Source organism: Psittacula echo (assembly GCF_963264785.1).
Source record: "Psittacula echo genome assembly, chromosome: 22".
In the NCBI taxonomy this organism is placed as follows: domain Eukaryota; kingdom Metazoa; phylum Chordata; class Aves; order Psittaciformes; family Psittacidae; genus Psittacula; species Psittacula echo.
In genome coordinates, this window is record NC_137758.1 from 4,330,095 (window position 1) to 4,401,216 (window position 71,122).

Consider the following 71,122-nt stretch of genomic DNA (forward strand, 5'->3'; position numbering starts at 1 on the left):
GCCCAGGGTGCCCAGAGAAGCTGTGGCTGCCCCATCCCTGGCAGTGTTCAAGGCCAGGTTGGACACAGGGGCTTGGAGCAAGCTGCTCCAGTGGAAGGGGTCCCTGCCCGTGGCAGGGGTTGGAGCTGGAGGAGCTTTAAGCTCCCTTCCAACACAGACCGGGTTGGGGTCCTATGAAAACAGAGCTGTGTCATCCAGTGAGAACAACTGAGCTGCTTAGAGGCACGTGCACCAGCCTGCAGAGCGCCTGGACTTGCTGCTTCACCCTCTGCCATGGCAGCAGCCTGGGCACAGGCACTGCTCTGTGAGAGCTTCCACAGGCTGCTCCGATGGGAGCAGCACCAGCCCAGCTCGCTAGCTCAGGCATTTGCACCAGGGATGGTACCAGCCCCAGCGCATCCCCCTGCCCTTGATGCGCCCCAGGGCTCACAGACAGCACGCAGGCTTGGGTCTGTGCTTAAAGGAGGGCTCACAAGTCCTGTCCCACTCCAAAGGACCAGGGGTTTTGTAGGCTCTGGATACTCCTCCCACTGTGGCAGGGTGTCAGCAACACTCGTGCTGCAGAAGAGGCGTCTCTGCCTTTGCCATCCCAAGGATAAGCAGAGGGTTACATCTGTGTCAGCTGAGCACCTCCATCACTTAAAATAAATCCTCACTGCAATGCAGAGTTGCAATTTTTTTCCCTTCTATCTCAGAGAAGGGGTAGGATCAAGTAGCTGCAGAGAGCAGTCTGCCAAGTGTGCAGCAGTAAGCTATTATTTCTTCCAGTTAAAATCCGTGTTAACATTTGTAGAGTACCGTCATTGAGTCTGTAACATTCTCTGCTGGGTCTGCTTTATGTATGAATGAGAGCAGTTCTCTGCAGACAGATGGAAAATCACTCTTCTTTCTCATCCACCCTGTTCAGAGATGTGGGAGCAATAAAAGCTATAAACTGCTGCTTGGAAATCCCACCTTTGTAAATCCTACACCAGTGGGAACAGCAGCATCAGCTGCAGCAGGTCCGAGCCCCACTGTCAGTGCAGTGTCTGTCCCCCAGCATGGGGTAGAGGAAGGAGGAGGCTTTCTCCCTAAGCAGAAAATCCCTGCCAGGAGTTCCGCAGTCTGGGTACACGTCATACATGCATCTGTGTCCTGAGCGAAGGAGGGACGTTTGCACTCTCCCACACATGCCATTTGCTCCATCATCATGTCCAAAGAGAAACTGCTGACAACCTTACTCAGGGAGTGAGGAGGCAGAGGCGCTGGCTGCATGAATCCCCATCTCACCATGGGCTTTCAGATCTGGCCTAGCTTCAGACAAGAGACGGTTCCTGGCCATGGTGGAGAGGTTTGGCTGCCACCACCATGGGTCCCTCCTGTCCAGGACAGACCCAGCCCTGCCTGACCCATCCTGCTCCCAGTGACATATTTAGACCTTGGCAAAGATGAGGGATCCAGTTGTGACCTTTGTGGCTGAAGTCTGGGGACGTGAGTGACAGAGCTCACAGCAGGCTCCTCTTTTAACAACGATGTTGGTTGATGCTGGCTCCCCATGGGGCTCTGCCTGCCCATCCCACCCCACTGAATGGCTATAGCTCCCTTATGCAGGGCCAGCAGTGCTTAAGGCATGTATATGCTCATTGCCTTTGTAACCTGCATCATTTTGTCCTTTGAATGCTCTGCCTGGCTTCTCCTTGACATTATTAATCAGAGGAGCATATGGCTCTGCTCGGTGCCTGCGCTCCCTTTGGTGTCCCTGTATAGGAAATGTGACATAAAAATGCTAATTATTTAAATTTGATACACTTGTTAACAGAGGGGCAGTGAATTTAGCTGGGATTGATTTAACCCTTCCTTGGGAATCTTCTTTCCAGGAGGCTGAGCACGATTGAGAAGAGGACCCTCACTGCTCCAATGACTGGTTTCAAAGGCTGTAGGAGAATCTGGGGCTGGAGAAGAGGTAGGGTTTTTCATACAGAGCCATAGAATCAGAGAGTGGTTGAGTTGGAAAGGACCTTCAGATCATCAGTTCTAACCCCCTGCCATGGGCAGGGACACCTTCCACTAGAGCAGGTTGCCCAAGGCCCTGTCTATATATGTTTTCACTTATTCTTGTTGAGTGCGCAAAGCTGTCTGAGGCTTGAGAGGAATCCCTCTAGGGAATGAAAGGCCACCATTCTGTGATTCTATGCTTTCTCCAGTCTTGGCTGGAAGAAGCTGGCACTGTCTGCTTTGATCCTCCAAACCCATCCATCACTGCTGTTCCATCTGAAGTTCTCTAAGCATCATTGAGAATGAACTCAACAATATGTTTCTCCAAACACTGCAAATGAGCCTGACAAACAGAACTCATCACAGGCTTTTGTTTCAAGGTGCTTAATTCACAAAATAGAACCAAAGAAATGGTTTGGGTTGGAAGGGAGCTTAAAGCTCATCCAGTTCCAACCCCATGCCATGGGCAGGGACAACTTCCACTAGAGCAGCTTGCTCCAAGCTCCATCCAGCCTGGTCTTGAACACTGCCAGGGAGGGGGCATCCGTCATTACCATTATAGAGTCTATGGGTGTGAGTCAAGTTTGTCCCATCACTGCTGATCCTGGGGGTGGGAAGGCTGTGATTCACATCTCCTGAACTTTCATTCTGTGTAGGTTTAGTGCAGCCCAATTATCACCACGTGAGTTGTAACTGGCTATTCCAGCCTAATGCACAAAGACATGAACTCTCAGGGCTAAAGCTGGAGTCCCAAGTGTTTTCTGTCAGCACCATCAATATCATTCCCAGAATAAATGTCAGCAGTCACATTGAGAGCCTTTGCCTCACTGTCCTTGGGCTTGCCAAGTCCTCACAGCTTAAGAGATAACTGAATGTTGTGCTGGTTTTCTGTATAGTGTGGGTGACCCTCATTTCCACATCCCTCCTTCCCCTTAATTGCTTCATTCTGTTCCAACCTCTCGGCCTCTTAAACCCAATGGTTTTGCTCTGTACATCACAAGCTGTTCCTGTTCTTGAAAAGATTCAGTTTAATGCCTTTTGCTGCTTTTGTATTGGGAATTTATGCAAAACTTATAAACAAAAGGATCCTGAACATAAATCTCACTTCTAACAAATATTCAGAACAGGGCTTGTGGAACATCAGGAATAACGATTCAATCCAGGCAGATCTCAACTGCAAGGAGAAGAAAAGAACCTTTAGAGGACGGGACATTGAGAAACGACTGCATTAAATGTAAAAGAAAGAGTGTGTAAAACTTCCTAACTTGTTAAATTTCCTGCCACAGACATATTGAATGGGGCTTAAAGGAGCCACTGGGTCATCACGACTTCCCTCTTGTTGAATGAAGCCACCGCTAAGGCATTGGCCCCTGTCCGCATGTCCCTTCATGGCAGTGGAGATCGGGGCTGGTAGCAGAGGAAGGTGAGGAGGTGCATGTGCTCCTGGGCAAGGATGCAGGCAGCAGGTAAAGGTGACTCTCACATGGGGTTGGGGCTGAAACCAGCACAGCCCTGCCCAGGAGAGGCCAGCCTGCCCTGTGGGGAGACATACAAAGAGCTGCTTAGGTGGAAGAGGAACGCACTGAGAAGCACAACTACAGGCTGGATGGAGACAGGACTGAGAGCAGCCCTGAGGAAAAGGATTTGGGGGTGATGGTCAATGAGAAGCTCCCCATGACCCAGCTTCAGTGTGCACTTGAGCCCAGAACCCCCCCTGTGCTGGGCTGCACCCCCAGAGCGTGAGCAGCAGCTCAGGGAGGGGATCCTGCCCCTCTGCTGCACTATGGAGAGACCCCCCTGCAGTCCTGATCCAGCTCTGGGGCAGCAGCACAAGAGGGACGTGGAGCTGTTGGAGCGAGGGCAGAGGAGGCCATGGAGATGCTGCGAGGGCTGGAGCAGCTCTGCTCTGGAGCCAGGCTGAGAGAGCTGGGCTGGGGCAGCCTGGAGAAGAGAAGGCTCCTGAAGGGGAGACCTGAGAGCAGCTCCAGTGCCTAAAGGGGCTGCAGGAAACCTGGAGAGGGGCTTGGGACAAGGGCCTGTAGGGACAGGCCAAGGGGAATGGCTTGAACCTGCCAGAGGGGAGACTGAGATGAGCTCTTAGGCAGAAGCTCTTCCCTGTGAGGGTGCTGAGGCGCTGGCACAGGGTGCCCAGAGAAGCTGTGGCTGCCCCATCCCTGGCAGTGTTCAAGGCCAGGTTGGACACAGGGGCTTGGAGCAAGCTGCTCCAGTGGAAGGTGTCCCTGCCTGTGGAAGGGGGTTGATGCTGGATGAGCTTTGAGGTCCCTTCCAACCCAAACCATTCCATGACTGAGGTAACTTAAAACTCAAAGGTAGCATCAGAGGAAGGCACTGGCAGGTGGCCTCTGAAGAGAAAACTTCAGGATCCGGGTTGTTTGCTGGCAGCCGCTCCTGCTCCACTCGGCAGCACTGTCCTGGTTCCCAGTGCCCAGCTCCTGCCACTGTGCAGCAGCACCGCTCTCTGGAGTGTGAAGCACCAGGGAGTGCAGAATGATTGATGCTACGGGTGATCCAATTTCCCGATCGGTTAATCCCATATTAAAATCCTCGTGGTTAGATATAGGCCTTTGTGTCACATGAAGCTGTGGTTTAAAGAAGAGTCCTTCTCCTAATGAAGTGCCTCCCATTAGCAGGGGACAGCAGTGCACAGGATCCCTCATTAAACACTTCCACTGCTCCTGCAAATGAGGAAGAATGCTTTAGACAGGATGTAATCGGGCATGGAAAAGAGACACACAGCAAAGGCTCCAAGTTAAGATGACTTCAGAGAAATCCCACACAGAAACTGTGCTGATGAGGCTTTAAAATAACACAGAGAGAAGTTTGTGCTGAGATTTTCATAGGCAAGAAGTGTTTCTCACCCCCAAAGTCTGCGCAGGATGAGCTTAATGTTAGCATAAGCTTCAGAGAGATGTTGAGAAGCAGAGGTCACGGGGAAGAGCTCGAGATATGAACTGTGAGGATAATTGAAGGAGCAGGAGGGGGAGCTGACAGCAGCTCGGGTGAGATGCTGTGGGCAGAGGAGAGGTTTGCACCAGTGCTGATGAGGTGGTTTGAACAAATGGATGGAAGGAAGCAGCCAGGATGCCCCCAGCCCATCAGTGGGATTCACAGGATATCGGGAAATAAGGCTCCTCTATTTTATCAGCTTTGAAAATGTCCTGAATTATTATTAGTGATGCATTGGTTTGCTTGGAATGGCTGCACTTGCAGACAGTGGGCTTGGGCTCTGTGTATGGTTTTGACAGACTTTCCTGAGAGGGAGGGAGGTCTTAAAGATGCTCTAGGAGTGATGCAGTGATGGGGAGCCAGGGCAGAGGGGCTGTGGTTAGCTGGCAGCCAACACACCTTATTTGAGGCTTGTCTCCACTGAGAGCCCAGCCTAAAGCTGCCCTGAGTGCTGCTCTGGGGATGTTTTCCAACGTGCAGCGTGTGGAAGTGGACCCTCTGTGCCAGCATCTCCCATGGGTTGCTCTGATGTCAGGCAAGACAAGGAGGCTTTTCCAGCAGGTTTCTTTTCAATTCCATCCCCAGCCATTTAAAGCTATGAAGCAACCAGACCAGCAACTGCAGCGAAGTATTAATTCTGCAGCTTGGCTGTGAACTTCAGATACTTGTCTTGACTTCCTCTAGGAAAATGCCAATGTGAGGGTAACCTTTTGCAAAGCATCAGTTGTCTCAAAACATGACTCTGCTCCCCTTTTGAAAGAATAAATGGCAACACAGTGCAGGCAGGAGAAAGAGCAAACCCTTCCTGCGTGCCCTGCAGCATCAAGCTCCATCACTTGGGGCTGGACCAAGGAGCTGCTCAGCAGATCCTGGAGATGGGGCCCAAAAGTGTCCTCAATGCAGAACCTGATGGATCAAGAAAGGGGGTTTTGTCAATAACGTGAGTGGTGTGGTTTGGGGTGCGAGGGTACAGTTGCAGCAGCCCTGGTCCTTGACACGGGACATGGGGCATCCTGAGGGCTCAGGGAAATAACACAGAAATCAGCTGCAGATAGTTACTGAATATGTGAGCATTGAAAATAACACCAGGGCAGCCTCTCTCCTTGTTCTCCTCTTTAATATTAGCATTATTTGAAGTGATTCATTTATAATGAGACTTCTGTTGCCAAATTTAAGTATCTTTGGCCAAATTTGCTGTAGATTATGCCTGGACTGCTGTACTGGTGTGTTTATTTCCAGCAGGAATAGCTTGTCTAATTGTTCTGTGATTTAAATCTCACCATCCTCACACAGACTTCTCTTCCCCTCTTTGTCTTCATTCCTGTTCCAACACCCCTTTGTCCTCATTCATTCCTGTCCTCATTCACTCCCAAGCTCTGCTTGTCCCCAGCCAAGCGCTCCTTTCTCGCCTGCTCTGACATGCCTGTCGGAGTCATTCTGCTCTCCAGCACATCACAGTGATTTTCTGCAGGCTCTGTGAGTGATGTTCACTGGTCCTAGCACAGGGAAAGCATTGTCACCTGGCTGATGGGGTTCAGGAGGTCCATCCTCGGCCTTTCAGAACACGTTTATTGCGGACAAGGTCTGTAATAAGTTCAAACTCATTCTGGCTGTCTCTGTGCCTGGAAAAGGTGGAAAATTAGCGCAGCCTGCAGACTTCTTTGTTTGCTCCTTAATGGGCAGTGCCTGCAGGCCAGCACTTTGTGGTTTGCCCTGCAGGACCGCACTAGTGTCAGATGGGCTGAGCCACCAGGGTCTGTCACCTTGTTTCACACTAAATTCAGAGTAATCAAACATAAGAGCTTTAGAAAGGGCTGTGTCAAAGTGTGTTTAAATGCCAATACCTATGGATTCATTTTCATGCTCTGACAAGATAGGGTCGTTGAACTGACTGCTGTGGTTAGAAGGCAGAAGGCAGTGTGCCTTAGCTGAGTATGCTTCTTTTGGGATGTTCTGCTTCTCCACTGGATGCAGCATGAACTCTGGAACTGCAGTGAGCATCCTGACCCACGCAGTCCATTCTCCACTGGTGCTCATTCCAGAAAACAGCTCCAGGATCTTCATCATTGGAGATGAACTCTGTGCTGGAGCATATTTGAGAGAGAAAATGTCGTGGTCTCTACCTTTGATCATCTTTAAGGTAGAGACCTTTAAGATTAACTCTATTTATGAACTGTTGCTCACTTCCCTGTGCTGCTTGAGAAATTCCAGTGATGAAATGCCTGGAGGTGCTACCAGAGAGATGATGGATGTGAGAAGCCAACAGCTTGGCTGCTTTCAATGCAGCAAGCAATTCAATTTATCCCTTGCATTCAATGCAGGGATAAATTAGGATCTAGTAAATGAATGTCTATTTCTAAAACAAAACAGAGGAAAATAGGGAACGAGGGAATGTGTGAGCTCTATAGCATGCCATGCTCAGCACTGCCTGGAAGCTTGGTCTGCATGCAGGGCTGCTGCATTCTCTTCTCACTCTGCAGAGATGCTGTGCACGTTAGAGCCTAGAAAGCCCCTGTGCTAGTGTGCAGGCTCTCTCCTCTCTTAAATGCACAGAGACATTCCAGCTGTATTTCTAACAATTTGACTGCCAGTTTGAATAAAGAGATTAAACAGGCACGTGCCAACCACTCTAAGCCTCTCGCAGGCTCAGTTGGCAGATTTGAATAGTGGGTGATGAATTCAAGCGGAGCATTTCTGCTGATTTCCGAAGCTCAGTGGCTCATGCAATAGCTGGGCTGGAGCACTGGGCAGAGCAGGCAGTACAGGGAATGTGGGGGCTCCTGCAGCCATGGCCGGTGCTCTCGGATGTGTCACCCTTTGCAGGCGCAGGGTCTGCACCGGTTTGTCTCATCGGTTGCAATATGCAAGTCTGGGTCCTTAAAGCTCGTCCAGTTCCAACCCCTGCCACGGGCAGGGACACCTTCCACTGGAGCAGCTTGCTCCAAGCCCCTGTGTCCAACCTGGCCTTGAACACTGCCAGGGATGGAGCAGTGGGAAGGTGATTTCCTGCTCCATCCTGTCCTGTTGTGCACAGCAAGGACCCAGTGCAGCACCCTGGCTTTACAAATTGCCTTCACCACATCCAGACCAGTCTCCGAATACAGCCTGTTCAGTGTTCTTCTCTTGTGTGAACCCATTTATAGGCAAAATTACACTATCACAGAGTGCAGCTGCAGTAACTTTTCCAGCATTTCCCTGGGTGTCACATTTACTTAGCAAGCTTAGAAAACACCCTGTCAGGCTGAGCTGGAAATGCAGCTTTTCCTTCAGATTGGAGATTTCAGTGGTCCTCAGCACAAATGTGGAGAAACCCAAACCTGATGGCTTTCAGAGTGAAGTCTGTTCTGTTTTTCTCATTGTCTCATCACAGTCTGGTTATTCACTGCAGCGTGTTAGGAGCAGCAGTGGTGTGGATGTCCTGTGAAGTCAAGGACACTGATTTCCAGCTTGAAACCTGCTTTAACTTTGCAAAGATTATTCTAATTCAATCATTTTAGGCGGGAATTGATTCAACAGTCTGGAGGGATGGTACAAACAAAAAAATAGGCAGGGATTAGGGTGAACCACGTATGTGCCCTCCCGCTCTGAGAGGCAGGATATGTCCAGCTAATTCCTAAAGCCTGTTCTGGTGAGGATCCCCCAGGCACCCAGCATTGCCTGATCTGTGTTTAGTGAAGGGCTGGCCATGAAAGCCACTGGGCTGACAGAGGTGACCCATTGGCCCCCGTACCCATCACCCGGGCCGCAAGGATGCTGCCAGTCAATACTCATTAGCAGGGAGATTGTTATTGCCCTCTCCTTATACGGCCCATTCTTGCCCAAACAAATCCAAATCTATTTAAATTGCTCTAAAGCCATTAGAGATAATCAATTCGTGTTAAAGGTCTGCAATTCTTGGCAATCCATTTTCTTGTCTGTCTGCAAAGTTTTCCTGGTTTGAGGAAGCTCCTTGGAGCCAGTGGCTGGTTTATGGGGTGAAGTAGGTTGTGTTGGCCATAGTGCCCCAGTGAGGGGCTCCTCACCCACTGGGTGAGTCATAGAGAGCTGCCAGAGGATGGGTAAGGGCTGACGGCAACAATCACTATATGGCCAAAAGGAAAGGGGGAAAAGAACAGTGAAGGATGGAATTCTGGTTGTTCTCTGTATGTTTGCAAGAGGAAAGAAATTGATTTATTCATCCAGCAGGTAGGGGTAAGATGGGTGGAAAAAAAAATTGATCCAAAATTAAATATTCATAGGACATTATTCATTAAGATTCATCTTGGCAAGTGGGTGAAATGAGGCAAGGGAAGGAATTAGCTTGCTTGAGAGTGTCAAAGTGATTATGTGATTAAATTGCAATTTATAATTTCTCCTTCAAAAAACTGTTACTCCTTGGTTTGTGTTTCTGCCCCTCTCTGGTTTTCTTCAGGTCTCCCATTGCGTGTGTGTATGACCAGGAAATGCGCAGGGCTTGTCTGCAACAAAAGCCCTCTTTGTGTGCAGGGCCAGCAGAGCCGTGTCCCTGATGCGCCTCCTCTGCCAGCTTTTCCCAAGATTCTTCCCTGTGAGGGTGCTGAGGCGCTGGCACAGGGTGCCCAGAGAAGCTGTGGCTGCCCCATCCCTGGCAGTGTTCAAGGCCAGGTTGGACACAGGGGCTTGGAGCAAGCTGCTCTAGTGGAAGGTGTCCCTGCATGGAGCTGGATGAGCTTTGAGGTCCCTTCCAACCCAAACCATTCTGGCATTCTAGTCTTTGAATGAAGCACCTTGAAACTGAAGTCTGTGGCGAGTCCTTTTCAGTCCTTCTCAGACTGTTGTAATGTGTAATCCATCCTCACACTGGATACATGAGGAGGTTTGGTGCTTGCTCCTGTGATCCCCCCGATGCTGGGGAGGCTGCAGCTCATCTCCATCCACACACACAAACCTCACTCCTCTGACACCATCCAGAGGTGCTCACACAGGCAGCAAAAGCAGGGGGGAAACTTGCTCTAGTGTTTAATTCTCATTTAAAGAAGTGGGCCTCTCATTGTCGTTGTTGTTGTGCCTCACCTCGAAAATGGAGCTATTTCTTTCTTGCTGCCCAATAAAGATTTAGTGGCGTATGTTGGCTGTTTACAAAGCCACAATATTAATTCATGGCTTGTTTATGAGCAGCACAAGGGTTGCACAGGTTAGTTAGTTGAGGCAGGCTTTTCTTCAAGTGAATGAGCAGGCGTGGGGGGGTTACAGCTCTGTCACCCAGTTTACTTGTTCACTTTCTGGCTTCTTTGGACATATATAACAATGAATAAAATCAACCATGACGAGGCTTAAGTCAGCAGCAAACATCTAAGCCCTGCCAGGGTGGTAATCCATGGAGTACTCACTGTTATCAGCCCTGCAGGAGCTGGGCATCACTCTGAAGCAGTGGAGAAGTGCTTAGGGGAGATGGGAGCTGCGCCCAGCTCAGGGAATGGGAGCAGGGGTATGGATGTGTGCAGTGTGGACTGCAGAAGCGCCAGCAAAACACACTGCTGCTGCTTGTACGGATAGAAACCCTCAGCCCTGAGCTCTGCCCAGCATCACTGGAGCAAGTCAATCTTTGCTAACAGCACCCTTCTCTGATCAAACATTATCAGTCAATAGACGGGCTGCTTTGCTCTGAGGAGATGAAAATGAGTGAACTGTGGCTGTCAAGGCAAGCATCCAGCTTGTGAGGGAATTAAACACCTCACCACTGGTAGGGCAAACAACTGAGTGAGAGCCGGAGCGGTGAGACAGAGGAGCTGCAGGGAGGAGGCGGTGGAAGGGAGTGAGAGGTGCTTAGAGAGCTTGATCCCTGCAGGGCTCGGAAGCTGCTTCCTGGAAAGAAACGGAGCTGTGGAGGGGTAACACATACCAAGTATTTCCAGTGAGATGCGAGGGTTCTGAAAGGCTGCAAATCTCCTGTACAGAATCAGCTGGCACGAGAGAATTGTGCTGGTTGGACACTGCCATCCCGACCTGGGGGGCACAAGCTGTCTCTGCAGCAAAGGCTGGGCCAACACACGAGCATTTCAAAGCAAACTAAAGACCAGACCAGAGGAAGAGCAGAAAACCCCGCTGTGGATGGGCCGTGTTCCACCTGCCTGATGCAGAGCCCAGTTGCGGGGTGCAGACCCAGCCCTTGGTGTGGATGGGCTGCAGGAGCAATTTGCTTGGCAAGGAGCGTTGCTACCCCTGGTTAATGGCGTTGCTCTTGTAATTGCCTTTAATTTAATCATTATCCTAAGTTCCAAGAGCATCCCCCATTCATTGCCAAGGCATTGAACTGCCAAGCCACTGGCAGAGGAATGGATTTTTCTGCTGGAGTTCATGTCCTAATCCAAACACATGTGACTGACCCACAGGCTGGGATTAGTGCTATGGGGGCATCTTGGAGTCACTGTGTACCTTGTTTACCCCTTTACACCCTTCTCTTATGGCTGAAATGAAGGCACAGCATTTCTGGGCAGGTAATGGAGAGAGGGAGTGGAATAGCCTGAGGTAGCACTGGATCTGAAAGCAAAATGCTCCTCGAGTCCTCAGCATGGAAAGCCAGCAAGAATATCTAATAAAGCTCAGGTCTGGGCTGATAAAGTCAGAGGTAGGACATTGGAAAGACACTGAGCTGAAAGAAAACTCAGCCCGATTAAACTGCTTTATATCAGTTTACTTGGTTGTTTCTGCTTCACTTGCAAGACATCATTATAATTACTTGGCATCAGCAAGCCATTACTCAGAGGTTCTGGGCCAGGGTAGCAGAAGACATGATTGTCTCATAAACCTAATGAGCCATATTGATTACTGGAGGATAAGGACTTGAGGTACAAACAGCCCATGTTCTTTATTTGTCTAGTTGTTAGATATGTATTTGCAGCCTGGACTCGACAGTGAGTTACACAGGGTGTTGTGTGCTTTGTGTTACTTCTCATGTAAAGCACAGTTAAGCATTTGTATCCCTTTCCCTTGTAACCAAAGTCAGTAATGGGTGGGATGTGAATTCGGACTCAGCTTTGAAAGCAGCCTCCCCTGGGATGCTGGTGGGGAGTGATTGTGTGATTGTGATCGCTGCACAGCACACCATGGCCATGTCATTTTCTCATTGGTACTTCAGAAGACCAGAGGATTTCGTTTTCCATCTTCCTTGCTCTGATGAACACATCAAACCCTCTGAACATTCCAGTCCCTCAGCAATGCGAGCTTGATCAGGACTTTTTTTCCCCCTCTTCATGTCTCAAACTCTGATGGCACTTACCTGTGGCAGTGGTGCTGCAAGCAGAGCACAGCGATCCCTGCAAAACCAGAACACATGCATTTGTCACTCTGCATCCAGCATGTTTCTGCCTCTCTGCTCTGAAGGAGCTACAAGACATCAGGGCATTGGTGTTACTGTTTCTTTATAAGCTAACTGAATGGAAACCAAAATGCATTCGCTCTGCTAGGCCTGTGCAGGAGCAGGAAAACGGCTGAAGCATCAATTGCTGCTGAAATGGCATTCATTGGCCAAGTCATCTTCTTCCCTTTGAAATTCCCCTGTTTCTGGAGTGGTTGCTTAGCTCAGGGCAGGAGTAGGCAGCTGGGCTCCTGCTCTGCTCCACCCAGAGCAGGATGGTCCCTTCAGCCTGAGGGACCTGCACATCTCCCAGGTCACTTTTCTAGCGTAGATGTGTCCCCTCTGATGCTGTGTTCATGTCACCCTCAGACTCCCACCTCTGCAGCTGCACAACACTCCCAATCCCTCCTAACAGTCGGGCTCCTCGCAAGCGGGAGGGTCTTTCTGTGGAGCTTTTGCCAGCCATCTACTTAAGAGATTATTTTTGTTGTTTCTCTTTTTTTCCCTCCCTGAAATCAAGGGAAAAACCCTTGTGTAAGTCCTGTGCTTTCTGGCTGCCCATCTTGAACTCTGAGGGACCCATGCTGTGACTTTGTCTCGTGTGGTCCAGGAATGATGCTGATAAACAGCAAAGTGTGCAGAAGCAGAGCCCCGGTGGGGCTCCATGGGCTCAGCTCCCCCTGCTCCGCTGTGCTTCCAACCGGGAAACCACCATTCCTCTTACCACAGCTCTTTTTCAATTGTGAATGACTCCAAACTGCCTTACTCTGCACTTCATACCTTCAAATAAGCGACTTTTGATGTTGTGTTGATTAATTATTTGTGTAAATGGAGTGTTCTGCTGCTCCAGACAGTAATGGGGGCACTTGGGGGAGCGTGGGGGTCTGTGTCCAGAGGACCCTACAGTCTCTATGGAGGTGGGAGCCACAGGGTTACAGCTGGGGTGTTCGCGGAACATCATTCCTGCATCCCAGGCTTTAGTGATGCCAAGAGGAGCAGCATCGCTTTGGGTGCTTGAAGGACACCAACGAGCTGCAAGGCACGGAGCTGAGCCCGACCAGCAGCGCGGGGCTGGTCCTCACCTGGTCCCCAGGGATGTGCTCAGAAATGCCGGTTGCACAAAGCAGCTGAAATGAGGCAGTAGGAAATTAAATATGCTTATTAGAGCTAAAAATAGCAGCTCTGTTCTTTGGTGATGCATGGAAAAAAGCCCCTTGTACCAGAAAAATACCTTGGGCTTCTGCCAGGCAACAGATGCAAGAAACCTTTTGCAGCCCCGCTGGGGGAGCTGGTGGCACTGCCTCTGAACCTTGGAGCTCCTATTTTTAGCAGTGGATCAATACAGGCTTTTCTGCTGTGAAGAGAAAGGCAGATCGGCTGGAGCGAGGCAGGTGTGAAGAGCCCTGCATTAAATATTCATCCCTGTTAGACAAAGCCATTTCATCTCCATCACTTGGGTGATGAGGGTGGAAAATCCACGTGGGCTCTGGAGGACAAGCTCAGTGCCCTGGGGGCACCTCGTGGACCTGGCACTGCTGCCTTTGAGGGGCTCCCCCTCCAGTGAGCAGTGAGCTGAATGCTTCGTGCTGATGATGGGTCCGTTAGGTGACAGACATTGATGGAGATGGCATATTCTGCAGCAGGGTGTTGAGCATGGAGCTGCTGTCTGAAGGAGCTCAGTTCAAAGCATTTTGCAAGCTGATATTAATTGACCTTAGCAATGCTCTTGTGCTGTTGGCCAATACTAGTTGATGTGGGGAAACTGAGGCAGGCAGGGCTGATGCTTCTCTTCTGTGCCCTCCAAAGAGTAACAGAGCTGATGTTATCTTAGTTACCAATCCTAATGCCTTGCTCCTAAAGACTTGTGTCGTTCAGACAAGCTACAAAGCTGCTCTTTTCCCAGTAGCTACTTTCCTTCAGATGCAGCTTTGAATCCCATTTCTACCGTGCGAAAGGGAGCTGAAATGTTGGCAGACAAACAGCTCCGTTTCCCTGGGCAGAAGGTGCAATGCTGCACCCCTGTGGGAGCTGGGAGCTTCAGACACCAAACGTGGGAGCTCTTGGGTGGATGTACACGAGATTTCTGTGATCTACAGCATCCCGATCTATGTCTATGTGTGGTCCAGGCATTAAAAGAGGGGGAGAAAAGAGGCTCCTGGGCAGGCATTGTATGAGACTTGTTCTCAAACCCCTGGAAGTGCTGGGGATGCAATTTCCAGGACAAGGAATGGAGGCAGCTGAGATTTCTCCAGCTTGCTGGCATCCTGAAGTTGTATTTTGTAGATAACAAGCAGTCAGTATTGTCACTTCTTGCAGGCAGGTTAATCCTCTAAACTTGAAATGCATTTCATTTGGACGTAGATACATTTGATCATATGGGGACGGGGGGAAAGAGGAGCTCCATACAAATAGGAAATTATGCAAATACCTTGTATGTTAGACTGATAAAGTTTGTGGTTGCTATTTCAACTCACGTTGCCTGAATACAAATTCTAAAGTAATCTGTGTGCAAGCCTGACATGCATGATAATATGGGGCCAGTTCCCTCGGTCCCCTCTGTGCTGTAGGGCCCAGGCATTGCTCCCCGCACAAGCCTTTGGCCTTTAGCAGCAGCTGCTGTGGTTTATGGAGTGGCCTCCACGCCCCCAGCATCCTTTCTTCTTGCTGAGCAACTTATCATTTCCGAGACCACAAAGCCCAGCCTGGAAAATAACTTCATTTCATCCACCAAAACAGAACAGTGAAGCCACTGACAGCGGCAGCTTCCCATTTGGGTTTCTTCTTGTCCCATCAAAGCCCTGGGCTGACAGGAGCATGGGGCACCTGCGAGTTCCATCCGTAGGGGTACCAACCATGCTTGGGGCAGGAGGGAACTCGCAGCAGCTCTCACCAGGGTATGGACAACACAGTGTTCAGCCAGTTCTTATCTAGGCTTGGTTCGTGCCAGCAAAGGGCTCTGGATCCTCTGTGGAGTCCCAGGGACTGGCTGGAGGGCAGTGGGGCATGGCAACCCTGCGGTAGGATGCAGTGCTTGCAGCTCTCTGGTCACATTAGGGCAGCCTGTGGCCTATCTGCTCCACAAAAAGTTAACAAACAAGGAGCATCACCTCCAAAAATAATCACCATTAGCGATGTGAAGGATCTGGACTGGAGAGCACCACTGCTTCCCTCTGTGCTGACTGGAGCAACAATCCCCATTAACCACTGTTAGCTCGGTTCCCTCCAACATCCATGGAATGGTTTGTGTTGGAAGGGACCTTAAAGCTCATCGAGCTCCAACCCCTGCCATGGGCAGGGACCCCTTCCACTGGAGCAGCTTGCTCCAAGCCCCTGTGTCCAACCTGGCCTTGAACACTGCCAGGGATGGGGCAGCCACAGCTTCTCTGGGCACCCTGGGCCAGCGCTTCACCAGCTGCACAGTAATACAACATTATACCTATTACAACAATATTATACCTATTACAACATCCTTTTGGACATTCTCCTTGGCTATTACCCCGCTCTCTGCCTGAGGTGGAACAGTTTGCACACTGGCTCAGAGGGACATTGGCTCGACAGCAGCCCTTAGATCTACTTGAGTTGGCTTTATGGCAACGCGTCCTCTGAGCTCCCTTTTGCAGTGGTGGTTTTCCAGGAAGATCTCTCACACTGCTGCAGCCTTGCTGCCAGTGTAATTCTGCACGCACACCAGCAAGCCAGGGGACTTCCAGCACTGAACTGGCAAAGACTCCGAATGCTGGCAGGCTGGTCTGGCATTAACAGGAGCGGCCACATAAGCGTCCCCTCCTTCTTAAACAGAATGAGTCATTTTTCTCAATAAACTATTCTATGTGCTAGAGAAAGGGTTTCCTGGGTAATAAAAACTCAACTGTATTTTCTCAGCAGATGTCATGAAATGAGAACTTGACTGAGTTCTGGAGCAGCATCCAAGATGCAATCCATCACCCGGAGAGAGGCCCGAGCTCCCTGTTGCATGGTGGTGTCTGATGCTGTGGTTGTTTCCCCATGAACCAGTGATTTCCTGACCCGTGTAAGGGGCCTCGAGCCTGACTCCTCTCACACTGATTTAATGCTGTGTGACTTTGCTGAAGTCTGGGGAATTTATGCTTTCTGGGAAAAGAATATGCATTTAATGAGAGAGTTTTAAACCTTACAGCTACCTGCTTGAACCAGTCAGCCCATGTCGTCCCCAAGTGTTTCTCACACGTACTTGTAATGCATTAACCCGTTCCCTATGGTGTTCCTGTTTAAGAAGGACCTGCCCTTGTGTTCCATCTCTTGTGCTGACATCTCACAGATGCCATCCTGCTGCACCTCTGCTCCTCCTTCTGCAGAAGGAAAGTCATTTTCACCAGTCACCTTATTAGGGTTTTGAGATTTAAATCTGAAGAGCAAGATACGTTCTTGAATGTCTGCCCTGCTGCTTCTTCCTGCCTTTGTGCTACTAAACGTGTTAGGGAGGAAATACCCAGCTCCAATCCCTGCCACAGGCAGGGACACCTTCCACTGGAGCAGCTTGCTCCAAGCCCCTGTGTCCAACCTGGCCTTGAACACTGCCAGGGATGGGGCAGCCACAGCTTCTCTGGGCACCCTGGGCCAGCGCCTCAGCACCCTCCCAGGGAAGAGCTCCCTTGTATCAGTCCACTGCCTCGCAGGCTGCTGCGTGTCCTCTGCCTCTTGTTCCCAACCCACAGCAGCTCTGCATCTCTGCAGCACAGACAAGAGGAAAGCACCGTGCAGTGCACACAGAGCCTTGGTTTAAGTAGCCACTAGTGAATTAACCCAGAATTTCAGGCCATAGTATAATTTCTCATTGGCAGGAGGGAGTTCTTCCAGCAGCCGGACATGGGAGGCTGCTGGAGGATGGATGCTGCAGGGCCTTGGCTCACTGTTTTCTTTCTGCCCCATTGATCCCCATTAGGAGAGCCCTCCGTGCAGTGCTGCCTGCTGAGAAAAACTCTTCCCAACACATTAACATAACAGCAAAGCTGGCACACAAATAATTGGTAGGATCCAAGAATTGTGGAGTCCGAGGGAGCTGCTTGAGGGTTCTGCTGTTACTGGCAGGCTCAGAGTCGCAGAGGCCAGCCATGAGGCAGGGGCCAGATCTCTGTGGGCAGAGGATGCTCCATGAACGTGGAGGTGGATAATCTGGGTAATGTGATGCTGGGATCTGAGTGTCACACACAACTGGCTTTGGAAAGCCTGGAGTCCCAGCTCCACCTTGGCTGTGGCAGAGATGTAGAGCAGAGCAAGATCCCAGCCTGTGTATTTCAGATGGCCGTGCATAGGACCAGGGAGGGGGGAGTAGGGCCAGAAACCCCTTGTGCTCTTGCAAAGTGGGATCCTTCCTGTTCCCAGCACTATTCCCCCTCCTGTGACAGTGGTTTCCCAAGGGGTCATACAGGGGAGGCTTGGATAAACTGCTTTCCGGAAGGAGGCTGGAGGAAAGTCTAGTCCTTGTAGGTGTTGTTTGTAAAGCCCAAACAGGACGTTTTCAGAAGACCTATAAACATGCACCTCCAAGAGCAAGTCTGGGATTACAGTGCTCCTGCTGCTTAGAGGAGATGTTCCGAATGTGAATTTATTTATTGGGAACATGCAGTAACGTGGGTGTTTTAAGACTAAATTTAAAGTCAGGACACATATATCATTAAGGACGTAGGATTTTAAGAGGCTTTGTTATTAATTAACATTTATATTACAGAAGTGCCTAGGGAACCCTAAATGAAATCAGGGTCCCATTACAGCAGGGCTGAACAAACGCACCGTACAGCACAATGAGCACACAAACCAAATCAGCTTGCACTTGGTGGAGCAAGAGCCCTGCCGTCCTTGGGTATGGATGTCACTGAAACAGGTTACTGGCACAGGCACTAACTGTTCCTCACAGAATCCCAGCCTGGTTTGTGTTGGAAGGGACCTCAAAGCTCATCCAGCTCCAACCCCTGCCACGGGCAGGGACCCCTTCCACTGGAGCAGCTTGCTCCAAGCCCCTGTGTCCAACCTGGCCTTGAACACTGCCAGGGATGGGGCAGCCACAGCTTCTCTGGGCACCCTGGGCCAGCGCCTCAGCACCCTCACAGGGAAGAGCTTCTGCCTAAGAGCTCATCTCAGTCTCCCCTCTGGCAGGTTAAAGCCATTCCCCTTGTCCTGTTACTTATGAAGCTCAGTGCTCTTCCTCACCAGGATTACGCAGTCTGGGAGCTCTGGTGATTCACCCTTGCATGGGAGGGCTGCAGGGGGACCCAGAATTGATGTGAACTTTGAAAGCAAAGGGTGATTTCCACTGCTGCTGCCTGGGAAGCTGTGTGAGCACCGCACAACTCCTGATCTTCCACCTCCTTTCCGCTTCAAGGGATGATTAGAAGCCATCAGCCAGCCAGCCCATGGCCTGCCTAGTTCAGGGAGAATTTGTCCTTCCCATTTCTTGTCCTGGTTTTCACGCTTCTCCCTGCTCCGCTCTCCCAACTGCAGAGGCCCAGAAATCCATCAAAGTCCCGGGGCTTTGGCAAGCAATCATCTGTCAGAGAAAGCAATTTCCCAACAGGAGCGTGGGGTAATTCAAAGAAAGAGAGCCCATGGGCTGTATTGTCAGGTGAGGGTCATTTCCGAGTGTATTTCTGTTCTCTACTTCTTTTCTGCCCAGCTCTGGTAAGAACAGGATTATGAGCTTTGCAGAAAGAGCCCAGCATGGTAAATGAGGTGAGAAACAAAGTCCCGTTTGTTATCAAAGCATTCAATCACCGTTGGGAAAGTCATCTATTAAAGCAGCAGCTCCTGGAGTGCTTTTTCCTGGTCATTTGCTAAAGACGTACAGGAGAGCAAAGTGACGTTTCCTCTGGCTGCTGGCGTTTCCTGTTTTAGGTGCAGCAAGAAGCTCTGTGCCGAGACCAGCCTGCCTGTCCTTGTCTGGCAAGGCTGGAGAGCTGACCTGTGGGAGGGAATGCAGTGCATTGTGCTTGGCAGCAAAGGCTGTGGGATGCGTGGATGGACCCCACACTGCCCCTCCGCTCCCAGCAAAGGCACATTCAGTCTACGTGAAGGGCCAGTGGATGAGTAAATGCTCATGGAGAGAAAGGCCAGGTTGGATGGGGCCTTGAGCAGCCTGGGAAGTGGAAGGTGTCCCTGGCCATGGCAGGGCATTGGAACTAGATGGTCTTTGAGGTCCCTTCCAACACAAACCAGTCTGTGATTCTATGAGATGATTCTATGAAAGGGAAATCATGCGAAGAGATGAGAAAGCCTGGGACGGTGCCTGGGCTGGGTCTGTGACAGGGCTGGGCGAGGACTTTATCCCTCAGCTTCATGTGAGACAGCATGTGAAGAGCAAAGCTGCAGGTCAAGAGTCCTCACTGGAGACATAACAACCTGTTTGTTCAGCTGCAGGATGACATGAATGCAGGCAGCTTCCCAAAGGGTCTTTATATTTAACTCTGTATGTATGAATAGATATGATATGTACGCATAAAGGAGCGAACTTTATTTATGCTCAGCAGGTACTTCCAGTTATCAGAACCATCAACACCCTTTATTTTAGTCTTTTCATAGAAAAAAAATGAACTCAGAGTTGCATGAAGGATGCACAAAGCAGTCATTTGGTACAACAAAGGATCAGCTTCCCAAATGAGAAATCTCCCTCTTGTGTCATAAAGAAGACATTTCTGTATTACCTTTGGAAAAGTGAGGGCTGTTAAATCTTACATGATGTAACATCAGCCTTTCTGAAGTGCTGAGAAAGCCAATTCAGAGGGAGCTGGAGTGCCAAGGAATGATAGGGGAACACTTGGTAACTGAAATTGCAAATTGCCTGATTGGAAAGAGGGTTTCCCAAAGACCTTTTGAGCAGGAGCTGCTGCTTAGCTGCTCCAACATGCTCACTCCAGCACTCCGAATCCTTCACTGAAAGGCAAAACACTGAGAGATGTGAGTGGTGATAGCTCAGCTTCAAAGGCAGGGAAACCTTGGCTAAGAGTTGCTTTCCTACTGACCGAGTGTCTTTTCTTACAAGGCTGTAAGGGAGGCTGGGAAAAGCACTAAGATGTCCCCTGAGGGTTTTATAATGACATTTGAACTAATGACAGCCCCTATGGCAGCACAGTGGGGGCACTCCTGGCCTGATGCTCAGGTCCATGGTCCTGGCGATGCCGGTCTGGCAGCACTTGGGCTGGGACCTTCTTCCATGAGCAGCCACCAGCCACAGCTGGGGATCCAGGGGCTGGATCCAGGGCTCCCGCAGCCCCTCATTCCTTCCTGATTGAGCCAATGGCGGTCAGAGGACACTCTGGCACTGAGGAAAGCCTTGTGCTGCTAATTCAGGCTCCACAGTGCTCTCAAGGGAGGCTGTTTACTCAAGGGATAATGCTGAAAGGATTTTCCCTTTAATGCCTGCTTACTTTGGAAGACTGAAGCTTTGTTTGCTTATAGACCATCTATTTTTGTGAAATGCTTCATTCCTGTTTCCCTTGGGTATAACCGGATTTTTCTCAATAAGTAACAAAATTAAGGAAGTAGTTTATAGCATCTCTTCAGCATTCACTTGTTTAAAAGCAAACAAGACCCAAAGCCTTACAGTCAAGGGTGCATTTTCAAAAGCAGGGCAAGGCAGTAACTTCTGCTTTAAAAAGCCTGACAAGTTTTATGATGCTATTTTACATGGCTCCAGAGTTTCAGGAGAGAAGAAAAAGAGCACTCAGTCAAAACCAGAATGTATTTTTATAGCAGCAAGATTTCTAGAATGAGACTATAGATCTTCTGCTAATGTGGGGAACCTTCAGAAACACACACCCCCCCCCATGCCAGTATAAGCAACTGTCACATGCTGCTTAAAGACAAGTCCATAACACCCAGGGAGGCAGGGCTGGCTCTTTTCCTAGGTGAATTCTTGCTCCTGCAGCATCACAAAGATGTGCTTCTTTCTAATTGTTTGTATTTGTGATTTCTCCCTCTTGCCTGTGATGCTGCAGGAGCATCTCCCCTCTGCTACTGTTGTGTTCCCTCTCTTTTGGTGCTGGAAGCTTTTTGGGTTGTTAACATCCTCCAGTCTGATGTGAGGCTGCACCACTTGGGCTAAGTGTGGCTGCACCCACGTTCTGCTCCCTCCTTCGGGTCTGTAAAGCCACGAGCTCCCAGTTGGCCCCACGGGACCCACAGCTCATACAGACTGCTTGCTGTTATCTTCAATTCATGTCACATAGTGGGAACAGATACAGGCAAACCAGAACCACCTGCATGTACCTGTGCTTATCGTGACATATGTGGGACATATGTGTCATGACTTGTGGGCTTCTGTGCAGTTTCAAGACCCAAAAATCCACCTTCTCCTTCTGGGCAGCTCATTTATTCCCCCCCATTGCAGACCATTGGGCAACTGAATAGATTTTTCTCTGTTTGGGCATATGGGCTCTGCTAAAAACTGTTTTTCTCTCATCTGTGCTAATCTGCTGGGTTTCAGGGCTGCAGATGTTCTAGTTCACCCTCCCTGGGACCACCTGGGACGTTGAGGACTTTCTGTCCCCTTGGATGTTTGCTCTTCAGCTGTGCTGGGTCCACCAATGTCCTCACCCAGCCCTAGAACAGAGAAGCTTTTGCTGCCAGATGTTCCCTGATGTAACTCTTGCATCTGTGACCTTTACATGCCCGATTCACTGCTGGTCAATCATCAGCCTCATGCAAAGCTCTTTCCACACAAAGGTCTCCTTTCTTCTGTGTTTCCAGGCTTGGGCAGTGACAGGAACATTGGCAGGAGCAGCAGCAGGGAAGAAGTGATCCGCTGGCAGACGTTCCGGGGCAGATCCCCTGTGTCAGCCTGGGAACATCAACCCTTCCCGGCCGTTTTGAGGCCCTAGATCTGTTCTGTGCTATTTGCAGCCGCTCCAGCGCAGCCTTCCCCGCTGTGCAGCGAGCGCGGCGGGCACGGGGGGGAGCTGCAGCCTCAGCGGCCGGGACGCGGTTCCCATGGCACCGGTGATTCCTGAGGCCGGGATTCCCAGCCCGCCCGATTGCCCCAAGGCTGCAGGCATCCACCGTGCCCCGTCCCCGGCAGCTTTGGAGCGCCTTGCCTGCACTTCAAAAGTTACACTATTTATCAAGGCTGGGAAACAACGCTCAGACAACCCTGTCTAGACAAAGCCATCTTCTGAACATATTAAACAGGAGACTGCCATGGTTAGAGGTGAGGTTTATGGCTGGCATAAGGTGATGCTACTTTTTGGAGAGGATGCAGAAATCTCTACTCTGGTTCCTGCTGGCTCCCCATGTCACCATCCGGTAGCACAAGTCTTGTGATCCCCCCAATCAGACTCCTAAAAGAGGGAAAGGCCGTGAAAACCTGTGTTCAGCTCTTTGGAACTGAGCACATTCGCGATGCTGAGCATATCTCGCTGGAAGGTCATAAACAGAAGGATTTGCTACGTTGTCTACAGAAGGGGTTAGTTCTCATTCTAGGTGCCACACCGGCTTAGCAGACTGCCGGGGAAGCAGCTCCACAGCCAAAAACCCCACTGCCCTCCCCAGCAGCAGCCAGACCCACTTTGGCTGAGGCACCCATGGGCGACATTTCCACCTGTAACAGCCTCCAGCAGCATCTGGGCTCTTTCCTCAGCTGACAGCAGGTAACTGAATCTAAGCACGTTGAGCTTTGGACGGTGCCTATGACAGCCTGCACTCGGGAGGGTCACCAGAGGGAAGTTGTGACACACACAGGTAATGCGCCTGCACTGCTGGCCTGCCCGGGCGAGTCATGCCGCGAAGCAGCATGCACTGCAGCGCTCCTGCTCCGTGAAACAGCGGCCTTACAGAGCACCGTGGGGCAGACATTCGGCCCTGGGAGTGAGGCCGATGTCGGGCCGGGTCGCCTGACCGGAGCAGGCCCGGGAGGCTTGAGGAGAGCGCGGCTCAGAGCCTGTGTGAGGGGAGAGAGGCTGCCCCGGGCCGAGAGCCCCTTCCAGCCCGGCCTCTGCTGGTGGAGGGGGACTGGAAGGGGTCAGCACCGCCCCTCTCCCAGCTCCGCTGCAGGTCCCGCTCGCAGGGGCAGCGGCCGAGGGGCCCCGCCACAGGGCGGGTCCCGGAGCCACAGCCTAAGCCCCGCCCGCGGCGGAAGTGACGCGCCAATCACGGCCGCCCGCTCGCTCCGCCGCCGCTGCCGCGAACAAAAGGGATTTTCAGCCGCTGCCCCGCCCTCCTCGCCCCGGTTCCGCCTTCTGATTGGCTGAGGCTTCAGCCGCCGGCCGGACCACGCCCTCGCCCCGCCTCCCAGGCGGCGGATTGGCCGGCGGGCTCGTCCGGCGGCGCCTCTGATTGGTAGCTGCGCCGTCCCTCAGCAGGAGGGCGCGAAGGGGCGGGGCGGCTGGATGGGGAGCGGAGCGGCACGGTAGTGGCGGCGGTGCGGAACCAGGTCCGTGGTGGAGAGCGGGTGGTGGCTCTGCAGGGTCCCGCTCCGTGCGGCCGGGCTCGGTCCGGCCTGGCGCTGCCTCTGCTCCTGTGGGTGGGCTGCGGCAGGTGCGGGGAGGCCCGGCTGGGGGGGGGCTGAGAGGGGCGGCGGCGGGGCCGAGCCGAGCCGAGCCCTGCTGCGGGCGGGGGCGGCCGCGGCCGGGACATGGGCGACGGGAGCTGGGGGTGGAGGGTACCGGGGTTGTGGAGGCCGGGCGAGCGTAGGGACTGGGGGGGCGTTACCGGAGCTTAGCGTCGCCGCTGCCCGGGACCGGGCCGGGCCGGGTGGGTGCGGGTGAGGGGGAGTGAAGCGCGGGGTCGATTGATGCCCCCAAGCCCCCACTGAGACCCGTGGCCTCACCCCGCGGCGGTCCCCGGCGTGAAGGAGGCCAGGGGGACGCGCCGAGCTCCGCTGTGGTGTTTGTCTTTGTTCGCCGCGGTCGTGCCCGTGGCGGCTCGGGAGGCACCGGCCGAGCGAAGCCCTGGAGTGTCCCCCGATACCCCAGCCCGGGACTGCCGGTGCAGGTGCCCGGGTCCGGAGGGTGTGGGGAGCCGGTATCAGGCAGCGGTTTCTCGCCGCCGCGACTGGAGGAGCCCGGTGACCCGGTGTGACCTGTAGTGCCTGCCCCGTCCCGAACACTGATCGGTTCAGGGGGTCGGGGGCCGCAGTGGCAGCTTTACCCCAGTCGCAAGGGGCCCTAGCGCTTGTCCTGGGACGCCAGGAGCCTTTGCAATGGGAATTTTATGTATTTGTACCATGCAGAGTAGTACTTACATAAATAACGAGGGGAGGAAGATTTTTGGGGGTGGATGTCTCTTCTCCTTTCAGCTCCAAGATAGAGGCGGGGGATTTAAACACTGTTCACGTTACCCCAATTCTCTGCTCACGTTAACCCAATTCTCTGCAGTTCTGATGCAACGCCAGGGAGCATTGTGGATGTGCAATTATAACGTGTGTGTTAGGTTCTTTATTATACAGACATAGTGTGTAATTACCTTAACGACTCAAACATTGCGCTATAGGTGCAGCAGTGCTTTTAAAAACTTGTCTATCAGGAGCTTTCAAACTAGTCATTTAGGCTCTTGTATGAATGTGATTATGTGACTGCCCATGCAGGCTCCTGGAAAATATCAGTTCCTCTTTAGGGACAGGAAAAAAGTAAATGAAGCTGATTCAGGATTATAGACATAGAGGCATTGTTGCACTAGTGTAGCTGGAACTGTGGCTTGTGAAAGGAAAGGAAATACCCTCCCTCTGCGTAAAAGGGAACGACAAGCTGCGTTCTTCATGGTATTTTTAATAAAAGTAGAAGAGTTTTGAGCCAAGAGCTTTCAGAGTATCTTGAAGCTTCCCCTTGACAACCCCTCTGTGCTCTGGCTGTGTTCAGCTGTGAGCTGAGCTCAGCTCTTTGGTTGCTGCACAGCAACCCAAACCTTCGCTGAAGGCAGCGCGTGAAGTTCTCTTGCACTGGCAGCATTGGTTGACTTGGTTCGTGCTCATGAGCCCAAGCGAGATGGAACCTCTGATGGTTTCATCATTGTCGTAGTGTGATTCAGTTGCATGGAGGAGCTGCTGTTGGAGCTTATCTCTTGTTCCTGAAGTGGCACATGCCAGAGATAACTTTCCCTGGTTTGTTAGCTGGTGTGGTGGCGTGTATGCTTAAACTGGTCTTGATATTTATTTTCAGTTAAATACTGGGAAATAACTTTCTAAAAGAAGCGTTTCATCTATTTCAAGGCTAGGGGTGGGTCTGCCGAGGAGACTCTTTAATGCTCCATAGCGTAGCTGAAAGGAGCCTTTAGGCAAGCAGTAAGTAATTATCTTTGTTTATTCTCTGAACTTTTGCTTATTGTACAAAAATGGTGGCATATCTCAGACTTGGGGAAAATATTTATACCATCAGACTAAATAATGAGGTCCTTGCGGTTTGTGAGCTCTGTGATGGGACTCGTCAGCATATCGTGCTAGATGTAAAGGGGTTGTATGCCCTGCATGTTTCTGGATCTTGTTTCTAATGCTGTGAAACTCTACCCCTTTCTTAAAGGTTTGGAAATAATGGGTCAGGTTCCCCAGCTCATGAGTACAGGTCAGTTTGGCAGAACAGGGCTGCTCGTGAGGGGAGAACTGGGTAATTGAATAGGGTTGGTGTGATCTTTTATTAAAAGTAGGACAAGGGAAGGCACAGGGACGCGTAAGTGGGAAGCAGCCTTGGAAAGGTCAGCTCAGGAGCCTGTGACGCTGGAGGGCTGGGGAAGGAATCAGATTTGGATAGGGGAGGAGGAACTCAAATCTGTGCTCATTAGCGCTTTGATCCAGAGAGGCTTCTTGCTCTGGTAAAATGAATAGAGCTTTCTTCCACTTCTCAGCTCCCAAGTATGGAGTGGCCCTTGAAAGGGAGCTCCTGGGATTGTCACAGGTATCTGCCATGTGTGCTCCAAGGCTTTAACAAGTTCCCTATAAATCAGTGCAGGATGCAAGTGCAGTTTAGTGATGGTTTTGTGGGGCTGTGACTTTATTTGTAGCATTTGCTGCTGTTGCCTCAGCAGCACCGGATAACTTAGGCGAACAGAGCAGTTCAAGGTCAGGTTGCACATAAGGAAGCTGAGGTTGTACCACTTATATACCTTTCATGTTACCTGTTGTTGTTGTATAAATGATTACTGTGCAAACTGGCTCCTGCTCTTTATTTCTGTAAGTATTTTTACCCATATACTTTAGGAACAGGGCTTGTTTATGTTATTAAGCTGATTAAAGACTATAGCCATAGAGGCATGTTAAAAATAGTATGGCTTATTTCTATAACACGGTGAAGACAAGTCACAATTTGAGTATTTAGAATACAGAATAGAAACGATTACTGCCCAAACTAATAGCTTTAGAAGACCAAACTGCAGTTGGTAGCTGTCCTCGCTTTAAGAGTATGCTGTCTGGTAGCTAAGGGAGAGATGCAGCTGCACATTTCCATGTCATCTCTTTGTAAGAGAAAAGCACAGATGTGGTCACACTGAAAGTCCGTGTTCAAAGTTTACTGTCTGGGGCAGTGTAGATAGACGATGCACTTTGTTCTGAGATCCCAGAAAAACTTCTCCTTTTTAGTTCTGGTTTGCAACACCACAAAACTAACATAACTTGATGAGTATCTGGCAAAAAATGTTGTCATTTCCCATCAGTATTATCAGTTATTTCCCATCATTTAGTCTGAGCACCTGTGGATTTAGTCTGAGCAAAGACTGAGGTGGTTTTGAAAAGAAGCTGTGCATCTCCTGAGCTCACAGTCAGATGTTCTAGGTTTAGAACCTGCCCAAGGAAGTGATGCAGCTTGGACTTAATGTACCAACGTAAGCATGGTAAATGCCAAAGGCTAAAACCTGTACCCTGCATGGCTGCTCATTTATGTTTTGGCATTCATTTGCTGCTTCTGTTGCACTCTCCCTTTTTGTACAAGATGAACAAGGTGTAAGTCAACGCTCCTTCCATGCGATCTTGGCTAGCCAGGCTCCCTGTGGAGCTTCCCCCTTGTCCTGGCACTACTAAAAAGCCCCTCTCCAGGTTTCTTTTAGCTGCTTTAGGCACTGAAGCTGCTCCAAGGTCTCCCCTGAGACTTCTCCACGCTGCCCCAGCCCAGCTCTCTCAGCCTGGCTCCAGAGCAGAGCTGCTCCAGCCCTCGCAGCATCTCCATGGCCTCCTCTGGGCTCACTTCAACAGGTCCACCTCCTGCTTATGTTGTTGCCACAGAGCTGGATGCAGAACTGCAGGAAGGGATATGAACAGGTTTTCCAAGCACTCTGTTTGTGTGTTTTCCTCTTGAACATACATTAATGGCTCTGCAGTAGGGGCTGTAAATGCATTGCTGACAGATCCGCAGTGTCCAATGGAATCTGTTTTGGAACAGCTGCAATACCCCAGACAGTCATGGTCACTTCCACTGAAGTTCCCTTGGGCAGCTAATGCCACTGGTAGGATGAGCCCAAAAAGTCTGTAAGAAAACCTTACTGCTGTATGGAATTTAATGTAAAACACTGCATGAAGCAAGAATGTGATTGCATGATGAAAAACCTGCCCACTTCGCAGATTAGGTACACAGTAGATTTCTGATTTCTCTTGCTGTGTGAAGGCTGCCTACTCCTCTCTGTCAGCAGAACTTTCCATTCCCAGCAACTGGAAAACTGCTTTGGCATAAACAAGACAGAACTTGCATTTGTGCGTAAGTCTCCAAGGCACAGTTATGCAAATCAGTTGTAAAGTAGCAGTGACTTCAGAAAAAGTAGAGTTCAGCTGAATGCTTTAGCTGGATAGACTTCTCTGGTAAAGGTTAAGTTAACCCTTTATCATTTGCTGATGGAGTTTGGTGTCTCTGAGTAGCTTTGTGCTGTAGCATTTTCTGATTGATACAAGGAATGGCAAAAGCTGGATGTGACTTGGACAGAGAAAAGTGTGATTATTGTGCAAAGCACAGGACTGTATCAACAGGTCTATTTGCATCAGAGACATAGATTTAGTCTTTGAAATTACTTCCTTTGATAAAGTTAAAATAAAAAGGCTTATTATTAGTGTTAAGTGTATCAGTAAAGATGCAGAGGAAAAATAAGCTTTTTGTATGTACAGTGCAGGTGATGGATCTTTGTTCTGACATGGACAGTAAAATTATATTTAATAAATTATGGTGATATTGAAAGAATAGTAATTAAATGTGTGGTTTTTCTGTGGTATTGATTTTTGCAAAGTGTTCTGGGCCTGTTCCATTCCTAATGGCATTCCTAGGAAGTGCATCGTAGCACTGAAATGTTAACATCACCATTAAGTTTGTGTAGGTGGCCCAGTTTGGGCTGCATTCATCACAGCTCCTCAGTCTCATTTCAGTGATGTTTGCAGCTGTGGGATCCAGATGTATAGTCTACAGTAGTATGGCTTTTAAATATCTGTGGTTTTCCCTCCCCTGTTAACTTTGGCTACTTCTTGGTGAATATTACACTGTCGTGTTAGCCTGTACACTCTGCCTATGCCATCTGGGTGTGCATATGTTCAGGACCCCTTGGGAAAAGGGGAAAAATGCATCTTCTACAACTGGGTTTGGAAACTGCTTTTGGAAGCTGAAGAGAAAATGATTGCCTTGTGTATTGTCCCCTTCCCCCCAGGGCAATCTGCATCTGAAAAAAGGGGAAGCTGAAGTTAAATGGAGATGATGTGTCATAGCTTAGAATGCTGATTTCGATGTACAAAGAAATACCAAATAAACTGTGTTCCCTTTATTTCAGGTTTTCAGGATGAATCTGGAAAAACTCAGCAAACCAGAACTACTGACACTGTTTAGCATTCTTGAGGGAGAATTGGAAGCAAGAGATCTTGTCATAGAAGCCTTAAAGGTATGTTTTAAGTACTGTGATAAAAGACAGAAATGACAACAGTACTACTACAGGTTCTGCAGAGTGCTTGGATCCAAGGTGAAGTTCAGAGGCAAAGATTTATTACTGGTTCAGATTCCCATCTTAATATCAGGAATATTAGGTAATAAATACTGCATATTAGTCTATGTCTTGGAATTCATTATTGAAGCTGGCTACAAGAAGCATTTCAGTGTTGAAATACAGCATTATGTACATGCTTTCATCCTTCCTGATAAAGAACCAAGTGTTTCTTTGGTTGTGAGAAATGTAAAAGCCCTGTCAGACTTTCTCTGATGGTTTTGTTTTCCTTTAGCAAGGAGGGCTTCTTAAAACAGAACTCCTCTTGCCTGATTCCAAATGCAACCACCTTTAGGTGGGTGGAGGGAGATTCTCCTCCTGAACAGTTAGGATGCTTATATACTTATTGTTAACTGGTTTCGCATTTAGACAATACTTTATTTTGGAGGAGTATCCTTACCCTCTCAAAGCTATTGGCTGTTGATGGTGTGGAATGCGCAGCTCCAATCTTGAAACAGACTTGCAAAGTTCTCCTCTGTCCTGGGATTGGTCTTCTAGTTCTGTGTGGTCAGAACATGCTAGCAAAACAAGCATCACTTTCATATTGCAGTGTGAAATGCATGTAATGAAGCGGAGAGATGGGAAGGAATGCAGCAGCTCCATTCCAATGGCTTGTTATTGTGTACCTTCCAGTAGCATAAAGCAATTCTCTTTCCTGTTGAAATTTAACCTGCAGTTCCCTCTTGCATGAGGAGACTAATGTAATTAGAATACCCTTTGACATAATTTGTCAAGTGCTCATAACTGAGAAGAAATTAAATGAAATTGTAACCTATGCTTGATAATTATGCAGTATAAAATACCAAGCTAATCAAAGGTAAGTGCTGTATTCCCCTTCTGGAAGGGATATGCTGTAAAGTTTCACCTGAAGAATAGGAGGAAAGCTGAAGGTAGTAGGAAAGGGCAGTAAAAGCTGGCTCATGGCCTTGCTGTGCTTTTCTTTTTGTTTACTGATAGTAACTGTGGTAACAGTTTTACAAGTGCTTTACTGGCTGGAATAGTTCTATTGTGTGTGACTATAACTAAAGGAAAACACACTTCACTGATGTGTTTACTCACGTTCTGATATGTATGAAAATGCAGCCCTGAAGAAGAAGCCTTCTGAAATAAAGACTGAAATAAAAATTGAAACTCAGAGGACTTGCATGGACTGGACTTGCACTGAGAGGGGTTGAAACATCAGGTCTGGTGGAAGCATTGGCTGTTTCACACGCAGGGATTGACAGTGGCCTTGCTGCTGTTTCTCTTCCTTGAGTGTTATGAACAGTCTGTTCTGCCTCTACAGTTGGATTCCTTTGGAGGCTTGGTAGTTGCATGTGTATGTTGGAGGTGGAGTGGAACCTGAACTTTGTTAGGGTATTGCATGATCTTGAACCATGATGGTGTTTTCCTCCAGCAGTTACATTAGACACACAGATGTCAGTGGTTAAAAGTCAGAGGTTTATCTGCCTATTTACTTCCCATATAGTAAGAAAAATACATTTCCCTTCATAGGCTAATTTAACTTCTAATTCAGATTTAAATGCTTCTGAGCTCTCTGGGTGTTTGAGGGAGATGCTTTGGTACGTTATAGGAAAGAACAAGCCCCTGCAGACAGAGAGTACCTTCATTTGTAAACTTGTAATTTGATTGTTGTACAGGCTGCAATAACTGATATTCCTGCATGCTTAGAGGAAAACATTTAGCATCTGGCATTTAGCAGAGAGAATCCATGTGTGCAGATGACAAAGCCTAAAATAGTTTTCATCTCCCTCATGATATTAGGCCACTTCTTGGCTGGCACTGGCCCTGCTTCTCACCGTGTCAAAACCGAGCTTCTGTGCCAGGCTTTCCAGAGCCTGCTTCATTTGCTCCTTCACTCTCCTCTCTTCTCTTCGCCTCCGCTCCCCAAGTCTTCACCCTTTCTTCCTTGTTGCATTTTCTGTGAGATTTCTTTGCACCCTTCTCTTCGTACTGGCATAAAAGGTTTAATTCCTGAGGCTGGTTTGTCTGGTGCTCAGATTTGTATTATCAAGAGTAGCTGTTAGGTCAGCTTGAACTGATGCCTCTGGTATGTTATGATTTGCCCTTTGCTGTTTACCGTCCTTCACTGTTGGGGTTTTCTTCTGTGGTTTACTTTTTTCCTTGTATACTGTGTTTAATTGAGTGGTGGGTGTTGAGGATGGGGACCATCATCGCACCCTGTGCTTTCACAGTAGACCTGTTCTTGACTTTTAACATCCATTTCGAACTGCATCATGAGATACCAGCATAAAGGATTAAATTAATAAATTTACTGTATTCAGACTATTCTTTTCTAGTACTTCTGTTCACTTGCTCTATTTTAAAATCTCTTTGAGAAAAAGCTTTGCTTTTTTCTTTGCCTGAAAGTATCTTCCTGTCCACTGCATAAATCTCAACGTTCCCCTCAGAGCAGACCTTAAGTCTCACTTCTTATTGTGCTGCTTTTCCTGTAGTTATATTTGTATTTAAATCATCTAGGAAAAACAGATGCTGTCAGAGAGTTGCATAATACTGAGGGTTGATTCTCAGTACTCATTGCCATGTGGAAAGGATTGCATGTGTGAACCACAGGTTAGTCTTCTAAAATAGCACACCATGACTGGAAACAATTCAATATTTAAATGGGTCTCTATTGCTATGTTAGAGTACTTTGTTCCCTGCCCCTGTTCTTTAAAGCAGAGCTTTCCATACATTAGAAATGAAGTTCTGTTTACTTTTGGAAAACAGGAAACAGCTTTCTGGCTCGTTCTTTGATGTTAATAAGGCCTCAGGCAATTTACACTGGAACAGAAACTGTCTCTTTCGCATTAATGACTGGGAGCTGGTGTTCATTGCTTTGCTTCTGAATTCAGTGGTTCACTCTATAAAGCACTGTTAATGCTTTGCAAAATTAAGTGTTCGTTTGTCAGTGGATTTAGAAGTCAAGTTTACAGTGCAGTTTCAAAAAACTAAGTCTACCTCTTTTTTAAATAAAAAAGTTCAGTAATATAAAATCTTGCTGCAGATGCTAGTAAATCTTTCACAGATGGGGCAAAATGGGCTTTTACATCACTTACAAAGCAGCTTAGATGTAGCAATGTTCCCATGGGTGCTGTGCTGCTGGAATGCAGGCTTTTCTTATGGCTTCTCTTGCAGATTTGGGGAGCTTTTGGTTTATTTCTTGATTGAAGTAGCCAGTGTGGAAGGCTGATTCTCTTCCCCTTCTCACAGATAGGTGCTGAAAGAGGAGCAGAGAGGTGTGGGAGTGGCTCCAGCTCCAAATTTCAGCTGTCAGGGTGTCATCAGGTTCCCTGTTTTAATGGTGACCAAAGTGAGCACACTGCAGTTCTCAGACCGTCATCACCAGTATGCTGGAGCTATGCATGGCCAGGTTTTTACTGGGATGTGTACTGTCTGTGCTATGGACCAAAAGGAAAGAAGTCACAGTTTTGTACTGCTTGACATATCCTAAGAAAGCTTCTTAACGTTTTTCCAAGCTGGTAACAGGTCTGATGTAGGCAAAGCTGGGTAGCTCTCATTTATCTGGTTTGTTTGCTTGATATAATAATGGCAATTAAGACACATATGCGTTTGAGCAATGTAATTTCTCCTCTGTGGTTCTCTGCTAGGCTTTGCTTCAGAGCTGGAGCTGCAGGAAGACTCGGAATCCCACTCCAGCCTTTTGACATTTATTTTTGTGCAAAGCAAGTGGTCCCCACCCCCATTTCCCTTCTCTCTCAGCAATTGCTGTGACCTCAGCTTGTCTTTATTCCCAATATCTGTCTCTGGGGAGAGAAGTTAATCAGGAAGTTCAAGGCAGTAAGAAGCTATTTAAAGATTACACCACTCTCTGCAACATAAAGGAGGAACTTCTGTGCAGATTCTTGCTGGAGAGCTGCATACACAGTAGCTGCAGTTAATAACAGGGTGTTTGTGTTGTGCTGAAGCTTGAAAGCTAAAACTCTAAAATTACAGGCAAAAGTAACACTCGACTTTGTGACCAAAAATATACTTGAAAAAAGTCTTGGAAATTCCCCAGTAAAACAAGTTGTAAAGATGATTGAAGGCAGGGAGAAAATAGTGTCACATAAACAAGGAAATCTTGTATTAAAACAATAAAATCGCACAAATAGGTTGAGAAACTCTCATCCCAAAACAGGCTGGAAATTCCAGGAGGAAACAGTAGTTTTTCCCTAACAAAAAAGCTTCTGCTTTGTCAGCCTGCACAGGAAATGGCTCTGCAGTTGTGTCAGGTATTGCCTCTGCTCCATAAAATCAGAATTATCTCTGTTCAGAAGGACTAGCAGTGATCCATTAGCCCAGCCTGAGCTCAAAGCCAGCCAGTTCCAAGTGGTACCCTCACCGTATGCCTAATTCTGCTGATCACCAGGAGTTTCATTTTTAAGAGCAGTTAGCGTGCATAGCTGCTTCCTTTTTTTTATGAGCAGCCCAAGCTTAAAGATTATCTTTTCTCCTACTGGGGGAGGACAATTTAATAATCTTCAGAATTGCTGAATAGTCCATTTAGTTGCTTTTGGAGTTTGAAAGGATTGGTAGGAACCTCATATTTGAGATGGTAGGGGTACTAAATCAGAGCATCAGAAGATTTCATCTTCTTTCAAAGCACAGTTGATGTTGTTTTAAGTATGTCTGTCATCTCTGGTTTTCCAGATGAAATTTTCCATTTCTAAGTTAACAATGCTTTTTGTAACCTTGTTTCCTCGCTATGGAAGCTTGATTTCCTGTGGATTTATGTGTTTAATAGGTTGATCCTGGAATCTGATTATTCCCCCTCCCCCCCTTGGGCTCACTAATAGAATATTTCTCCTCCATCATCAAGCTGCTGCAATTTTGAAAGTTGAACAAAAACTGGATTTAAGACTGAATTTCAGTTCAGACAGGACAAAATCAAAACTGTTGGAGATGTTTGTATGTGACCTCCACCGACTGTAGAAGCTGAGCTGAAGAGTGGCCTCAGTGAGGAGCATAAGCCCTGGAGAAGTCACTCATGTATGTGACAGTTCAGTACCCGTATGAAATAATGTGTAGATTATGTGCCCAAGTGCACGGTGGCATAAATGCCAAAGCACTGGGTTTGGTTTTGTCAGCTGGATGTGGTTGGTGTAGGTGACCTGTTTAAGGCTTTTCATAGCCTAGACAATTTTAGTTATGTGTTTATGCTCTGCTGGCTGCTGAAGAAGAATAGCTGGACTTGAGAAAGCTGTGAATGTTAGGACAGTCTCATCTGTTTGTCATGCTGGGTCAGGAAAATACTTAATTGCTCAAAGTAGCAAGGAAGAACTTCTTGTTCTTTCCTAGACAGGAAATAAACCACCCCACTAAATTCAACAGAGCTCAGAGCCCAGTGCTACGAGGAGCAGAGGGAAAACAGGGCTTATGTTCCACCTTCAGTATTGCAAAAACTCAGAGGTTATAGGTAGGGATGTGATTTTAATCCCGGTTCTTTGGGTTTTATTAGAAAGAACTTGCCCAGAAGTAAACCTTTCAAATGTCCCCCTCTTTGCTTGCAGTGTTACAGCACTGGTGTCCTCCTGGTGGGTTTCTCCTGTGTTTCTGTGAGGCTGTGGAGTCACCAGCTCCAGGGTGCATTGGGTTTAAGGGAAGAGCAGCTCATCTGTCACAGCAGTTAGGCCAGCTGGATGAATATCCCACTTTGTATTTACAGACTTTAATGCGTGGGTCACTCCAAAATTCCCTGCATGCTTCTAGTGAGGTCTGCTGGAGTCATATTTGTAACTTTTTCAGGATAACTGAAGATTCCTGCCCCTCAAAGAAAACCAAAACAAGACTGCTGTTCTTCCTGTGATTCATTAAACCAGGGTGGCTCATTATCCAGGGCTGCCCTCCCATTTCCAGGGCTGAGCTTTTCCTTCCTCTTCTGGTTTTTTTTTTTGCAATGTAAAGTTAGCACAATATCTTAAGCTCTGATCAAAGGTATTCACTGTTCCTGGTAGATATACCTGATAAAGAGGGAGGGGTGTTTCTGAGTGTGAGTTGTTCCTCTGTATTTGCAAGGGTTAAAATAGAACTCCAAACTGGTACCATAGGACAAATTACCTTAACTGGGTTTTGTTCTGGAGGAGATATGGAAAGCAAGCTAATTTGTTTCAGGTTTATGTCACCTGTCAAGAAAACCCACGGTCTTTTCCCTTTGAGAACAGAGATTGACTTCTGTATTTTTCTGATTCATGCTAATCGTGTGGTTGCATCTTATAGGCAGGACCAGCACAAATCTCAACAGCTGTTTGAGTAAAGCAAAGCTTTATTGCTTATCTATCAGTCCTGTGACCTATACAGCTCAATTGTAGCAGTTTGCTTTTGTGTTTCAGTATCTCTGTACCAACTGGTGTGTGGGGTGGTGTTCAGAGCATCTCAATTGCTCTTGTATGCTTGAGGGAAGTGTTTGCCTTTGATACTGGGACATCAGAAAACATCCATTCCAATAAATACAAGCTTCATTTTAGTCAGACTCGGTCTTTCCTATCTAAAAGATGTCCTCAGGCAATCCCATGAGAAATGGGTGATGGTTTGCTATTCTTGTTAGGTGAAAGGCTTTCTGAGGAAGCATGCAGCGGGGCTGGCACGCTCTCACTCTGCATTCAAGGCAGATCTTTGTTTTCCACCCTGCGACAGCTGAATGCCATTTCACAGCATCAGCAGAGTCAGGGTTTTGTGGAGCTTGTGCTAAGAACCCGTCACCAGCTCTGAAAAGCTGTTGTGCTTAATTTGGAATGGCTGAACTCTGTGCTCATGAGGATGCTCAGATGTGAGCTGCCTGTACACAGAAAGCCAAAGCACACCCAAGAACATGCAGCATTTGCTTGGAGCAGACTGGAAGCAAAAACATGTCGTACACATGCTCTGTAAAGAAAAGAGGAGCTTGTAGTGTCACAGCTTTCCTCTTTAAGTCGCACGGTGCTTTGCTAGTTACACATACTAATGTATGCTTTAAATTTAACTACTTTGGCATGCTTTGGTTAAAGGTACTGGAGTTCACTTATGCATTTCATAGAACCACAGAATGGTTTAGGATGGAAAGGAACTTAAAGCTCCTGCAATTCTAACCCCCTGCCATGGGCAGGGACACCTTCCGCTAGAGCAGCTTGCTCCAAGCCCCTGTGTCCAACCTGGCCTTGAACACTGCCAGGGATGGGGCAGCCACAGCTTCTCTGGGCACCCTGTGCCAGCGCCTCAGCACCCTCACAGGGAAGAGCTTCTGCCTAAGAGCTCATCTCAGTCTCCCTTTTGTTAGGTTAAAGCCACTCCTCCTTGTCCAAAGCCCCTCACCAGCTTCCTTGTCAGCCCCTTGAGGCACTGGAAGGCTGCTATTAGGTCTCCATAATCATGAAATCTAGAAAAGAAAAGGTATGAAATATCTCATGAGGCTTGGGTACCATGACTGTAGTGAATCAAGCAGAATCAGATTTAAGCCTCAGCTGTGGATGATGTTCTTTCCTGGCAGGGTGCAGCAGCTTTGCTGGGCATGGGGTTGCACTATGGGTGATACACACTGGAGCAAAACGCTGTCACGGGCTTCCACAGATGCTGGGCATGTAGCCTGTAACTGTTTCATTGGAAATCAATGCTTACATTTCTCAGAGCCAAGATAGATCAGCTCTGAGGGCTCTCTTCAATCTAGTTTTCCCTCTTATATCTTTTGTTGCATGGTTATCTGTTTTCATATGGTTTCTTATCATGGCGGTAAACATGTAGATAATATTTTAATATCTGTGTTTATGAAATTTTGCTGTTTACAAATTCACAGTAGTCACTCAGTAGGATAAGGCTATTGGTATCCTGACAAACAGATTTCCAGCTGGAATGGCTGATTCTAAATGCTGTGTACATAAAGCCTAGTACATGTGATATTCCTTAATTCTTACGTGTCCCCCAAAGAAACCTGATCATTCCTATCTTCCTTCTTGAGAAACTACACTTCGTTTAGTCTGGATGAGAACATTAAGGATTTTATTAACAATTCACAGATTTATAGGCTATTGCGAGAATAAAACTCTTTAACTGCTCAACATGGAAGTCTTTGATGGGGACAGTCAAGGAAACGGCCCAACTGCTCTTCCACTGACACAGCAGTAAATGATTAAACCGTTTGTTGAGCAAGGATTACTTTCCTTGTTTCCTTTCTCACAGTTGTGGAATGTAATCATGGACATAGCAGGTAGCTGTGGTATGAGGATGTTAGAATGAATATATTGTGGAGAAGCTGTGTTTTCAAGCAAGATTTTGCTTTGTTTCTAGCTTGATTGGGGCCACTTGCTTAAAAGATGCTGTTCTTTTGAAACACAGGAGGGAGAGTGAGAAACTAATCGAGCACATACTTCGTATAACCTCCCTCAGGCTTATTTCAGGCTGCCTGTGAAGAGAGTGCATTTGCTTGTGTTCCAGCTGTGGAAACGCACGTGGATTTTGCAAAGCTTTCCAAGGCTTCAGTATCTTATGTGGAGAGCAGGAGTTGACCAAAGTGGCAGGGACTGCACTGCTGTTGAGCAGGTACATTGATTGACCAGTTTGACTTGAGATTTACTGTCCTGTCTGTTAACCAGGGACCTTTGCTGTGACACACCTGGGTGTTTTCCTGTCTGAATACTCTCATTATTACCTCAGATAACAGGATATGAATCAGACTGTGTGAAGATCTCTATCTCAAAGTGGAAAATTTAGGAAGAGGAGCATTACCTACAAAGTACTTTCTTCTTTAGCTAGATTTTTGTGTTAAGTATACTGAAATGCAAATTTGTTTTTGTATTGCAGGCCCAGCATAGAGACACGTTCATTGAAGAACGCTATGGGAAGTACAACATCAGTGATCCATTAATGGCTTTGCAGAGAGATTTTGAGACCCTGAAAGAGGGAAATCATGGGGAAAAGCAACCAGTATGCTCCAATCCCTTATCTATCTTGAAAGTGGTGATGAAACATTGCAAGAATATGCAGGAAAGAATGTTATCCCAACTAGCTGCTGCAGAAAGCAGACACAGAAAGGTAGGTTTTGCATCTAATAAGATGTGCAGAAGTTAACAGTTGCGTTTTGATAATTGTTTTTGCTGAACTTACCTTATTAAATGCCTTGATTTTTGGTAACGGAAAGAACTTTGCACCTTTGTTTAAACTTCTCACTCAATACAATGCAGCCGGTAAGCTTATTACTTGTGATTCCAAAATTTGAAATGTATGCAAGATGGTTTTGTTAGGACACATAAAAGGGAACAAGATCATTCACAACCGGGAGGTATAGTGCTTGCCAACAAGCTTACCTAAAGGTCTCTGGAAGATTGAATTCTCAGAAACGTATCACTGTTCTGTTTGTGACTTGTTCTTGGGGATAATCGAACAGCTGGTACCAGGAGTGCACCTCCTTATGCTTTCCTAAAAAGTATAGCTATTTTTCATGCTATTTGACCTCTTTAATAAAGCACCTATTATTCTTCTTATATAGCTTTAACATACATTGACATCAGTGAAGTGCTTGCTCCACATCAGACCCTACTACCACAGAGGTTTGCTTCTCTGGTGTACTGTATTTTACTGGAGGAACATAGAGCTGTCTAAAAGCAGAAGTCCACAGAACTTGGAGTCTTTCTTGGAGTCTTGCTACAACATATTCTCTTTATGTAATAGGTTAGCCTTTAAAAAACCAAACGTATTTAGATTAGATATTGGGAAAAAATCTTCCCTGTGAGGGTGCTGAGGCGCTGGCCCAGGGTGCCCAGAGAAGCTGTGGCTGCCCCATCCCTGGCAGTGTTCAAGGCCAGGTTGGACACAGGGGCTTGGAGCAAGCTGCTCTAGTGGAAGGTGTCCCTGCCCGTGGCAGGGGCTGGAACGGGATGAGCTTTGAGGTCCCTTCCAACTCAAACCATTCTAGGATTCTGTGATATGATTTTCTTTGTTTTGTCCTGCAGTACATTTAAACAAGTCAAAATGGTTGAAGTATTTGTCCCTGCTATGTAGCCAGGGCAGAGAAGAATTGCCCAAGAGTACAGCACTTGAATTTGCAACTGGGAGGAGCTCCCTGGAGCATCCCTGCAGTCACCTGCATTGCAGCACTCTATCCCAATGTCTTCACATACCACTTTTCCATTTTAAAAAACAGCTGGCATTTTTGCTTTCACTTGCACCCATGGCAGGCTGTGAGGTGGTGCTGTTACCCTGGTGTCTAGAAGTTGCCTTTCACAGAGTCAGATCCAGGTGCACTTTTGGCTAGTGCCTGCACTCGGGCCAAACCATCCTATACTTTTTGTCAGGTGTATCACTCTTGATTTGATTTAAACTTAGTAAATCATGTACAAAGATCTCAAAGACAAGTAGTCACATCCTGTTTCTAATCAAAAGGTTCAGAGTTGAACTCTGTTTCATCAACATGTGGGTTAAAGTTTATTTTCCCATAATCTGTTTTGATGGAGGTAAGACAGAGCAAGTTTCTTTTGGTCTGTGAATAATGTGAAGCATTTTTGTTGCAGAAACCTTACTAAGGCATAAGGAACCAGCCAGCTTGACTTTTAAATCACAGATGCTATGCTTAGAGTAGGCAACTGGAGGTATCTTTAGCTTTTGGTTTGTCCTCTAAGTCGCTGGAAGTAACAGCAAGGCCGTGTGCTTCCCTTTTCAGTCACCTATTGAGCTAAATTGTGCTATTAACATCAGATATTTTTCTCCCTTCCTGTTCTGTCCTTCATGTCTCCTTCCATAAGAATGTTCCTTGTGTATTTAAATATCTTTAAGCATTGTTTGGAAGCTTCATGGTGAGCATGTGTTGGGAGAGCCTAGACTTTTGCTGGTGAGATAACAGCAGTCTCTTGGGAAGTTTGCATTCTGGCTTTTTTGTTGAGTTAAATAGAATTTCAATTATTCATGTAATTCAGCATGAAAGCTGAAGGAGCTCCTTAACTGGGTCCTTATGGCAAGCAGTTTCATTTCAAGAGCTCATCTTGTTCTTAAGTGGAAGAACAAATTAATGTTCTTTAAAATAAACTTTGCACAGCAGTCCTCAAATCCCCTGTAAGAAACTGAGGGAGAAGCCGGTGTGTGGATTGCTGCTGAAACCAAAGTGAGAATCATCTTGTGGTAACTGTTAGTGCCCCGTGTCTCTGGGCTGCACCTTCCCTGGGTAGTGCCTCTGCTTCTGCTGGGGTTTAAGTTAACATAAAGTTAATGGTCCTGCCAGGAGATCCTCATGGGGCATCATACAACCAAAGACAAAGAAAGTGGACTTGTCAAGGTTGTTCGCAGTCTGGAGGAAAAGCATGCAATTTAGCTATTTAATAATGAAATGAAGATACATCCAGTGTGAGGTTTTTGTGACTTTCACAAACTGACTTAGCTGTACCAAATATAACTATTGTTAGAGTGAGTATAGAGGAGACCATGGAGATGCTTGCAAGGGAGCAGCTCACTCTGGAGCCAGGCTGAGAGAGCTGGGCTGGTTCAGCGTGGAGAAGGCTCCAGGGAAACCTTAGAGCAGCTTCCAGTGCCTTAAGGGGCTGACAAGTGTTCGAGGCAACCTGGTCTAGCGGAAGGTGTCCCTTCCTGTGGTAGGGAGTTGGAACTGGATGAGCTTTAAGGTCCCTTCCGACCCAGATCGGTCTCTGGTTCTATGAAATAGTAGTGTAATACTGTAACTTGTCCAAAAGCTGGTTTATGCATTTTCAAGTTGAATTGGGATGTCTGAGGCTGCAGTAGTTGCTCTCCCATTCCATTTGTCTTCGGACCATGTGCGGGGGCACCGATCTCTCCCTGCTTGTCAGTGTGCTGGGCATAACAGTGATGGGTGTTTGCCTGGCAGGTGATCCTGGACCTGGAGGAGGAGCGGCAGCGGCACGCCCAGGACACGGCGGAGGGGGATGATGTCACCTACATGCTGGAGAAGGAGCGGGAGCGGCTCACCCAGCAGGTATGCTCCGGGAGCTGGTGCTACCCAACCCACAGAAACCCGGCTCCTGGACGGTGAACTCGGTAGCAATGTCCAATTGCACCTTTGTGTTGAAGGAGCAGTAGACACCTCCCTCCTCTGCAGGGCACTCCTAGCTTTTACAATATCAAAATATGAAAGAGAACCTTAGTATTTTGGGGTGTTTTGGTAGCTGAGCAGTGCTAAAAGCTGTTACTGAGCAATTGAAATGTTGCTTCAGCCTGAAATGTGAGAAGTTCTCAAGAACAAGCCTGCACTTAAAAATGATAGGGCTCTCTAGTACTCAGCATTCAGAATTAAGCCCTGGAAGATCTCCTGGGGGTGCTATTCAGAGATGATAATGAATATTTAAGCTACTGTTCTCTCTTACTCAAGCACTGTAGACTTTATTAAACATACATAACACATCAGCATTTTAAAGTCTAAATGCCTTTAAAAGGCAAACCAACAAAGTAGTAAATGAGGTGGAAGGAAGCTTTGCTCCAGATCGCTTGTTCAATCAGTGCACGGCAGACTGGGTGTACATCTCACTAAAGGTCAACTGAATTTCATACATGATAAAACTACTAGTGGGTAATAATTCTTAACACCTGCAGCCTGAGTCTGTGTGAGACTGTCTTGCAGGTATCTGGGGTGAGAACCTCTTTCTAAACCATTGCCATCTTTTACTGTGTAATTTCTCCAAGAGACATAGTAAAACCATTTCATTTCAGGGCATTATATTTCATTTGTTTTCAGGAGGTTTCATGGTTCCCTTACAGTCTTTTTATGTTCTTTTTAAGCTGGAGTTTGAAAAATCCCAGGTGAAGAAGTTTGAGAAAGAACAGAAGAAGCTGTCAAGCCAGTTGGAGGAGGAGAGGGCACGCCACAAGCAACTGTCATCCATGCTTGTAGTAGAGTGCAAGAAAGCCACTGCCAAAGCAGCTGAAGAGGGGCAGAAGACAGCAGAATTGAGCTTGAAGCTGGAAAAAGAGAAGAGTAAGGTGAGTAAACTGGAAGAGGAACTGGCATCCAAGAGGAAGCGGGGTTTACAGATGGAAGCACAAGTAGAAAAGCAGCTCTCTGAGTTCGACATTGAAAGAGAACAGCTGAAAGCCAAGCTGAACAGAGAAGAAAACCGTACAAAAGCACTCAAGGAAGAGGTGGAATGTCTGAACAAAGCCCTAAAAGAGCTGGAGGCTTCTTGCCAGGAGCACAATCCTACCCAGCCTTTGCAGCCCAGCCCCTCGGTGGTGTCCAGAGGGGTTGCAACTGACAGCCCCCTGGTGAAGTCTGTGTCTTGCCAGACAGAGTGTGTGCAGGCAGACCGAGCAAATCCTGCCAGCACAAGCAAAGCTGTGTACACCACGTCTCCCAGCTCTACTACACCTACTCATGCCTATGCAAAATCCAATGGTCATTGTGATACAGATATGCAGACAGGTAGTGAGCTACTGCAGACAAATGCACCAGAGAGCCAAGTTCAAAAGGAGAAGCCTGCTGGTGCAGCCTCAGAAAACACAGTCGAGAATGGAAGTTCTCCTGTAAGAACAGAGTCACCAGTGCATCTGATGTCCCAGCTCCCTTCTGGTGGGGTCACGCTGTCTCCCAGCAGCACAGCTGCCTCCTCTCTTACACCTTCTCCCTGTTCCTCGCCAGTCTTGACTAAACGCTTAGTGGGAGCTTCAGCAAGCAGCCCTGGTTACCAGTCATCCTACCAGGTGGGGATCAATCAGCGTTTCCATGCAGCTCGGCACAAGTTTCAGTCTCAAGCTGAACAGGACCATCAGTCCAGTGGTCTGCAGAGCCCACCGTCACGGGATCTGTCTCCTACTTTAGCAGATAACTCTGCTGCCAAGCAGTTGGCCCGCAATACAGTCACTCAGGTCCTTTCCAGGTTTACCAGCCAGCAGGGACCTATTAAACCTGTCTCCCCCAACAGCTCACCTTTTGGCACAGACTATCGAAACCTGGCAAATGCTGTGAGCCCCAAAAATGAATCTGGTCACTCTCCAAGCTCTGGCAAGGTTTCCAGCCCACTAAGCCCCTTGTCTCCTGGAATTAAGTCGCCGACCATTCCTAGAGTGGAAAGAGGGAACCCTCCTCCGATTCCCCCAAAGAAACCCGGCCTCGCTCAGTCACCTGCTGCTCCTGCTCCTCTAACCAAAACCTCTTCCCAAACATCCTCACTGGGTGCCCCCATGGACGTGGCAAGTAGCTGCTCTAACAACACTGTAGTGTCAAATGGCAAAGACATTGAGATACTCCTGCCAACTAGCAGCTAGTCTCCAGCAAATGTGAATGTGACATTCCATGGCTTAGCATCCTAGAGCTAAGACACTGTTTTTCCACTCCATGTTATTTATTTCCATAGTAGCAGATTCTGTCTGTATAAAGCATTTAGTATATTTTTTTTTTCGTTTTTGAATAGGTAGGGAAATATTTTTGTTTATGAAGAAACCTTAACCACAGCTATACAGTAGCCTCAAATTGTCTTCTGGCAACAGTCAAATATAAAGAAGAACCACAGTTGTGTGGTGGGACCTAACTATCAACCTCTAATGGGACTGAAACGCTACTTTAAATTATGCAGAAGTAACTTTTGCAGACTTTTTACTCCAGATAAACATTATCTAAAAAGTGCCTGATCTAAGCCTGCAATATGAATGTGATTCTCCGAGGAAGGTGGGGGGAGACGGGACCATCCAGCTACAGAAACTAATGCTTCTGTGAGGCCTGAATGTTGAAACCAACACTGTTTTTCTTTTGAATTCTTTCCATTTGCTACAAGAAGTTAGCAAATGTGCTACGAATCCTGCAAGGTGAGCACCAGGCTGATGCAGCCAGCCGCGCTGTATCCTTTGAGACACAGCTATTTGAGGAAGCACACAGGTTTCTTAGGGTAGAATTTAGCTGTAATACAACGCAGATTACTTTCCTCTCAGTATCCATTGTCCATGTAGGTCTTTTTGCTTTCCCGTAACACGTTCTGCAGAGATGCCTGTGTGCTTTAACTGGCCAAACTCTGGTTTCTGGTGTGTCACCTTGAATTTTCAAGCTCTTCAAGCATTCTACTGTTGTGTGTAGAACTTCTGAGAAAAGGATCTTGCTGTTACTTGACAAAGATCTCACTATTACTTGAAAAAAATCACTAGTCCATATGATACTGGCTTTTTTTGCAACAGTAGCATGGGATCTATTAGAAACAAAAGCAATAACGTTCCTCATCTCTATCATTTGTGTCCGGCTGACCTGGATTTTACCCAGTCAAGATCTGTGGGATCTTGCTGGCTTGCCTTGGCTGCAAATACAGAACCAAAACATTACTGCTGTGTAACTGAGTATGTATATATGTGTAAGTAGCTTCACACACATGCATACTAAATACATGATGTATTAGGAAAATCTTTTATCTATTCTTGGCGTTCTGACTAATAGGAAGAAAATGAGGCAATTCATTGAGATTAAGAAAAATCACTTAGCGAGGAATTGATTTGTTGAGGCAAATCATGAGTGTGAGAAATTATTTGGGCCCAAGAGGGAAGAAGGAGCTGAATGCTGTGCAGGCACGTTTGCTGCCAGCAGTGCTGTGCTCCCTGCAGAGGTGCTGCCCATCGCTCAGCAGCACTGCACGCTTGCTTCTCTGAGTCACTGCAGGGAGAAACACAAGGCAGATCCACCACAGATCAGTGGCAGAGGCTGAGCACAACCCTGAGTTAATCACCTCGGGTGCTGCATGTGAACTGATCCTAAATTTAGCAGCTGGACTTGCTGCTCAGTGTCATTCCATGTTCAGCATTTCCCTCTGCAGCAGCGTCACGGTGGCTTCCCTCTGACACTGACATGTTCTCCTTGTCATTTGTCAATATTCAAGTAGACAGAACACATCCACCTTCACTGTGGGCAGGTTCCCTGTGGCAGCTAGGGGGATGCGCTGCTGTACATGGCCTGATGGGTTCCTTCTCACTTTGAGTCTCGTTTCATAGGATGCCAGAGCTCTGTTGTCTGAGGTGACCCCATTGTGCTCTGCCACACAGCCCCAGCAGGTTTTAGACTAAAACAAGAAGTTTGTACCAAACCTTTTAGTAGCCTTTTCAATTGTGGTATTATGTGCTGCTGTTCCTAATCCAGGGGTACGGGCTGTGCACTACCAAGAATGAGATAGGGCAGCCTGGCGATCAATGGGCAGTGACTCTTTTGGAAGCACATTTATTACTTTTGTAACTTTTTAAGTATCCCCAGCAGATTTTTCCTCTGGATGAGAGTAATTGTAAAAACTGATGGGCAGATGGACTTTTTTGGCCCAGGTATCAGAAGTGAGGCTTTTGTATACACTGCTTTAATGTGTTTCTTTGCTTTTACATTAATCTAAATGGTATTATCCCCTTTCTTTATCGATAGCTGTATAGAGAGAGATATACTATGGTGAAGTCTATTAGGAAATGCACTGAGTACCGTTTCTTCTAAAATGTAATATGGGAAGGGGGTGTGCGAAAGAATGTATTTTTGCTAGTAGCCTATCTTCTGAGAAACTAAGCACAAGGTATTAAAATGGATCCAACTAATACAGTAAGACATTTAGAATTAGTATTTAACTGTTGAAGTAGATTCTGTGTGGAAGCAACTAAATATTTCTTCTATAACTCACATCTGTTATAAGCAGACATTGTTGCAGTTTGTCACTGGCTAATGGAGTATAATGAAGTGCAAAATGTATACACTAAGTATTAGTTCATTAACACTTGTAAATTTGTAAAGCCAAATGTACCAAGCTGAAGTCTTTAATCATTTTTATAGCTGATGGCATTAAACATGTTAAACATTCATACTATCAATAAAGGATTTTATTTTTAAGATGTGCAAATTGCTTAAGAAAATGTTTGGAGTCAAGGGGTTAGAACTGGATGAGCTTTAAGGTCTCTTACAACCCAAACCAGTCTGTGATTGAGTCAGGACTGCATGTGGACTGAAGTTGCATAGCAGGAAGCAGTCCAGGAGGTAAGAGTCTGTGCTCACAGGGGACTGGAGCTTTAACGTATGCTCTGAAATGTCAGAAGACACCACCTTTCTTTGTAGTACTATAGCTAATGAGCAGTTGTGGCTGGCTGCAGCCTGGGGCTCTTGCTCATCCATCTCCCCCACCCAGATCCGGTAGTGGCATTGCTTGGGCAGCTCTGTGCGTGTGTGTGTGTATTCAGGGGGCACAGCACCCAACTCCTGGGGCTTTTAGGCATTTTTAAGTAAAAATGGTTTTCCTGTGCACTTCTTTATTCTATTTTCCAGGCAGGATCCAGAATTTGTCCTGGAAATTCCCTTGGCACTGTCAGCACTCCTCATGCCCGAGAAGCACAACTCAGTTGTGCCACAGGAGGGAGGGGAGAGTGTCCCAGCCGTGTAGACACTGGCTATGGAAAAGTCTCCTTTGCCTGGGATGCAGTGTGTCCATGTGAAGAACCAGTACTTTTGTTCCCTGGGGAACTGGGGACTGTGCCAGGTGCCTCCCAGCCCAACAGTGGGAATAACAAAATGGTCTGGGTTGGAAGAGACCTTCGGAGATGGGCTAGTCCACAGCTGCTTCGTCTCCCTTATTTATACCTCAGTAGTGACCTGATTTTCTTATCTTTACATCAGTGAGTTGAACAGGTTTTTCAACAGCCTGGGAAGTAGCCCTCGGTTCATCTCTTCCAGCTGGACGACGTTTTGCAGGGTGCTGCCTGAGTGAAGGTACCTGCTTCAGTGCAGCCAAAAGCAGCAGCCACTGAAGAAGCGCCACTTCCTTCCTGTAACCGCCTTCACCACTGGAGCAGAGGAGCCCTGCCAAGGTAGTATCGGGAATGGGTGTGTGCCTGGGCTCCAGCCCTGCTTGCTTTCCTAGCAGCAGAGGTGGAACGTCCATGCCCAAGTCTGGAATGCCAACAAGCCCTTTTACAAACACCACCCTACCATGTTCCTCTTGCCTTCTGATCTGCCATGCTCTGTACAATAAATAAGGGCATTAATCCCAGCTTCAGCCTGCGGGCGAGGCTTAAACCTGATTGTAGTGCGATGAGCTGAATCTGGTCCCTGCTTGCAGGCACAATGTGTGCATGAGGGAGTGAGTCAGTCCGGCAAACACGGGGGAGGCATCTGCTCATCCTCCCAAAACACATCCATGTGAGCTCTGCCTTGATGTGCCATGGCAGCTGAGGCTGTGTGTGTGCACAGAGCAGAGGGGTTGCACGGAAACATAAAACAGTTTGGGTTCAAAGGGACCTTAAAGCTCATCCAGTTCCAACCCCCTGCCATGGACAGGGACACCTTCCACTACAGCAGCTTGCTCCAAGCCCCATCTAGGCCCTTGCAGCATCTCCATGGCCTCCTCTGGCCTCTCTCCAACAGCTCCGCATCCCTCTTGTGCTGCTGTCCCAGAGCTGGATCAGGGCTGCAGGGGGGTCTCTCCATAGTGCAGCAGAGGGGCAGGATCCCCTCCCTGAGCTGCTGCTCACGCTCTGGGGGTGCAGCCCAGCACATGGGGGGTTCTGGACTCAAGTGCACACTGGAGCCAGGTTATGGGGAGCATCTTGTCCGCCAGCACGCCCAAGTCCTTCTCCTCAGGGCTGCTCCATCCAGTCTCAGTGCAGCCTGCAGCTGGGGCTGCTCCACCCCGGCCCGTTCTGTGACCCCGTTCTCCTGACCAGCGCCTCCGAGCCCCGCTTCCGGCCATGACCATGACCGGGCGCTCCCGACACCTCCCTGACCGCGGAAGCGCTGCTTTGTCCGCTCGGGCCGGGCGGTGCGCGGCGGGCGGGGGCCGCTAGAGGGAAACCTGCGCTCGGGAACGGGCCGGGAAGCGACGCCTCGCCGGGACGGGCACGGATTGACTGCGGTGTCGTGACCCGGCAGCTGCTGCAGCACCCGCAGAGTCAGGGCCTGCTTTGGGCTGAAGGGACCTTAAAGCTCCTCCAGCTCCAACCCCTGCCACGGGCAGGGACCCCTTCCACTGGAGCAGCTTGCTCCAAGCCCCTGTGTCCAACCTGGTATTAACAGTGTTCCCAGCCCTGGAGGAAGATGCTGGCACCCAGTCTCTACCCTAAGAAAATGTGCTGGTACCCCAGGACAGCTCCTGGCCATACATGGCAAGTCCTGCCAAGGTGCCCGACCTTCCTGTCCTGGCTGCAAGCTCCTGCAAGCAGAGCTGGAATAGCACAGAGCAGAGCCTGTGCTGCTGGGGACACAAGGGTGCAAGGGGTGCTGTGTACCACTCCTGCCCTTGGTGCTCAGTGGTTCCCCTGTTAGCAGATTAACCACAGAAACACCCAGAGAAATTGTAACTGAATTGGCTCAGCAAAACAGTCAAGTTCTATCAGGCACCCCACGCTTTGGTTTGCCAAGTTAATTGTCAAAACAGGGATGGATTTGTTCAGGCCCAGCTCACATATGCTTGGGGCAGCCATGTGTCCATAGCTCTCCCCAGAGGCAGGCAGCAGCCCATGCACAGACATCTGTGGGGCAGGCCATGCCGCTCCAGAGCATCTTAGAGGTGAGAAACACACAGAGGTGAGCAAAACCCTGGAGCAGCAGTGGGGCAATGAACTGCATTGCTGGGGAGAGAAACCATGCAGGGGTCTGCAGTGGGGTATTGGGGGATGTGGGTACTGGTGAGGCTCTGTCAGGAGGCGGTGAGAGCAGGGTTGGGGTGAGCATTTTGTGTAACTGCAGCTCCGGGGAGCATCCCTTGGGAAGCATGGCTGTGCCCAGCCCCTCCAACTCACATTCTGCTAAGAGAAAGAGCTGGTGCCTTGGTGTGTGTTCACCCTGGAGCATCCTGGCCTTGGTGCCTGTGGTTTATTTGCACAATCCAGCCCGCGAGCCAGGCCTGGCTCTCACCCTCCGCTGGACGCATGCAGCCAAGGAAGGCTTCAAGCACTGAGTGTTGTTGTGAAAAGCTTTCATGGTGCAGGTTTAGCAAAAGCAAACAGGCCGAGAAGCTGAGGGCTGCTCACCCCGCGCTCCTGCCCTGCTGCTTCAGCCTCAGCCACCGCTGCTGATAACCCCTGGGAGCCGTCCAGGCGCTGCAGTCACCCCCACCGCTTCACTGTCCATCAGCTTCCAGCCATGGGCAATAGCCCACTGAAGCAGCAGGAGCAACAGGTTAAAGGGGCTGGGGAAGTTGGCTTGGGGGCAATCATCTCCTTTGGGATGAGGACAGAGAAAGCAGCAAACACAGGGCTGGATTTGGAGGTGAAATTGCCACAGGCCTGGGTTTCAGTCCTCTGCTGCCAGTTTGTGCATCCTGCTGGTGGGTGTTTCCTGGTGCCAGATCCTCCTGTGTGTCTGTACCTGCTCCATGGTCACAGGCAGCTCCTGTCCTGCACCCTCAGGATTGCAAACTGCCTTTGTAAAACCAGTGTGTGTGGCTGCACAACCCGAATTTGGTTCAGCTAAATAGGAATCGGTGGGTGTCCAGCTCCATGTGGGGACATAGGGGACATGCCCGGGTGATGCTTTGGAAGCTGAAGCTGAGGCTGGATGCAGGCTGATGCTCTGGTCCTGCTTCTCCTGGGCCAGGCAGGTCTCAGGTCAGGCAGGGCTCCCTCCCATGGGATGAATGGCTTCAGAGCACTGCATGGAAGAATGAATCCAGCTGAAGAGCTGATTCTGATGTTTTTCATCCTGCTATGAAGGCGAGAGGGGAATTTGCTTCTTGTGGAGTCCAAGAGCTGTTTACGTGTTAAAGAAGTAGCTCTGTGTGCTGCTCGCAAAGAGCTGGAGGAGCAGCATGTTCACTGGGCCTGGGCACAAGCTCACCATGCACCCACATGCCGCAAGCAGACCCCCCAGGAACCCCCACACTGTCCAGCAGTGCCCGGTGCTCCCCATCTCCCCCTCACCCAGCCCAGGGATGGATCTGCTGCCATCAGCATCTGCAGCTGGGTCCTAGAAAGGGTGAAATGTAACCCGGTGCATGGGGCTGCAATCCCTAAATCAATCCTGCTGACTTGGAGGATGCTCTCCAGGGTGTCCTGGAGCCAGAGCTGCCCATGGCCATGCAGGAGCACAGCGCTGGCGGCATTTACTGCAATGTGGCACGGTGACCAAATGAGCCAAGACCAACACATGGCATAGCCATGAGCGAGCAGGGCACAGGACCAGTAGGTCCCAGGCGGGTTTATGGTTGCTTCTTGGTGTGAAGCTTGTCCAGAGCCTGCTGAGCCTCCCGAAAGCACAGCCTGGGGCAGCCCATCGTCCTGCTGGGCGCAGCGGGGCCACAGCTGCCTCTTGTCTGCAGGAGCCTCAGAGGCAGCCTCAGCCGGTGATTAATGCTTTGTCATGGAGGAATAGGGAGAGCAGCGATTAATAAACCCCATCTTGGGCAGGGGCACGGCTCTGCCGTCCCCTCCATAAACACGGCCCTTTACGGGCTGTGTCTCGGGCTGGGCATGGGCGCAGTGCAGATGTTATTGCAGGGGCTGCCCGCGGGGACCGGGGTCAGGGCGGTTTGACGGGGAGGAATGGCCATCGGGAGGATGTTTGTTTTTGTAGCAGCTGGATGTGTGTCAGGGAGGGATGGGAACGTCTCCTGTCACCCGTGGGCCGGGAGGAGGCTGGCAGGGCAGGGATAAAGCTCCTGACAAGTTTGGACTAGCAGGCGAGTTGATTAGCTGAGAGATGAAAATTCACAGCTCTGCTCTTGCAGGGGCCGTGAGCTGCTGGGAATGTGTTTATGTGAGGGGAAAGCACCCCCATGCTCGCTGCCCTGCCCGGCCCCAGTGGTGCTGAGCCTGCGGTCCCGCTGAGCCACAGCAGTGCCGGGATGGGTCTTCGGTCAGTGATGGGTCCCCATTGCAAAGGCAACCTTTGTGGCCCTGCAGAGCCACAGCCCTGCCCGAAACCATGGCTGGACAGCAAGGATGAAGGGACCTAGGATCAGCAGTCTGGGGGGTGGCTATCCTGACTTCATAGCCCCAGCGTGTGCTGCTGGAGCATTTCCATAGCCCCAGTGTGTTGTAGGAACATCTCCATAGCCCCGGTGTGTGCTGCAACGTGGTTTAGTGGTGGACTTGATGATCTTAAAGGTCTTTTCCAACCTAGTTGATTCTATGACTGGTTCTGTAGGAGCAGGTCATTGCTGGGCACCACCACAGCAGCCTGGACATACCCCGTGTCCCACCATGACCATTGGGGTCTGGACACCCGGCGCTGCCTCAGATGGTGATTTGCAGTCGAGGATGAAAAAGAAACCCATCACAGCAAGCACTGTCTGATGGTACCGATTACCTGATGATAGACGGAGATAAATGCATACAGCTGGAGGCAGAATAAATCGATGCTGTACGATGTATAATTGTCTTGAAAATAAGGTAATGACTGGCTCTTGGAATGCTTTGATCTTATCAGAAAGACAAGGAATACACTAATGGCTTTAATTAGACTTCAGGGATGAAATGAATTTGGCCTCCTGGGTGAGCTGGTTTCTGGAATTGACCACTGGTGGGGATAGAAAGGCTTTAATCAGATTTAGGCTCTTTAATACCCACAGGAGTGTGTGTCTGCATGTGTGATACAGACCTACTGTTGTGCCTGGTTTGGGGAGCGGATCTGCAGGCTGCATGTTACTGGCCTGCTGATGCCTTTCAGAGCCTTTCCTCAATGTACTTTCCCGTTTGCCTCTGAGCTCTGCAGAGCCATCCACTTGTATTTACTGACTTCTAAAGGACAGTGGAGAACAACTTGTCAAGGAGCAATGGGAAGCTGTAGTTGTTTCATTTCCCAGCAGTAGGGTCACGGCAGCTGCTCCGGCAGCGGGGCCACACTTGAGCATCCAGTGTAAGCGATCCCCAGTCACTGCAGCTTCATCATTGCAGGTAACGGCTGCAGCTGGAGCACTGGGGAAGCCTCTCACCACTCCAGGACCACATCTCCCTGCCGTCCCCCAGCGCAAGCGGTATTTAAGGCCCGGAGGCTGAGCAGGGGCTGACTCAGCCGTGAGTCACCGGGTGAAGCCGCTGCTCTGCGGCGCTGGGTGGGGAGGTCCGGTTGCGGCCGACGCGGGCTCTACCCCGGCTCCCCAAGGCTGCAGCACCCCGGGGGCTCCCGGGGGCTGTGAACGGGGGTGGGATCTCACAGCTCTCAGGGGGTCCTGGGGTCCTGCTCCTCTTCTCCCCATGCCCAGGGTGCAGCCAAGCCCTGGGTGTCCCCAGAGCGGTCCCCCAGGCTGCACATCACTTCCCTAGCAAAACTGCCTGCTCTCTAAGCAGCAGCGGCTCAGACGCTGAAGCTAAACACGCAGCACTTCTTCTCCCCGGGCTGTGTTTATGTCTTCCCTGTTGTAACTACAGGTTTGGGTTATTTTGGTCGGTTGACACTAGCTCTGGCGTTTCCCTTATGTTAATTTGTTGGGCTTAGATGAGCTCCCGAAAAGGGTTTAATAACAAGAGCTGTTGCCAACGAAAGCACGACCTTGTTCAACAGTTACCGTACAGCCAAAAGTTTTCAGCGCCAAGCCTCCAGGCGTGGTATAAGCTCCTTGTAAGTAGCTGAGGTTTCATGTAAGTATGGGCGAGAGCACAGCGAGGTCAATGCTTGCCCCACAGGAGAAGAAGGTGGGTCCCTGCTCTGCATGAGCCCTCCGGGAGCATCACAACGGTGCTGGGGATGGGGACAACCACCAAGTCACAGCAGCTCAGCCTCATGCACAAAGCACTGGTATTTGGTGGTTCTGTGATCACAGCAGCGACCCTGAAACAGTGAACCCATTCCCTGCCCCCATTCCCAGCGATTCCCACCCTGTATCCCCATCCCAGAGGGATCACCCAGCTTCAGCACAGTGGTAGGACCCCCCTGGTCCCAGGGCCACGGATGCCCTCATAGATGCCCTGCCACCAGCACTGTCTTGGGGGAGAGGAGGATACAGGATGCCAGAGGAGGAAGGGCCATGAGCTGCTGGGACCTGCATCCCCAAAGCACCAGAGCCGCCCTGTTCACCGCGTTGCCTCAGGATGTGACAAATCACTCGTGTGTGTGTGGGAAAGCTCCTCACCGCAGCACAAACACACACATGCTCAGTAACATAATCTCTTAAAAGCAAAATCCCAGAAATTCCTTTTTCTTCGTGGAAAAAGTTGCCCGGGGGAGAAGCTCATCACGAAGGATGAAAGCTTAATCCTTGAGGTAGAGCAGGGCTGGGGGGGAGAGTATAAACATGACAGTTGTTGCTCAGTGAGTCGGAAAGAAAAGGGGAAGGGATAAAAGTTGTATTGGGGCAGGACGGTGCAGGCTGCAGGCTGCAGGAGCTTCCTTGCCCGGCTCTGCCACTGTTGTCATTGCAGTGTTGGCCATGATAAAGGCATTGGGTTATCCTGGCAATTCCAGACATGGAAGAATGCTCTCGTGCTCTGGGAGTTGCAGATTTGGGACAAACAAACAGGCTCCACTTCTCTTACATATTCCTTCATTCAGAAGAGGAGCAGCAGAGGTGGGGTTACACTCTCCAGAGCACAACCTGCTCTGCCTTTGCTCACTGCGCAGCAAAGCTGTTTATGGGCTCAGATTCCAGTCCTCTCCTCTCCAGAGGCTGTGAAGATGTATTTCCTCTTGTGCCATTCCTCCTCCTGGCAGGCAGGCTCCCAGGGGAGTCTGGAAAGCATCAAAGTGGGAAATAAAGTTATTCACTGGGAAAAAAAGAAAGAAAAGAAAGGAAAATGGGAAAGAGGGAAAGGAAAAAAAACCCAGGCACAAGTGCAGCAGTGATGGGCCACAGGAGAGATGTGATTCAGGTGGAGCATCCAGCTCCGCACCGCCAGCACCTGCCCCATTCCACTGCTGAAGTCTCTGTGGCTTTTTCATCCTTGGAGCAGGCTAAAAGCATGGTGCAAGACAAGGTAACAGCGACACAATGCGTGTGTGCATCAACCATGGCCCTTCAAGCTCCTGCCTCGCATCCAGCCCAGGTTCCTGCAGCTTTGTGCTGCTGCTCCAGGCTCATCTCAGAAGGCCTCATAGTGCTGAAACAGATGACTTTATTTATCTGAAGTGACTAACGGGGGAGCACATTCCTGGCTCTGCCATCATCTGGTTCTTGTAATGTCAGTCATGATCAGCACTAACACACACACCAGCACTGGGTGGAGGTGGCGTTTGTTCTCAGTCACACATTGTTTGGAAGCCTTGGTCTGTATAACACACCCTGAGCAGCCCAGCACCAGGGCAGGAACTGCAGCTCGGGTGATGCGCACAGGGATGCAGAGCCCCTGTGCCAGTCATGGGTACCTCTGCTTGTGCAGCCCAGGAGGGACCGGGAGCAGTCAGGCAACATCCCTGCCCACCAAGAGGTTGGTTTCCCATAGGAAAAAACAATGGGGGGGATTCACTCAAATTTGTTCTTCCTGGAAAATATTTGGACTCAATACTTCATGGAACCAGCTGGAAGGACATGGCTGGTGCAGGAGAGCCCACACCAGAGCTCGCACTGGTAGGGGGACCTCCAGGCACCAAGCCCCCAGGGAGCCTGCCCATCCCTAGGACAGTGCAGAACCAATCACCCAGCTTTTTGGTGGAAAACTTTCCATCTGGCGAGTACAAGAGGTCGGCAGAAGCGGCCATCACCGGGCTGTCAGAGCTTGATGAGCTGCTGACTGCAGTGTTAGCTGGCAGCACCCCAGGGTGCTGCAGGGACCTGCATCGTGGGAGCGGAAACCCAGCGCTGGTGCTGCTGCTGCCACCGTGCTCACAGTAACCTGTGACAGGCCAGGCTTTCTTTACAATGAGGGTGGTGAGGCACTGGCACAGGTTGCCCAGAGAGGTGATGGATGCTCCATCCCTGAAGACATTCCAGGCCAGGCAGGATGTGGTTCTGAGCAAGCTGCTCTAGTGGAAGGTGTCCCTGCTCATGGCATGGGTTGGAACTGGATGAGCTTTAAGGTCCCTTCCAACCCAAACCATTCTGTCTCTATGATTCTCAGCTTCCCCATGCCTGCATGTGAGAGCTGCGGGCCAGGCCAGGCTGTGACACCCGCAGGAGCACCGGGGCTGGGCACGGATGCTGCAGATGGGAAAACGCAAAGCTGGGAGGTTTCTGTTGAGGACATTTTTCCATCCATGAGGCCATGGGGTGGAGTTTGGGGGGGGGGGGGCGCTGCCTGCAGCAACAACAAAAGGCAGAAGTGGGGTGGGAGCACAAGGGAGAGATTTTTGATTCCTACTCAAAAATTACCCAAACTTTATTGCCAGAATGTCTACATTTTTATGTGCTTAAGCACAGTGAGTTATGGAAATCTTCAAACAATGGAATGATCTCCATCATTGCCCTCGCCGCGCTCGGAGCCACCACCCCTCCTCACCAAGTGCAAGCTCTTTTTCCCTTCTATTGACTTACAAAAACGCCTCTGCTATCAACACCCTCCGTGTGCATCTCATAAATACCAGGGTGGGACACGGGGCTTTCGGGGGCTGGTTTTTATAAGCCCATCTCTGCCCCAACCCTTTGTCAAGGAGCATTTTGCTGGTGTTTGGTTGACTTGGCAAATTCTCTCCTAGAACCTGCCTGAACAAGAGGGGCTGCAAATTCCTTGACTCGAGTCCAAGCATTCAGCTTTCTGGTTCCCCCCGCTCTCGTCTTTGCTCTGTGGGAGTCCCTTATCTGTCAGTCACGTACTGATCTTATAAATCCTCTGCAGCTCCATGTGAGAGCATTGCAGGGTGTGTCTTACACGCTCCATCTGCCAGGTAAGGGACCGCAGGGGTGAAAGCAAGCGCAAGAAATCCAGCTACAGCACGTGTTTTGCAGCCCTGGACATGCAGAATGAAGCAGGTATCACTTGTATTTTGTATTGTGCAGCAGGCCTGGAGCAGACCTGTTTCTTCATGAGCACAACGGGAGCAGAGAGGGGTGGATGGTGCACGGATGCACCTCTGGCAGGACACGCGCATCTGTCGTCAGATGTGTGTCAGAAGGACGTGGAGCTGCTGGAGAGGGGCCAGAGGAGGCCACGGAGATGCTGCGAGGGCTGGAGCAGCTCTGCTCTGGAGCCAGGCTGAGAGAGCTGGGCTGGGGCAGCCTGGAGAAGAGAAGGTTCCTGAAGGGGAGACCTGAGAGCAGCTCCAGTGCCTCAGGGGGCTACAAGGATGCTGGAGAGGGACAGGACAAGGGGAGATGGGTTCAAACTACAGGAAACTGTAACGGAGAGGGCAGGAAAGGGCAAACAACAGCAACACACACGGGGGTGATTCCTTTGCTGCCGAGATAATTCCTCCCCACCCTTCCAAAGCACTGGCTGCCTCGGCTGCCGTGGCTGTGCAAAGCCCGGCCACACCAGCCTGGGCTCTGATTTACAGCCTCATGTCCGACAGAGCCGAAGCAGGGAAAGTGCTGATCTGGGATAAAATGAGGGTCAGACCAGGGAGAGGAGAGGGGTTTCCCAGGGAGGCTTCAGAGCCACGGTGGGGGGACCACAGCCCCGGCAAGGAGCATCCCATGCGAGTTGATGCCCGTGGCCGAGAAGACCAGCTCAGCCCCAGCTGCAAGAAGGGCTTTGGGAGGAATTGAGGCACTAATCCCTCATTTCCCAGGCCCTGGCTCAGCCTGGCCGCTCCTCCTGGCTCACCGAGGAGGGGAAAGCTGCTAGCCGCGGGAAACAGCTTCAGCCCCATAAACTGACACGGCTGTTTATAATATTCCTAAGTGCCATTGCGTGATGATAGCAGTTCTCTGACAGGAAAAACGGACTTTTTTCCCCTTCTTTTTTAAATAAAGTTACAAAGCTGCAAGTTCCACAGAGATGTTTGGGCTATTATTCAGGGTTTGTTTGTTTTTCTGCTTCCTATAAGTGACACACTGAGGGCCATTTGCTGCCGATAATGTTACAGCGTTATTGCAGTGCTGGGGCTGAGGCGGGCAAGCCCTCACCCTGCATCAGCAGCCAAAAGCACCAGGACTGGGGCTTTTGCTGTCCTCCATGGAGCTATGGAGCAATGGAGCATGGAGCTACAGAGCAAAGGAGCATGGAGCGATGGGGCATGGAGCGATGCAGGAGGGAGCATGGAGCAATGCAGCATGAAGCAGCCTCTTGCAGCTCCTTGGCCAGTCTCCTGAGCTGCCTGCAGCTGAACTTCCTGGGAAAGAGGCTTGGATTTGAACGGCTGCAGCTTAAACATTGTTGACCTTCTGGATATAACTTATCTGTGCACATTTCATATCCTGGGGGATGAAACCATTACTTTGTCATTACTTTTGGTGTGGAAACTCCTTCATACCCATGAGGCACTTTGTTGAGTGCTGCAGTCTCATGCGATCTCCAGTGTGCTCATATTGTGCTATAAACAAACCAACCAACCCCAAAATACAGTGGCGAACAGCAGCAATCTGCTAAGCTATAAAAAGAGCAGGGATTTCTTAGCCGAGGCCTAATGAGAACAGTCACAGCCCCGAGCAGAGACCAGGGCTCATGGAAATCACAGCTCCCTGGGCTGGACGGACAGGCTGATGGAGATGGGGCCTGGTGTCCCTGAGGGGCGACGGCAAAAGCAGCATCGGGGCAGGAGAAAGATGAGCTCGGCCAAGGTGAGGAGGGCTGTTGGGGCACACCCTGCCCCTCCAACTCACTGCTTGCTGGGTCATCTGTCAGTGGAAGGTATCAGGATGGAGGTGAAAGCATCCCTACCTCAGTCTTCATCCTTGAGGAAAAAGTCCTGGAAAAGGTGACTGGGACAATGTTAGCAAAGCAGCCGATACAATGGTCACTGCCTGGAGCTTTCTACCCAGTCCCTCCTCGCAGATGGATGCAGGGCCCAGCTCTGCACCAAGGTTCCATGGAAAGGTTTGTAAAGCCGACAGAACCGAGTCCATGAGCACTAAAACAACTTTCACACAATCCCAGTCCTGTGCCGCTGCCTTTGCACTGCTGGGCTGTAGGTGCATTGCACTGGCTCACAAGGGTCCTCTTCAAACCCTCCCAGCAGCACCACTTGGTTGCAATGATGCTGCTACCTCCGCAGCTCACAGGGACTCATTTCATTCAGGTGCATATCTTTGGAAAACAAGGGTTTAGTCTTGGAGGATCCAAGCTCCTGATGCCCCTCCTGCCCTAGAAAGCTCCAGAGCAGTGCAGGCTTTTCCATGGCTGCAGCTACGGTCGATGCTGCCCCAGGTATCACTGCAGCAGCCGCAGTGCTACAGGCGTTTGCTGTGAGAGCCAGGAAACAAGAGATGGGAAGTTTATAAACATGCCGTGGATGGTTTATGGGAAGAGGTTATGAAATGCAATTAAATGTTTTATAAAGTGTCCTGATTGCACTTCTTGGTCTCCTATGATTTCCATCATAAATCAGAAAATGAGCTGTTGAACTGAAGGGAAGGGGATGGCCAGGAGGGCAACAGAGCAACATGGATGTCGGTGGGCTCTCTTCAACACGTGCTTGTGCCTGAGGTTTTGCAGGCGTGACATTCATGCTTTAGGGGATGCCCCACTGATATTGAGTCCCAAGAGGGAGGGAATTGCCCCCTGTGCATGAGTGCAGCCCTGTGTCCTTGCCAGCATCGGTGATGCCACCCTGCCTCGTGATGCCCATCAGAACAAACCCCTTTTCCACTCTCTGCAACAGCCTCCCTGCCTGATGCTGCTTATTTAATATAATCACAGAATCACAGAATAGTTAGGGTTGGAAAAGACCTTAAGGTCATCTAGTTCCAACCCCCCTCACACTAAACCATGTCACCCAAGGCTTTGTCCAACCTGGCATCACTTAATGCATCACTTTGATGACACACAGATAGTGCAGAAATCCCTGCAGCAAAGAGTCCCCCACTAACATTCTGTGTGCCCCATGTGTCAGGGGGACCCCATGTAGTGCAGAGAGCTGCAGGAATGCACCAAGCTGTGCAGCTCCATCACCTACAGTGGATCCATGGCACCAGCGTGGTGGCATCTGGACATGCAGGTGTGACCAACAACCAGCCCCTGGCACTGGTGAGCAGCAGGAGAATGTTGGCAGGGGAAAAGAAGTGAACATCAAGGGATCCAAATGAAACCACATTGAAGTGTGCAATTTATGGACTGATTCAGGGCTGCAGCTCGCTGTCTCGCAAGGGCTCCCTGGAAGGAGCAGCCGCCGGTCGGTGTTTACCCAGGACCAGCTGCAGCGCTGGCCAAGAGCTGATTGCAGCAGTCTGAGCCGCATCCTCCCAACCACCGTGGCTGCTTTGAGGTGCAGAATCTGCCTGCTCCTGGGAGACAGGGCTGGGATACAGCCTCCCATCTCCCCCTGCAAGTAAAGCTGAACCTCAGCTCTGCTGGAGTGGAACCTGCAGGGCCAGGCTGTCCTCACCCCCAGTAACCATGGACCAGTGCGTGAGAGGGACCTTGTCAAAGTGGCCCAGCTGTGACTGACGCATGAACACCTCCAAACGTGGAAAAACTGATTACCACCGCCCTAAGCCCCAAAGCGCAGTGCAGGGATCACGTCTGACATTTCGCTTCTCATCCCCGAGCTGCTGGTCCAACAGCTTGCAAGCCAGAGGTTAAGCTTCCCAGTTCCTCTTTTTGATTTGCATCATTCCCGTTTTTCCGTGTTGTTGGACACACAAAACCCAAAATCTCTTTGACTTAGCAGGCAGGGTGAGATGCTGGTTGCTTTCCCAGCTCCTCCTCATGTTAGACCCAGATGCTGCCCAGGCACTTGCCCACACCCAGAAACTCAGAGGTGAGGCAAGAACAAGTGCTGCAGCTTGGGGTGGATAAACAGACTGATAAACACATCAGAAAAGGCCCTAACGTGAGTGCGGAGCTGCCTGAGCACCATCCCTGTGCCCCTGGGCAGAGCAGGGGGACGCTCCCAGCCACACGCAGCTCCGCGTGCATGGGGCCGATTTGGCAGACGTCTTTCTATCCCTTACCAGCTAATGCAATGGAACTGGCTGACAATGGGCTCAGCGGCTGCCAAAATCCAACATGCGGCTCGCAGATGTCCCAGGGACCAGCAAACCCTGCTGGAAGATCCGTGCAGGACAAAAGGTTACCCTCAATTTGCTTCAGATGCTGCTCGCACCAGTCAACAGCCATCATTGGAGGAGAGGGCTCCTTTGGAGAGAAAAGCATAAATCCAGCTCTGCATCCAGGCTGGCGTTATCTTCTCTGGTTCAAATTAAGTGACTGGGGGTCATTTTTTATATGTTGCAATTTGTCTTTTACCTGAGGCTGTTGTGGAAAGGAAAGAAAAAAAGGTGAATCTAGCACGAAAGCAGGGAAGCAGCTGTCTTTAGAGAACAATTAGCTGAGCTAATATCAGGTTCTCCCTGAAGCATCAAAACAGAGATTAAATGCAGGCAGACACAGCTAATTCCTTTGCTGTTGGGTCTGGCGATTAATCAGTGCCTGTGGCTGCACGGCAGCAGCCAGTGCGATGGCACAAACAGTCCAAATCCCAGTGATGTTACGGGACAGGAGTGGGACAGGAGAGACCCCAGCTCCTTGCCAGCACCGTCAGCATCACGTCAGCACCCCCCAGCTTGCTTTCTACAGCCAAGGAGTGAATCTGGTGCAAGCAGCCAACACAGCAACCAGACAGGGAGAGGGTGACGCCAGTGCCACCACCAAAAGCCACTGAGCATGTGTTCCTTCAGGCAACGGAGCTGTGCAGTTCAGCAAACAATGCTCCCTTGAGCATCTGCTCAGTATTTCCACAGCCAGTGACAAAGGGGTTTGAGTGTGCTTCAGTTTGAAATGGGGCTTGACTTTGTTCAGCAAGCATTTAAAGAAATTTGGTGGTTTACTGACCACTATGGTCATAGAATCACAGACTGGGTTGGGTTGGAAGGGACGTTACAGCTTCATCCAGTTCCAAACCCCTGTTATGGGATGGTGGCCGCACCATGTCCATTCAGGATGTTTTCAACACCAAGTGACTCCTTAGGTAGCTTTTCCTTGTCTTTTAAAGCAGGGAGCTTACACCACCAGCCTGGCTGGGCACTGAGGAGCCCTCCTGCAGTTGGAATTCGATGATCTTAAGGTCCTTTCCAACCTATTTTATTCTGTTCTATTCTGTTCTGTTCTGTTCTATTCTGTTCTGTTCTGTTCTGTTCTGCAGCACTAGGCTCCTCGCCAGCACTGGGGCAGGAAGGGAAACTTAGCTTCCATCAAGGGCTCTGAGGAATCTATATGAGGAAAAGCGTCCAAGCTTCCAAACTCACCTGCGCTTTGCTGCCAGTGCCTTGGGGCAACTGAGCTCCCCATCAAGCCCCATGGTGCAGCATTCCAGGGATAACCTGCCACGGGGAGACAAAGCATAACTTTGCCCTGAATTGTCCATCATAAACCACTCTCCCAGACTTCTTCCATAGAAGTTTGGACCTAAAGCCTGTGATTTGTTGCAATTTGGTCAGAACTCCAGCAGCTCCATTCCCTAAGCAGGCTCTTTTCAATACAATTGGTGATTTAATGGAAAATATGATTTCCCCTTTGCTGAAAGCAGGTACATTTGGTGTTTCCAGTGAATGAAAAGAAAAGCTTCTAGGAGAAAACCCAATCTGATGGAAACCTGTTACACCCACGCTCCTTGCAGCACCCAAGGAGAGTTCCCTCTCAACACCCAGTGTTAGACCCGGCTAGCAGCGAACCACAGGAGTGCTTTGGGTCAGCCTCTCTTTTTCCAGCACTTGGATTATTTTTCCTCCTGAGGATGGGGCTGGGAAGGGCTCAGCCTTCAGCTCCACACAAATCCTGCCCTTTTGGTAAAGTGTAATAAACTTCTCCCCCTGACACATAGGAAAATGTTTTAAGGCAAGACTTTATAGAGAGCATCAATCACTTCGGAGGTGATGGAATTGCTGCAGAATTATAAGCAAGTCTGAAGTGTCTACAGAGGACTCTAAACACTGTCTTCTATTTATTCTCTGTGTCCTTTGTAAATGTAAACTCCGGGGCAGGCCAGAGGCCCTTCCGTCTGCACGGCTTGTCAATCCAGCACCTTTCACCACCACTAAAATCACAATTAAAAGAAAGGGGGATTACAAAAACAAACACAGAGCTCACGCCTGCAAGTGATGGCTGCGGACTGTTGTGCAGGCAGATCCTGCCCTGAATCCATGTCTTCCCACTGGGAGAGCAGGACCCCAGAGCCACCTTCTCCCCAGTCCTCCTCGCTGGTATCCTTCTATTACAGTGAGCAGGAGCAGGATGAGGTGGAGGAGGGCTCAGGTCCTGGCCACAGCACCCTGGGTGAAAGCAAATTATTACCTTGGAGATGATGGGATGGAGACGTGGCCGGACACACGAGCTCCCACATGTGCCCCCGCATGGGCAGGTTTTTATCTCCTACAGACATTAGACTACCAGTGAGGAACGGTTAACGGTGCACCTCTGAATAAACACAGATTATGGCTCTGAAAGGCTCCAAGAAGATCAAGCGGAGGACAGTGCGCTGACAGCAGGATGGAGTTGGGTGTGGGAGAGCCATCCCAGCTGGAATGCCGCTCAGAGGACCGAGCATGAGAGTGGGAAGTGACTTCTGCTTCCACAGAAAGAAAAAAGAAGATAAAAGCTCTTTAAAGCCTTAAAAGAATCTATATGATGAACTTCTCTTTGCCAAAATAGCTGGAAAAGTGTATTTTACGTGTTGAAATGTCCCCTAGCTGCTCTAGCACAAAAAAATGCCTGTTTTGAAAAATACCTTCCACAAGAGACTTAGTCCATCCTTTGGAGCATCTTTGTCCCAGCTGGGGAACAAAGCCAGTGCACTCAACATGGAACCTGCAGTGGGACGAGCTGCAGTAGTTTGTCCTGCCTTTGAGGGGGTCAGGGGATGCCTGTGGAACTAGAAAACTGGGACAATTTAGGTTATTTGCATTAGCAGATAGCTTGGTAGAAACAAGCAGCTCTTTCACACACAATTGTGCACATCCATGAGCATCACTGTGTTAAACAGACCCTATGTAGTTAAGCTCCTGCTACAGCTGACAACATGGGGCAAACCAAAGCCCACCCTCCCTGTGGCTGAAGGGCAAGCCCAGGTCCCGCTTGGTCCTGCTGGGAACTTGCTTTAGCAGGTATGTCCCTGGTCTTGCAGCATCTCTGGTCCCCTCAAAAGCCATTTGTCCTGAAAGACAATCCAGAACACGGTTATTTCGGCAGCAAGGCAGCATTTCAGTGTCTCCCACCAGCTCGTAATATTCCTCACTAAGTCACGCTAACAGCCGGGGCTCAGAGCGGCAGCGCGGGGCACAATGCAGGGAGGTCCCTGCATCCGCTGGTACTCGCTGTGTCCCCCGCACGCCCCTGCCGCCGCTCCCGCCGGGCCGCAGCCAGCAGGTAGCGCTGCGGCTCCGTCCCGGGCTTCGCCGTGTCCCCGCGCCGCCGGCCGGGACCGCCCGAGCTGCGGCACCGACGGGGTCCCCGCTCGCTCCGAGCCGCCCCTGCAGGCGGGGTCCGTGCAGGAACATCCGTCGGGATCCCCAGAGTGGGACGTGCCTGGGAGTGCTGCGAGGGTGGGAGCGGGGAGCTCCGGTGGCCCGAGGGAGCCAAGATTTGGGCTTCCATAGGATCACAGAGTGCGTTTTGTTGGAAGGGAGCTTAAAGCTCATCCAGTTCAAACCCCTGCCGCGGGCAGGGACACCTTCCGCTACAGCAGCTTGCTCCAAGCCCCGTCCTTCAACACTGCCAGGGATGGGGCAGCCACAGCTTCAGCTCCCAGGCTGAGCTCCCAAAGCTCCATTGCTTTCTGTTCGGATGTTCTAGCAGCAGGTACCCACTGATCCACACAGGAGCGGTTTCCAGCCTGTTTTCCTTGTTGTCAGTGCCACCAACTGCCAGGCATGACACTGGGCACAAATTCTTGTATTACCTGTTCTGCCGAACAACTCCATGATCCTGACTCCCATTCCTTACTGCTGCCTGCATTTAACTACAGAGCTGCAAGGAAAGGATCAGTGTTTCCCTGAGCATCACCCCGCCTTTTCTCCATGACAGGCTGCCTTGGTGCTATCGCAGGAGTTAATAACAGCATTATCAGGGGCACAAGGCAAACCCTTCCTTTCTGCACTGCCTGGTTCTTCCCATCTGATAACAGAAACGATTCCAGGGATGCAAGGAGACGGCTCCCTGTGAATTCCCTGCCATATGCCTGGACCCGAAGCACAGGGCAGGAGCAGAGCCTTGGACAAGAACTCTCTCAGTTGCCAGGTGGGTTGTGAAAACAAAATCTGCCTCTTAACACAGCTCCTCAGGGAGCTAAGAATAGCTCTGAAGCGCTTGTTCCTCAATTGCAGGAGCAGATTCCTTCTCTTAATGAACGGACTTGGTTTGTCATTAGCTACAAAGGAAAGAAGCCAGGGTGAGAGAGAATCAAGCCTCAGATTTGGACAGGCTCTGGTGCCGCCCACCAGCACCAGCACGTGCAGCTCACCCTGTGCATGGGCTTACACTGAGCTCCAGAGCAGCTCCGACTCCTGTATGTGTTAAAGACATCAATGCTGGGTAGCATCATCCTCAGTGCTGCTGCCACAACCACCACAGCGGCTGGTGCTTGGCTCAGGGAAGGTTCAAGGCCCATAGAAAGGTGGCAAGCAGGAGAAGTGCTGCAGAAGTGCTGCAGGGGAGAAGAGGGGGCCTGGGACCTTCCAGCCTCTTGATTCATCCTGCTAAGGAAAAACTGTAAGGATGAGTTTTCCCTGGGAGAACAGGTATCGCTTCCCAGTGCTGAACTGGGAAATGGGTGTTTCCATCCCCTTCGTGCCTCCAGCATGGCCTGCGCTGTCCTACGGCCATCAGGACTGAGATCAACCCAGTGACCTTCAGCCTGAGAAGGATGAGCCTCTGCCCTTGTGTTAACAGGGCACATGATTAAATGCAGCTCCTCGTCGGTGAGCATCTCCTGGACCAGCTGTTAATGGGAATATGTGACCATGACCCACAGGCCCTTTCAGATCTGCCTGCTACCTTGTGTGGAGCCCTCAGGGAAATCTCAGGCCATGGCCAAGGGCGGCAGGATGCAATCCTCTGTCCAGGGCATTACCTCCCTGGCACAGCAGCGATGTGCCCATGTGCACAGTGGGTACGAACTCACCCTCCTGCAGCAGCATCTCCTCCAGCAAGTCCTGTACCCGCAGTGGGCAGCAGTGCATGGCCCCTGTGCCAGCCTGGCCCTCCTGCCTGTGACACTGGTGGCACTTTGAAGCACCCATGCTGCCAGCACAGCTCTGGTTTGGGTTGGAAGGGACCTTAAAGATCATCCAGTTCCAACCCTCTGCCACGGGAAGGGGAACACGGTCACAGTTGCAACAAGTCCTGCTCCTGGCCTGCTCTGGAATGCCAAAGCATCCCCATGGCCCCAGCATTCCATCCCGGTGCAAGCAGCTGATCCCTGTAGATCGCACCCGCAGCCTTTCCCAGGGCTGACCCCAAGCACCCAGCTTGGCAATGTGGCCCCCATAACTTTGTGCAGGCAGTTTGTTTCCGCTCAAGAGCTGCTGTAGCAAAAGTGCGATACCAGCAAAAGCTGGCAGGGAGTCCAGAGGCCAGGCCTGGAGCAATAGTCTGATAAAGCTGTGTTTATACCAGGAATTTCTTTGGCAGATTAATCAAGGGAGTGAAGTAACATATGGGAATTAGCCGGAGACACCATAACGGGAATCTCAGTGCAGGGCCAGGTGGGCAGCTCACCCCTGGAAGCACCACAGCCAGGGTCACCTCTGCCCAGCACGGCAAGGAGTTTAAACTGGGATCAGTGCTGCAGCCCTGTGCCAGAGCAAAGCAGGACCCGGCACCGAACTCCCCTCCAACAGTGAGAAGAGAGGAGCCAGGGCAGCAGCTCCCGCTGCCGGCACACGCCTGCCCATGCTTCCAGCCCCGCGGCATTCGAGACATGATGGGTATCAAGGACACAGCCAACGGAAAGGTCTCATCCTCACCCTCACCCTCACCCCCCGCTGGTTTCGCCAGCTCTGGACTCAGGTTGCGCTTGGAGTTTAAAAACACACAAGGTCAAAATTCCCCAGGGAGCAGATGAGCGGCCCGGAGACGGCCGCGAGGCTCTGGTGTGTCAGTCAGCAGGGGCCGGATGCCAGTCTCCACTATGGATGCATTTCGTTTCCCAGTGACTGGGATACCAAACTTTTCCCGGACTGAGGGATTATTCCCAGAGCCAGGCACCCGGGAACATGCTGTGTGCCTGTTCAAACAGCCGTTTGCATCACAGCCGTGCCTGTGCGTCCAGATTGCCAGGTGCTGCTCCAAGGAGCATCCGGCTGCCAAGTCTGGCAAAGGGCAGGAGCAGGAGCAGATGTGCTGGGAGGTGAGACCGCAGCGGAGAGTGTGGGAACGCTCCGCTGACCGCAGATGGCTGTTTGCAGAGGCAGAAGCCTTCCTATTGCTTCCTTCTTCATTTGGAGAGGAACAAGATGGACTCTGATCTCTGTCTGAGCAACTGCAACGAGCCAAAACACACCCCGAGCAGTAACAAGGCGGCAGCGGTCCAGCCAGTGCTGTGCAAAGAAAAGCAATAGGACAAAAGCCTTCCTCTAGCCCAGCCCTGGCATAGCACTGGTAGCAGTAAGCACTGTGGGAAATGACTCCAGGATGATCTCTGTGCGTTGTAGGTCCTGGAAAGCGACCTGTTCAAGTGATGTGCTCACTTTATAGTGCCTCTGCTGCTCCCAAGAGCTGCTCCACTGCTCCAGCAGCAGGACCGGGCTCATGGGCTGACAGCGCCCACAGCGGACATGGGAACGTGAGGCCAGAAGCCCCTGGAGGACATGGTTTTGACTCGGTTCTCACTGCTCCCTGGCTTATTACAGTATCTCTTGCAGTAAAGCAGCGCGCATCTTTACCAAGCATGATTTGTGAGAGCTGATGGGCTCTAAGGACACAGCAGCTTGCTGAGGAAACACCACGTCCCTGCTGCTTCGTCCTCCCAACAGGCTGCAGGAGAGAGCTCCAAGCAAAGCATATCAATTTGGTTAGGATGGGCTCTTGCAGAGCAAGAGATCCAGGTTGGCCAGGATACATTGGAACTCTTTGATCTCCTCATAAATCCATCGAATCTGGCTTGGTGCTACCTGCAAAGCTTGCCCTAGAGCTACAAGTACACACGCTCCCGACCCTGGATCACCATAACACATCCCAGCATGGCTCCGGCTGCTGCAGCAGGAAGGACACATGCTCAGGTATTAGCCCTGAGCCAGTTGTGGAGCGGGAGCCCCATCACCATTCCTGGCCTTAGGAAGGGCAGAGCCAGGCACTAGCTCCTTGGAGCCAGGTCCCAGTGCGAGCGAGGCTTCCTGCCCTGGGCTCTCTGCTCGGACTGCAGCAGTGGAACATATGGGACCCGTTAGCTGGAAGCATATAAAATTCAAAGCTGTATTAGTCATCGGCTCCGTCATGTTCATTCCACTGCTGGTAGACACCGCTCTTGCAGAAGCGACCGACAACTGCTTGTGTTTCTACTGTCAGCTCCAATAAACAACTGTGTTTAATGCTGCGGGGGGGAGAAGGGGCTTGGAAACGCGATCCAAAAATAACAAGTTTTAAGCACGATATCCTCATGGGCTAAATGGCTCTGGCTCTCCCCAGTTTGCCTTGCTGCACTAGGGGGAAGTGAGGGCTAAAAGCCGAGATGACCCCCTCCTAATAAATCACTGACCCCCCATGTGCTGCCCCAGCACAAGCCCCCTGCACAGTCGCACAGCACGCAGGACCCCCTGAATCATGCACCATTAACATTCTCTGAGTGACATCTCCAAAATGCTTCAGGGATAAATTAGTTGCTGGCTGATTTGCAAAGCATTTAGGCAAAATTATTAGGAGGTGCGTTGGTGGGGAGCCAAGGGCTGGATCACGATGGGGCCCGCGCTCCCATGGGCTGCTCCAATGGTGCGTGCTCCATGGCCCTGGGGAGCTCAGCCTGGGTGCTGCGGGCACCCAGCCAGGTGCCACCCCAGCAGAGTCAGGCACCAGCCAGTAAACATGGCTTAACTCCTGCCCTCATAACAGGCTTAAGTGCCCTGGCGCTGCTGGGTAAACAGGACTGTGCTGGATGCATTCAGCCACTTGGCAGAGGCCCTTTAGGCATCTCAGCAGCTTCACAAGCCCTCCCATGCCCTGAGAGTGGCCTCGCCATCAGAAAGCACCCAGAGCCCAGTGGCCACAGTCAGCCCATCACCTGCCCACAGCCCCACTGCCCACCAGCATGGCCAGGTACCAGCAGGCAGGATTCAGGGGATAAGCCATTCTAGTGCTGGGCTGCACCCCCAGAGCATGAGCAGCAGGTAGAGGAGGGGGATTCTGCTCCTCTGCTGCACTATGGGGAGACCCCCCCTGCAGTCCTGATCCAGCTCTGGGGCAGCAGCACAAGAGGGACGTGGAGCTGTTGGAGCGAGGGCAGAGGAGGCCATGGAGATGCTGCGAGGGCTGGAGCAGCTCTGCTCTGGAGCCAGGCTGAGAGAGCTGGGCTGGGTCAGCCTGGAGAAGAGAAGGCTCCTGAAGGGGAGACCTGAGAGCAGCTCCAGTGCCTAAAGGGGCTGCAGGAAACCTGGAGAGGGGCTTGGGACAAGGGCCTGTAGGGACAGGCCAAGGGGAATGGCTTTAACCTGCCAGAGGGGAGACTGAGATGAGCTCTTAGGCAGAAGCTCTTCCCTGTGAGGGTGCTGAGGCGCTGGCCCAGGGTGCCCAGAGAAGCTGTGGCTGCCCCATCCCTGGCAGTGTTCAAGGCCAGGTTGGTCACAGGGGCTTGGAGCAAGCTGCTCTAGTGTCTGAGGATACCACAGTCCTACTAGCATCTTCCCAAAGACGTCAGTCAGGATGGGCAGCAGTGTTAATAGCACAGTTACCTTCTCTCTTATGTTGCTGTCTCATTTTTCATCGACTCTTCCAGCTGAAGCTACAACCCAGACTGTGGGTGCCCTTGTGTCCCCAAGCCAGAGCAGTTCCCACCTCTCCATGCAGAAACCCAACCTGCCCGGCTTAGAAGCGGGACTGGGGCACGGGGGATGTGGAATGAGAGGTTCCCGCAGAGCTAAACTGGAAGAGACAAGAAGAAATAAACACACAGCAGCAGCAGGCGAAGGGGGTCCGGGGGCACCCTCCCAGCCCGCGGCGAGGGGCAGATCTGGGTGATAGCAGGAGCTGCAGGAGAGGAGCGCGCAGAGCTCAGCGCGTCTGCTCCTCATCAGCGGCACCACCAGAGCCCATGGGAGACCCTGGGGGGAAAAAGAGCCACGGTTACACATGCTCAGCTCAAGGAAAAACGTGGTTCACAAGAGTCTCTCTCCATTACCTTTTGGAGGTGATACGGAGTTCTGAGCTATATGATATATACACATGGTATGGAGTTAGAGGGCTGGGCAGCTGCTGCTGGAAAACCCGAGTTAGGGAGAGAAATGTCTCCCCAAATTTATTGTATTTACTTTCTCCAGTGTTTTCTGAATTTCTTACTCTTCTCTAGTTTGTATTATACACATTTATCAGCTTTCCTTCAGGCTTTTAACCCCAAATTCACTGTCTTAGGTTATAGCAGAGAGAGATGAAACGGATATTCCTGAGGCTGAACGTGGCATCTGCTCAGCGAATGGGCTAGAAAATCAAAGGGCCAAAATGAACCCAAACCAAGGGCTGCTGTGCCCTGGAATCTTCTGTGTCCTGGGTGTCAAGGGCTTCCCACAGATCTCCTCACCTCCTCCTAGATGTGGCACTGCACAGCTGCTAGAAGCACCCTCACATTTCATTACTGGCTCTATTGATACACTCCTTATCCATCACTACTGGATTTTTGCTTTTTTCCAAGGAAAAAATGGGCAAAACCAACTAAAATTGCTTATTTCATAGAAATCTCATTTTTAAAGAGTATTTACAAATGCTCCTGGAAACCAAGGCAGCCACCAGTGAAATAAACCCCACCAGACTGGGTTCTGCCTGTAAGCAGCCAGCAATGGCAGGAGGGTGAAACTCCCTGAGATAAAGGAGAATGTGAGCAAAAATTGCATTTAAAACCTAGCAAATGTATAGGTAAGGAGCAAAATTAGCTCCCTGGCTGTAAAACTATTGAAGGCCACAGCCCCAAACATAGACAATGGGATCAAAGTTGGGATTTCCCCGCATTCCGGCCAGCCTCAATGGAGCGCCCACCATGCCCACCGTGATGCCTGGGGGTCATAAGCTGCTCAATAGAGTTCAAAGGGGCCCACACAGCCTTGCAGGGCTCCCGGGGACACACACACAATTCCCAGGATTTCTGGGGCCTCGCTTCCCAAAGGGAGGGGAGCAGAGCTACAGGCGGGGGTGAAGAGGGCAGGGACACCCCCAGTGACCCCAGTGCCTGGAGGGACTGGAGAACCTCCCCCAGCGCTGGGATAATGCCGGCTCCTGCTGGCAGGATTAGCCCTATAGCAGGACAGCTGAATCAGACGCTCAGCCCATAACAGGATTACGCTTTGGGAACTCCAGTGAAAATACAGACACCCTGCCTGCGGTGTGGCTGGGGCAGCTCCACGCGGCTCCCACATCCCCTGCACCCCTACTCGCAGAGCATCCCTCCGGATACACTCCTGTTTTGTCTGAAATGTCGTAGCAAAGCATTGGGCTGAACGCCTTGTGCACACGCAGGGAATGGCTCAGCTTCCCATCCCATCCCAGCAGCGTGAGGAATGGGTCAGAGCCAACTGGGAGCTGCTCCTCAGGGCACACACCCTTTAGGGTGCTGGGCAAGGAAGGGGATGTCCCATCATGCAAACACCACAACCAGATACCAGATACGCAGGAGAGAAGCTGGCAAATCTCCGCTTCCACGTTTGATACCCCTGCTATCAGGGGGATCTTTCAATATTCTCTAGTAACTCTGGATCAAACCCTCAATTTCCATGGAAACACAAACCCTCGGGTGTCCAACATAAGGGTCTTCTCTGCGTTCCTCCAAAGAGCCTGGATGCTTCCCAAATCACACTCCTCACCCACCAGGATTAACTAAATGATCAGGTCAAAAGCAAATCACAAGCACAGCTCTGTGAGGCGCTGCTCTCGTTACATCCCTGTTCCCTTCAACAGCAGATTTGCACCAGACCAGGCACATGGAAGCACCAAGCAAAATAGAGTCGTACCATTTCCAGGCTAACG

At 50.1% G+C, this 71,122-nt stretch overlaps 1 protein-coding gene across 1 annotated transcript; it reads left to right on the top strand.

Annotated features, from left to right (window-relative positions):
* Positions 1–28,945: 28,945 nt before the first annotated feature.
* Positions 28,946–43,339, top strand: CTTNBP2NL (CTTNBP2 N-terminal like; the record flags this gene model as incomplete). Its single annotated transcript, XM_080633115.1, has 4 exons — positions 28,946–29,050; positions 37,922–38,152; positions 40,950–41,057; positions 41,858–43,339. The coding sequence occupies exons 1-4, from the start codon at positions 28,952–28,954 to the stop codon at positions 43,337–43,339; spliced, it is 1,920 nt and encodes a 639-aa protein (XP_080489241.1). The 5' UTR covers positions 28,946–28,951.
* Between the last annotated feature and the right edge of the window lie 27,783 nt (positions 43,340–71,122).